The 60,939-nt window shown below is 39.6% G+C and overlaps 3 protein-coding genes across 7 annotated transcripts; 1 reads left to right on the top strand and 2 right to left on the bottom strand.

Moving 5' to 3' along the window:
- Positions 1-2,171: 2,171 nt before the first annotated feature.
- On the bottom strand, positions 2,172-13,493 carry LOC114563538 (ankyrin repeat and SOCS box protein 9). Of its 5 annotated transcripts, none has more exons than XM_028590328.1 (15): positions 13,187-13,493; positions 12,951-13,030; positions 12,606-12,713; positions 11,339-11,489; positions 10,944-11,078; positions 9,700-9,903; positions 5,322-5,515; positions 4,953-5,092; positions 4,068-4,834; positions 3,278-3,338; positions 3,135-3,185; positions 2,927-2,971; positions 2,778-2,842; positions 2,357-2,434; positions 2,172-2,260 (listed from the first exon to the last, which is right to left on the bottom strand). In XM_028590328.1, exons 1-8 carry the CDS (start codon positions 13,269-13,271, stop codon positions 5,069-5,071), a joined length of 981 nt encoding a protein of 326 aa, XP_028446129.1. In that variant the 5' UTR covers positions 13,272-13,493; the 3' UTR covers positions 2,172-2,260; positions 2,357-2,434; positions 2,778-2,842; positions 2,927-2,971; positions 3,135-3,185; positions 3,278-3,338; positions 4,068-4,834; positions 4,953-5,068. The 5 variants fall into 5 exon arrangements, with proteins under 5 accessions (XP_028446129.1, XP_028446128.1, XP_028446130.1 ...); XM_028590327.1 differs by having other exon boundaries at positions 2,372-2,434; XM_028590329.1 differs by having other exon boundaries at positions 2,372-2,434; positions 9,700-9,891.
- A 2,785-nt stretch (positions 13,494-16,278) lies between these two features.
- gpr143 (G protein-coupled receptor 143) lies at positions 16,279-24,425 on the top strand. The gene is made up of 9 exons (XM_028590937.1): positions 16,279-16,669; positions 18,366-18,475; positions 19,045-19,139; positions 19,470-19,562; positions 19,763-19,872; positions 19,967-20,075; positions 21,575-21,692; positions 21,782-22,037; positions 23,793-24,425. The coding sequence occupies exons 1-9, from the start codon at positions 16,414-16,416 to the stop codon at positions 23,894-23,896; spliced, it is 1,251 nt and encodes a 416-aa protein (XP_028446738.1). The 5' UTR covers positions 16,279-16,413; the 3' UTR covers positions 23,897-24,425.
- On the bottom strand, positions 24,071-51,249 carry tbl1x (transducin beta like 1 X-linked). The gene is made up of 15 exons (XM_028590936.1): positions 50,730-51,249; positions 33,742-33,847; positions 33,010-33,155; positions 32,500-32,719; positions 30,829-30,961; positions 30,510-30,651; positions 30,343-30,406; positions 30,104-30,201; positions 29,324-29,384; positions 29,043-29,164; positions 28,880-28,954; positions 28,657-28,784; positions 26,953-27,118; positions 26,747-26,848; positions 24,071-26,588 (listed from the first exon to the last, which is right to left on the bottom strand). The coding sequence occupies exons 2-15, from the start codon at positions 33,797-33,799 to the stop codon at positions 26,562-26,564; spliced, it is 1,542 nt and encodes a 513-aa protein (XP_028446737.1). The 5' UTR covers positions 33,800-33,847; positions 50,730-51,249; the 3' UTR covers positions 24,071-26,561.
- Positions 51,250-60,939: the final 9,690 nt, after the last annotated feature.

Genomic DNA, 60,939 nt, shown 5'->3' with positions numbered 1-60,939 from the left:
AATGGCGTGTTTGCCTCCAGAGAATAAAAGTAAAAGCTTTGGTATCACACATAGGTGGGCTGATTTTAAGTGCATCTGAGTGCCAAGCAGTACCTGACTGAACTCAGGAAGTCGATCAGATACACTGCACTGCACAGAGCCAAACGCAACACCAACATCAGTGAGGGCAACAATGACTGAAGTGGAAAATTATTTGAGCAGTCATGTGACACAGTTTCAGACAGACTTTCTCACCTGATTGCCTATTTGTCAGTAATTGCTTACAGTGGATACTGTCTTTTCCAGTAGCTTCAGAAGTCAGAAGCTCCCCCATGCTATTGATTTAACATTAAACACCAGTTAAATCGAAACCGGTTCAATGTGCGGCTGGCCCCGGGCACTCATGCGATGTTTGAGTGGGGCGAGGATTAAGTTAAAGTAGCAAATTGGGACAGGGGGTAGATGGAAAGTCAATGAGTGCTGCATTTAACAAGAAGAGTGTGGGTGTTGAGCATCTGTTGCTTTTAGCACCATGGAGAGGATGTTCATGTTGCTGAACTACAATACCACACAATGCCCTGTTCATCATCTCTATAAATGACCATAAATCAATTACCGATCAGTGGTGCTGAGCATTACTCAGCCTCCATAACTGTAGTAACACAAAAATGATATGGTCCATACCCAGTAAGAACATACTATATTTAAAAAGTTTTATTCTCCCATCTTCACTATTTTTCTTGCCATTGCCATATGTCCTAAACCAGTTTTCTGCTCTTCCTCCTCATGGGGTCTTTCAGCCCCACTGATTGGCTGCATGCACAGACAAACACACAGGTCAGAGGTCAGTGAGCCCAAGGATTGTGACAGCTGCTAGGTGCTTTGGAAACATCACCAACGAAGCCTTGCTCACACTCAACGTTTATGCGCCTTGTGTGGACAAAACTATTCAGAGAATAAAGAAAAGCGAGATCTGCTTTGAATTACATGTTCCTGCTTCAGGCAGCCGATAAATGATTACCATGAAGAAATCAGCCAGCACATCTTAGATACTAGATTTGGTCAATGGAGAGAAGCAGTGACCTAAACAAAACATTGTATTCTTTGGATCATCTGAATTAATCTGAATAATACATTGTATTGATCACGGTTTTATCTTTGTTGCAGTGCCCTCTCTCCTCCTCAGGTTATTATAATACGTAATATCGCACCAGAAGGAAATTAGAAGCTAATAAATGCCTCGCCTCAATGTTCATCCTTGTGTCCGTGAGAAATGGAGCTTTGCAGATGTTTATTATGTTTGATGTAGGAATGTATACCTGTGGATTCTCTCAGCTTTAGGCCGGTTACACACTGCAGGCGTGGCGTGAGCGTGGCGTTTCTGTTGCGTGTCAGCTGCGTGGATTTTGTCTGTCTTTACACACCAGAAACGTGTCTGACGCGGCGCTGCTGCTGCTAGCCTTGTGGAAACACATGGATGTTTCCCATTGATAAAATGAAATACCATGTTAAACATAAATATATACTGATTTGATTTCAGCAAAGACAACGTCGGCAGTATTGACGGCAAAATAGGCTACAGAATATTTCGTTTTGTATTGACCGGTGCAATATTAGAAAATCAATTAAAACAAAAATTACATTTATATAGGCCTATCTGCATTTATATCAAAACCTAGAGGCTTTCAAACATGTCATTTGTTAATATGTATTTGTGTCTAAATGACATATAAAATTTTTTTCCTATTCTATTTTACCTGGAAACGCTTCCAACACGCTCGTGTCTCGCGTGAAAAATAGGCATCGGTTCTATTCAAGACTGTATGGCTGCAGCCTGGAGCGTCCCATGTCATGCCGTCCCGTCTCATGCTGTCCCACCTGGGGCCATCCCCGACCTTCTACTTTTCAAAATAAAAGCTTGCGTCTCACGCCATCCGTCCGGAATAAAATACGTATTAAAAATAAGTTTTTGCGTCGACTATACATCATGCTAATGAATAAAATGCTTAATGTATTTGGTGTTTAAGTAAACAGTAAGATAAATGCAGACTTACTTCATACTTCATACTTTATAAGAAATAATTTATATCTTTGGTCTTTTTTTTTTTAAACTAAACAGTAAGATGCAGACTATCATGCTAATGAATAATATATTAATAATAATGTATAGAATATAAAAATAAAAAGCAGTCTTGGAAAGAGTATAACATGTTTATTTTATTATAAGTTCAGAAACATTGATGACCTCCAGAATCCCCTCCTTGGTCAGGTCAACAGGTTCCTGAATGAACACATTTAACACTTATTTTGAGAATTCATTATGTAGACAGTTTGTAGTATTTTGACAGTAGGTATGTATACAAGGCATCAAGTTTACTTCATTCACACTAACCGACTGTTGAGGAGGGATTGTCCTGGGCCTCTTTGCCTCCTCCTTATCCTTATCTGCTATTATCTGTACACAGACAACAATTATTAATTGTCACAGGGTGCAAATACATATTTAAAAATATTTAAGTCAGTAAAAAGTATGCATATGAAGTGGGAGGTTTGGATCCAAAATACATCAAATCATATAAGTAATCCTTAGCATGCAGGTCACAACATCATCAACAACTATCAAAATGTGATTCTTACGAATTGATCTTCATATTTCCTTTTCTGTGCGAACCGACAGATTTTCTTAAATTACATGTTGGAGATTAAGAAGAATAGTAATTACATCTATATATATAATTTTGGCTTTGTTATACATTTTTATGTTACAATTGTACATGTGATAATGAAATCAGACACACCTGACAACTGAATGACCAGACAGGAGCAACAGGCACCACCATGTCCTGATTGTGTCCATGTCACCCTAGAAATACAACATTTTAAACAATGAAGTCATGTTCTACAAAAACAGTATTGTAATATGTCTGTAGATTTTATGGGCACTTACAGTTGTGAAGTCAAAATCTGCCCCCAGCACAATGTAAAGAGCATACTGTAATAAAAAAGAAAACGTATTGGTTTGTACTAGTCTTGGAAAAACATACTAAGCTATATTCCCCTGGTATTTAAATAAAATAACAGATCCACAGCTAATATGTTGTCAGGTAAATTATATTTAACACCATTAAGTGACATTTGAGGACAACACACAATACCATTAACATGAAGATCCCACAAGCATTGCCATCTTCCTGTCTTGGGAGACCCTGAACATCAGAAATACAGTAAGACAGTGTACAACGTTCAGCACAGCTCATTCATGGAAAATAAACAATAAAATATGTAGAAACCCATTTACTTTGATGTTCTTGCTGTAGATCACAGTCCATTCTCCTGGTTTAATCCTCTGTGAAAGATTGCTGCAATTAAAGTATTAATCAGCATTTTATTTTCCAAAATTCCTAAAACGGATCTAACTAAATATGTTATTGAACAACTTAATGTGGTCAGGAACAGACCAAAAGCCCCTAGAATAACTAACAACTTTAACCCTTGTGTTGACTTCGGGTCAAATTGACCTGTTTTCAATTTTTGTTTTATATCAGAAAATATGGGCTGTAGAAACAACCGCTGAAAATGAAAAGACAACACAAGGGTTAAATTCAAAACGGATGGATTGAACGTCTGAACTTAATGAGTTGAAACCTGCAAATCTGAATGTAACGTTGATCGCCAAAGCCAACTGAGGCTTCCAGATGTTTATGGAATAAGGAGTCTGGGAAAATAATGTGTCTCTCTGTCAGCCTCAAAACCTGTACACATATATTTTTAGGAATATTAACATAAACAAATGTAATATAATTTTTCAAATTAAAGATAAAAAGGTTTCTACAAAGAAGAAAGTAGATTATAATAGTAAATCAGTGCAAAAGTAATGGTAATAATAAAACTGCAGACGCACACAGAGCATGTAGCGTCCTGGTTTCCAAATAGGTATGAGGACAAAATCCTTGTTTGCCAAATCATTCTGAAAGACATATCACGAAGAAATAGAAAAGCAGAACAGATCTGAACCTTTATTTTTTAAAACATAACTATTTAAAAAAAATTATATATATATATATATATAAATAATAATAATAAATTACGGGGAAAGACGAGGTATCCAGACAATGTGGTGGTAGCCATGTTGGTACCATGTAGCAATCCACTGCATACACATCCTTTTGCTGATGGCACATATATCATTGAAATTCAACTAAGTTGAGCCACTGCCTTCCCAAGTATGTCCAGTGACTGATACTGACATTCCTCACATTTCTTTTCATCTTCTCAATGGTTTGTCTCTCTTTTTTTTCATTGTGGTGATGAACAACGTTTCGCACCAGAAAAATGTGAGCTGAAGGCGACATATTGTTAATGAAATAATTGTTCTTCCGGATATTTGCGAAGAACTGTTCAGCCACTTGGCTGTTGAGCTGACCTGCAAGGTCCGGTACAAGTTCAATTCTCCTGAGCATGTCCTCCTCATTCTCGGTGTTACCTTCATGTAGCTTGTCACACAAGACATAATGTTGAGAGGATTTGGTAACCGGATGACTATCATCTTCAAAGTTTTCAGTGTTTGGCTCCAAAAGCCATGGAAGGTGGATCTTCAGTGTTCGGTCCTTGGCAGCCTGTATGTTCTCAGGGGTTGGAGGAGCAAGACGGCCTTCATTTGGCTGGAATGGAGGATTTTCTGGCACTCTCACATTGGTGTGGTTTACAAGACCTTGTGCAAAGTCATAGGCTGATATAATGGGCATATGTTTCCACGACAGAAGCATATCTGCAAAGTCTCTAGGGCCTTCTGCTCTGATGTTAAACTTCAAGCTGTACAAAACACCGCAGGGATAAATGATGGCAGCCAAAACACCTGGATGAATAGTAAAAGGATTAAACCATTAGGAATAAGAAGTATATAAATGTCAAGTTAATATGTATTTACAGGAATACATAAAACCGACAAAGCCAGAAAAATGTAAAGCTGTCACCTGATTCTCCCCAGATCTTCTGAAACACTTTGTCGTAGGCCTGTCTATTTTGCATTTCAGTTCTGAGGCGCAGAATTAGATCTATCTTAGAACCACAAGAGTCGACACCACATTCCTTAGAGTGTATGTAATGCGTCCACCTGTGTAGGTCAAGGGAAAGAATAAATACAGTAAACGTGGGTTGACAATGTGTGTTGACTAACATTTAGGCCTATTGTTGTGACTTCAATCTATTCAACTGCATCAAAAAGACACGTTGCTTCCATACAACTGTCCTGCAGTTTGTAGGCCTATAACAGACAAAGATTCCATGAGAGTCCTTTGTGAAAAGAACCAAATAAAGGGTGATACAAACTATGTGGAGGATACCTTCAAATTCATCAATTCATTTGAGAGTCTGTCTTCAGTAATATTGATGTCATCTGCCTCTGCTGAGTTTCTTGAACCTTGAGCTTTTAAAAACTCTGTGTTTAGCACAGTGTTGGACCTTCGTGTGCCTTGCCCAATCCAAGGTGCCCAAAAATGATAGCTGGGATGGACAGTAAAAGGATTCTTCCGGTTACCTGTTAATCAGAATGAAATGTTGGAAAAAGACACATTACTTATATCTGATTTTAATACTTACTTTTTTTTACTGAATCCTAAATAGAAACCTAAAAATTACACTTACTTGATGTAAGCCCTCTGGCAATCATCTCTAGTGACACAGAATCCCAGAAATCTTCAACGTTCACTTCCCCTGTGAAATCCTAAGGGACCGACTCAATATCACTGACTTAAAAGGATATCACAGTCACAAAAGACAATGTGACATGAGACGGGACGGCATGACATGGGACGCTCCAGGCTGCGGCCATACCCGCCTCGTTCTAGTTCTAGCAGGCACGCGTCTCAGGCACGTCTCGAGCCGCGCCTGGGACGCGCGTCTCACGCCGGCAGTGTGTAAGCTCTAAAATGTTAGGTTTTTTGGATTGCTTACACACTAAAATTAAAAGTAGTACACTATTAGCAAAACCTTACACTCAAGAAGCAAAACATCAGCCCATATTTTCACAACTATAAGCACATTGTCAACCTCACACTTATTGCAAAACTCTACACACAGTGATTTGCAAAACACTAAACACACTTAACATACATTACACACAAAAATCTATCATGAAGTCACTTCCTTGCAATACCAAAGCACTGACTGTCAAATTACCGCACCGTCCAACCAATTTGTTCAACACAGTCATCAGGTGTGCAAACACTTGTTTGCCTAATTGTAGACACACCAATCAGGTGTGTAAGCACTATAAAAAGCAGCAGGTGAGTTCATCGGTCTTCAAGCACAATGGAAAGAGTCAGAGAAAGAGTAAGACGGGGAGGAGAACGAGGAGGAGGACAAGGAGGAGGAGGAAGGTGAGGAAGAGGAATCAACAGAGGAGGATTCAACAGAGGAAGAGGAAGAGATGGAGGCCATGCTGGAGGTAGAGATAGAGGTAGCGGTAGCGGTAGCGGTAGAGGAAGACAAGAAGGTGCTCAAAGAGGACCGAATCTGACAAATGAGATCCGCGCAACACTGGTTGACCACGTTGTCAACCACGGCCTGATGCTGAGGGAGGCTGGACTGCGACAAATCTAAGCCGATACACAGTGGCAAGTGTGATAAGAACATTTCGACTGGAAAATAGGTATTGTAAAAATATCATCATATCAAACACATCTGCACGGTTTCAGTAACTGCTTACAGTACTGTATTCTATGCACTATCAGCACTTCTGTTACCTTTTCCAGTGAAATTACTGTACTATTGTATACTGTTTTTTAATTTCTACATAGGATTGAGGGTCAGGAACGACAAGGGGGAAGGCCTCCTATGTTCACAGAACAGCAAGAGAGGGAGATAGTAAACATGGTTTTGGCCAACAATGCTATAACACTCAATCAGCTCCAAACTAACATTGTCAATAACCACGCCAGTTTCAACGATATCCATCAGGTCTCAACATCAACACTGGCACGCATCCTAAAAATAAAACCTATTCAAATGAAGCAAATTTATCGAGTGCCTTTCCAGCGCAATTCCGAAAGGGTGAAACGACTGCAGCATGATTATGCAGATTCACTTTAGCAGTGTGATCTTGCATACTGTCTCATAATCTTTTACTGTACTGTAATATGTATACTACATCTACACTGAACTACACAATTTTGCCTGACACTGTTCTTCAGAGAGTTTTACGAATGGATGGAGAGGAGATCCAGCATGAGTTCATTTACGTAGATGAGGCTGGGTTCAACCTGACGAGAGCACGAAGGAGGGGAAGAAACATCATTGGCCACAGGGCTATAGTCGATGTCCGAGCAACGTGGGGGTTATATAACACAGAATAGGGTCCTCCACCGCCATGCCCATATGGGCCCTTACAACACAGCATTCATACTTACATTCTTGGACCAATTGCACAACATAACAGCAGCAAATCAAATCGATCACATGCAATACATTGTTGTCTGGGACAATGTCTTTCCACCGCTCTGCTCTGGTTCAGAACTGGTTTCAGCAACATCCACATTTCACTGTCCTATATCTTCCACCATACTCTCCATTCCTCAACCCTATAGAAGAGTTTTTCTCGCATGGCGGTGGAAGGTATATGATCTCCGTCTCCAGGCTGAGGTACCCCTCATCCAAGCCATGGAGGAGGCCTGTGACCAGATGGAGGTAGCAGCAATGCAAGGATGGATTCGTCATTCAAGACGTTTCTTTCCAAGGTGTCTTGCTAATCATAACATTGCCTGCGATGTTGATGAAATTCTCTGGCCAGATCCAGCTAGGCGAAGAGACAATGTCTAGTTTTGTTGTTTGTTTTTTTTTACAGTAAACTTACAGTACAATACGTAAAGTGACATTTTGTTACAGTATTATGAATCTCCATGTCAACATTTTGGGCGTGTTGAGAAATAAATGAGTTTCTTCAGTTTACAATATTGGTCTTGTGTAGTGTTGAAAATCGTGCTTAAGCAATGCAAAAAACTCTAACATGGGAGCCGAAATATAAACGGACACGCCATGCGGCTGACACGCTCGCGTGACGCGTCCAGTGTGTAACTGGGTCATAACATTCATTTATACAATGAATACTAAAGTGTCACTTTTTTATATATGGTGTGTTTTGTCTCTTCTTTCAGTGTTCACGTAATGTATGGGTGTTTATTGTTTGTTTGGTCCTTGTGCTGTACTGTCTTTCTTTTAAAAATACACTTTGGGGAAACGGCTTATTTCACAGAATCATTTGCATAATATCAACACATCCTTTCACAACCGCAAACCCATAACATCAGATACTTTGTGAGTGAAAAACCTGTTTCTTCACTGCACATGCTAGTACATTAACTGGTACATTTATATATCTCCTTTTAAACAATCTGTAGGCAAATTATACAGTGCATCCTTTAAATAGCCATAAGCTACACACTATGTACAACTGGATAATTGTATATGTGTTTAATGTTTCATTATTGCTTAACAATCAAAAGCAACACATTCAAAACCAAAAACTCAACTCAAAGACAACAGAAATTCTTAAGGATAAGAAAGAGAGAAATGAAAGAGAGGGTTTTTTTACTGACTCCAACCTCCTGTGGTTTGTGTGCATTAGATGCTGACTCAGTAATTAGTTAGCATGACCATGCTTGAAATTATTGGTAAACATAGCAGCCATCCAGCTACATATGACAGACAAATCACAAAAATCTTTCCATCCCTCCAGAGGGAGACACCTACGATATCTGATATCTTTGATTTGAAATAATCAAGAAATTGTGCTGTTTTTATTATTTATTGCAGTACAAAAAACATTTGTGTAATCCAATCTCTATTGATGTGTTCAGCTTCGTTTTTTAAATGTTTGCTGTTGGAAAAATGTTGCTATGTACCCTGCAAGGACTAAAACCACTAAACTGTTTCCAGGAACTCTATAGGGACGGCATGTACCAGACATGAACAAGATTTCATGTGAAAGTAAGTTCAATCTACTATAAGTCTAAAGGAAAAATCAATACAGCAGCATCAAAAACAGAAACTTTAGTTTCAAATAACAAAAACTACAGTATTAGCTGAATGTGGAGGCTTGTGTAATCTAAAGAATATTGTTTCAGCTTGTTAACCTTATTTGACATTAGTTATGCAACAATTATTAGACCTTATGAGCCCATATTCTCATTTTGAATGTGTATTTATTTTATGTTTATGAATACTTAATGATAAAAAGTCACAAAAGTCCAGATTGATCGTGAGAATTTTGAAAGTTTGTTTAGAGAAGTCTGTCACAGAAAGCAGAAATATAGTTAATAACTTAATTTAATATAGTTAATAACTACCATGACCATGAGCTATGATGTAGTCTTCTGACTGCAAGATTATGCAACGGCACCCCCTAATGACCTAGAAGTTTAGGGCTCAGAATCTAACATTAGTTTGTCCATCAGATCTCCCCCTGGGTCAGATTGATAGAGAAGATACTGTTTTACTTCTGTGGGAAGGTGAAGGTTGGGGATCCCACCCAGTCTCTGCTTGCTCAGAGTTTTCCTGACATACAGCCGGCACAGCTGCATTAGAGGAGACACTCCTGGGCAGGCGTAGGGGAGAGAAGCAGGAGCCATGACAGAGAGAGGTTTTGATTATTAGCTACTGCTTCGCTTAGGGCACTAGCCTAATATAAAGGCCGTCAGGCTACTTGGTTAGTGTTGGATTGAATACCTCCTGCTTGTCTCAACAGCCTCTCCACCGGGCTGTTGGGAGGTGCGAGCTCCAGCGGCTGTTTGCCCTCTGAATTCCTGAGTGAGTGATCGGCCCCGTGCTCAAGCAGGACTGACACCATCTCAGGACTGGACAGACGGGCAGCGATGTGCAGCGGCGAGTCACCAGACACACTGCTGTTCACACTGGCACCTAAAGGAGAGCCTAATGAGGTATGATGTCATCATATTACATGACTCTCTGACAGTTCAGTTGAAGCTTTTCTTCTCCTACAGCAGAGCACCCTTTATCTTCTTTAATGCTTACATAAAAAAAAAACTTTGGGCCATTTCCTAGCTAGACTGCATTTACTGCATTTACTTAGTTATGAATATTCAAATCAGTAAGCCCATTTATATGTATATATATTTGGGCATATTATATATTTACACATGTACCCTGTGTACATTTACATATGGTGCTTTACATTTTAATGATGATTTTTTTTTTTTTTTTTTTATTTAGCTTCTAATACAGTACAGGCCAAAAGTTTGGACACACCTTCTCACTCAATGCGTTTATTTTATTTATTTTCATGACTATTTACATTGTAGATTCTCACTAAAGGCATCAAAACTATGAATGAACACATAAGGAATTATGTACTTAACAAAAAAGTGTGAAATAACTGAAAACATGTCTTATATTTTAGATTCTTTAAAGTAGCCACCCTTTGCTTTTTTTTATTAATAAGGGAAACAATTCCACTAATTAACCCTGACAAAGCACACCTGTGAAGTGAAAACCATTTCAGGTGACTACCTCATGAAGCTCCTTGAGAGAACACCAAGGGTTTGCAGTGCTATCAAAAAAAAGCAATGGGTGGCTTCTTTGAGGAATCTAAAATATAAGACATGTTTTCAGTTATTTCACACTTTTTTGTTAAGTACATAATTCCATATGTGTTCATTCATAGTTTTGAGGCCTTCAGTGAGGATCTACAATGTAAATAGTCATGAAAATAAAGGAAATGCATTGAATGAGAAGGTGTGTCCAAACTTTTGGCCTGTACTGTACGTAGAACAAATTAAGAATTACAAAGACAAAACAAGCTTCAGACCCCAAAGATGTGTACCGGTGTTCACGTTAGACTTCTTATGAACAAACTGTTATAAAACTCTAATATTAATACAATTGATAGTCCCCTCTTTAACCTAAACACATTAATTGGACAGGTGAAAAGATAAAGTTAAAGGCATTCTTACCAAGTTGAAGCAGTTTACACACAGAACTCAGATGCTGATTGGAGCAGGCGACGTGGAGAGGGGAACCTGATTGGTCAATATACTGATCCACATCTGCACCGTGCTGGACAAGAGACTCGATGCACTCTGTGTGACCTAGACAGAGTTACCAGAATCATCACAATGTAAAGTACTTGAAAAGATGTGCTTTGAAAATCTGCGTGTGCTAGGCATCCTGGGGGAAAATATGCAATCATTTTACTTTGCCGCTTAACACAACACCGTTTTCTTTGATACATTATGCATTTCTCAGATCTTTTCTGATGTTTTGGCACTCTTTGTGCATTTTGTAGTGACGGACAAAGCTGGTTCAGCATAGATTGTCTGTGCATATGCAGTGGAATGTGACCTCTAACCTTTGGCTGCTGCCCTGTGGATTGGAGAGCTGGTGTGGCTGGTTCCCAGGGGAGTTGCTCCTTGTTGAAGGAGCAGCGATACACAGGTCACATGGCCCCGGGCGCAAGCTTCTGACAGGGGCGTTTGTCCATCCACCGTCGAACTGTTTACCTGACATGGGTAAATATATTTTTTACACAATTCACAAGAAATTCAATACAAAAATCATTAAAAGTCTGAATACCAAACAAATCAGGCAAAATAAAACAGATTTTTTAGCAAGTATCCGTAAAGTGATAATAATTTAACATAACAGAAGCAGTAATGAGTTGAAGCTTGGTAACACTTTACTTGAAGGTATCGACATAATCATGACATGACACGGTCATGAACGTGTTATAAACAAGTCAAACAATGACTTCTGTCGTTGTGTCATTCGGTTTTTGTCATGACAAGTTGACATTGTTTGGGTTGTCTTGATTATGACAACTTGACATTAGCCAGGATGACATTACCAGAGGATGTCTTTGTCATGACAACTTGACATTAGCCAGGATGACATTACCAGAGGATGTCTTTGTCATGACAACTTGACATAATATCATCCTGTTTAATGTCAAGTTGTCTTAATAAGGACACTCCAAAGAAATTTAATGTCAAGTTGTCATGACAAATACATCTTCTGGTAATGTCATCCTCGTTAATGTCAAGTTGTCATTACAAAGATATCCCAAACAATGTCAACTTGTCATGACAAAAACGGAATGACACTTAATGACAGAAGTCAAACCTTTATGACTTGTTTATAACATTTATGACACGTTCATGACAGTGTCATAGTTATGACAGTGTCATGTCATGATTATGTCGATACCTTCAAGTAAAGTGTTACCTGAAGCTTTAATGTCGCAAACAAACCCTCCATTGATTATATATTTACAATATGTACTGTGGATCTGCTATCAAACATGTAGTGCACTGTCAGTGGTGGTGTGACAAGTCAGACTTTGTATCTGCAGATTTATGTTTGTTAATGTGTTAATGTGCATGCATGGATGTGTCTGCATGTTCTTTGTCTGTGTGTTGGGTTAATATCTTACTAATATGCACCAAAACAAAGTTAAACCCAGCAATAATTGATTGGTTGCCTCCTAACTAGAGATTTAGGAATGTCTTTAAAAGAAAGACACAAAACATAGACTTCCTTTGGGATCATCTTGAATTTAGTTATGTTCCCAAAAAAAAAAAAAAAAGAAAATCATAACCACACAATGATGCCTTACTGACTTTTGCCCCATTTTCCACCAGAAGCTTGGCGCAAGCCACGTGGCCTTGTAAACATGCTCCATGGAGAGGAGAAACCTGGTTCAGAGTGTTCAGATTTACACATGTACCCTGTGAGTAATACACAACACATAATAGAGTCAGTGACATAGTGTAGATGCACATTAGGAGCTTTGCTCCAAAATAAACTATTCATAACACAATGACAGTTCAAAGTATCTCTCTTAAGACATCATTAAGAATCAATATGATGATTTTCAGACAGCAAAACTTCTCTTAATGGATGCATGTTATAGTTATCTCTTCATGCAGCATAATGTAAACCTACTAAGTCCCATTACACTTTACCTGAGCAATGAGTCTCTGCAGAGCAAGGACCCGTCCATTAAAGGCAGCATCGTGAATCAGGGACCAGTCAGATTCCAAATCTAGGTGTAGACATTAAAAAGGAAACCACAATTCATTCAGTGTCGTACTTTCCAATAACATAAATATGCATTAAAATGACATGGTGAAATGTGTTGTGCAAGGCAGTAAATACGCCCTAGCTGCAGTGTCAGCATATGCTGCCTGTAGCTACTCACCACTCATCAGAGGGTTCGAGAAAAAAACAGCAGACCCACTTTGACCTGTGGTGTCTCGCGGAGTCTCTTTGTCTCCAGCAGACATATTTCACCGCTCTGTTCCAAAAGCTGTTTTATGGCCAGATTGTTTTGCCTCATGGGTTTTCTGTAACAGAGGCTGAGCTGTGTGTTGCTCGAAGTCAAAAAGAGGTTTGGTCCTCATCTGTTTTCAGTGTTTTGGTGCTGCGATGTCATTTCCTCTTTGACAAAGAAGTTGCCTACAGGAAACAGGCTGGTTAAATAAAGCGGTTGGTTCAGAGGGAGTGAGAGTGGGCCCTGTTAGGCAGGTCTGTAATTTGAGTGTAATTTGACACTGTACAGCCACACCCATCCTCTCCAGCAGGAGATGGGCGGTGTGGAGTTGGTTGAGGATGAGTAAAGTGAAGGGAAATTAATCAATCTGCATGGATAAAGTTCTGCTCCAATCTAAAGGCATTATGTACCATTGGTCATAATGAATTCCTACATTTAAAGATACTGTATATCATCTGTTTATATTTTTCTTATTGTGTCTGATTTAGGATTACACAGCAGCACTTTTTAAACCCCTTTTAGGTGATTCTTCAACTTTATGTCCTTGGCTTGATTTTCATGAAATAATGTTAAATTGAAATTGTTAGATAAAAGCAGTTTTAAACTTGTTTTTTGAATGTGCCTCAGCAATGATGTCGCTGCCACTGCAGAGATGTCACGGTTTTATTTCCAGACGTTTAAAGTCAAAAATGTGTTTTGCGTATTGTTACATTACTTAGATGTTTGACCTTCCCTGTGGATGATGTTTGTGCAGAGCTTGACACCAGACGGCTGTTTTCACGTTCATCTGTAGAAGGGGGAAGGTTTCTCTTTGCTCACCTTCAAATCTGAGTTTGATGATTTTGTGACTTCAGTGTGATGTGGAAACTTGAAACCTCAACAAATTATTATTCCAAGCAAAGTGTTTTGACCTGTCTTAGAACCTGTCTCGAGGGGATCTTTAATTGCTTTGAACAGGTACATTCTTACTTTGTTTCTTTCTTTGTCATTTTTCTTCTAAATGAACATAATTTATTTTCATTTTGTGACGGCAATGACATTAAAATATCCCAAAAGTAAAAGTTGTTTTAATTCCATGTAGTCAAAAGTGATCTTAATGAAGAGAATCGTATTGCGCGCTTTGTAAAAACACAAACAAACAAAAAAAACAGGTTTTTCAGACTTGACAGAATGTGGATGGGTGGCCTGATAATCAGACAGACCCTCCTTAAAGTCAAAAGAAGATTCAGCACCCACGTTAACAAAACTCTGCTCTGCTTAAGTGTCCTTGAGTAAAACACTGAACCCCTAGCAGCTCTGGCGATAAGCTAACCTGACCTACAGAATGACTTCCCTTACAGAGTAGCACACAACTTCTTTACCTTGATAATTAAATAAATCCACTTCCACCAGCTTTGTTATGGGACACACCCCTGTGGTTATTGATCTAGTCTAGTGGTAGTGCTTCATGTGTGCTATGAATATACAGTTCTACAACAATGTGGTTGTAGCTACTGTATATCTTTCCACACACAGCTATTACACAGCACCAGCAATATCTGTTGTGTTTTGAAGCGCTACAAATCACATTGTATGCCGACCAGCAGAGGGCAGCAACAGAGAGCAGACGTTTAAACAGCAAGTCGATACTAACTGTATTCCTCAGGGAGTTGTTAATCCCTGGCAGCAGGCTACAAGCTTGCCATACAATTGACTTTATGCCTTGTCAGAGAAGGTGCATATGGATTAGAATGCCATTGTACAAACTCAATGAATGCCCTCTCTGTAGTACTGAATAATGAAAGCCCTTGATGCTTTGTTACCCAAATAAATCTGCTTCAAATGTTCATCCGTTTTCTCAGATCTCTGTCCAAGCAAGCAGCTCCAGCAGCTGCCATGACCTCGCCTGTATCTGGATGTGGTGAACGCCTGCTGCATACATATTGGAAGGGAAATTATATCAAATATAGGCTCTTGATCCTGGTGCAAGTCTCAGCTAACCTATGCAAGGGCCTTGTTATCAAGAATCTGATGATGGGACTCTTTCTCTTTACGCACAAAGCATTTACTTTTGTTGCAAAGATCTGACTTTTTCATAACTGCCTAAACAAAGAGAAAGCAGGACATTGTTTACTCTTTGGACAGCCATGAACAATCTTTCTTTGTCAAAACTAGATTTTGTGTTCATGCGCAAATCAATCATTTTATAAGACTGATACAACATACTTTGCATGCTTTCTGGATTAAAACTTAAAGTCAGTCTAACAGTCACTCTGCTTATCAAAGCCTAACACTGGATCTTTTATGCTGTAATCCATGTGGAAAACTATACAGAAGTCCGTTTCTGTTATCACAAAAACATGAGCCACAAATAGCACAAGTGGTAGATATAGAGGACATCAGCCAGGGTTATCAAGTTGGTCTCCCCCTGCTGATGTTTCACAGTTTGGCCCACATCACCTCCAAAAGGCTCAACATACATTTATGTTATGGTATCCCAGATTGCAACCACACACATTGAGGCAAATGGGATGGATGGATGGCCTTTAACCAACCACAAATACCCAATCAGAATCTAAATTCCAAATATTGTATGATATATTTGCTCATTCCTATATTGTATTTATATTATGTGTTTATGTGTTTATGTGCTTTTTGTTTCTGTTTTCTGATGCACAACCATTTCCCTTTAGCAACAAATTAAGTGTAATTACGTATTATATTCTGTATATTAAATATTAAAGTTATTCTATTGACCAGTATGTATAGCTTAATGATTTTCCCTCAGGGGTAGAATAAAGTAGGCTATATGAAATTAAAATGTCCTATTATAATTTTATGTGAGTGTGTTTTTTCATCAGGGATACTGAAGAGGCCAAGTACCTACTGCAACATACTGTACATGAATGCACTAATTAAAATATACAGTAGCTTGCTGAACCTAAGTTCAGACCTAAATCACACAACAGTCCTTTGTCGGTTACTTGTATTGTGGCACAGTTAAACTACAACTGCAGGGATTAAATGGAAGCACATGATGATTCAACCCCGTGATTTCTCAGAGTCGGCTCATGTACCCAATCATTTCTTCTCGTTTTTTGTCTTTTTCTTCTTTCTCCTGATACCGTAGCACCACTTCTTTATTTCTCTCTCCAACACTCTTCCCCCAGTGCGTCATGGCTTCCCCCCGGCTGGAGACTTTCTGCTGCCCGAACCGAGACGCAGCGACAGAGTTTGTGGTCACCTTCCAGCCCGTCTTGTTCGGGGCTTTAGGTCTTGGAAGCGCGACTCTGAGTCTCGTATTTGCTGTTTTACAAATTCTGCCAAAACGCAAGGGATACAGAAGACTCGGACAGTACCCGCTGCCAAGGCCCGCGTCCTCCTCACGGATATTGTTCATCATCAGTATATGTGACATACTGGGATGCACAGGTAAAAAAAAAAAAAAAACGAACTGCTGGTACAGGCCAAGTCTTTTTTTTTTAATCACAGCTGAGAGAAACTAGTTTTACAACGCGATGTTGCTTGCTGGATCTAGTTATGCACGCAAATATGTTGTTTTTAACCCTTTTGTTGCACTACATTTGCCTATCTGACCTGCTTATGCAAACAGAGAACACATTAAACATAACTTTAGTACAGCTATGTAAAAATTCAACTGATCTGTTTGAATCTCTCCACATATGAGCTTTTGCAACACGTTGAGTCATTAAAACAAGTTCATACTTGTAAGTCAATAATACAAATGTTCACTCTTTTTTTTAGCTGGAAACTTCCAAACTGATCCAATACAAATCTGAGCTTTGTACAAAGTTTGTACAAAATACATTTTTAAAGGGACAGTTCACCCCCAAATCAAAAATACATAGTTTGCATCTTACCTGTAGTGCAGTTTAGCAATCTAGATTGTTTTGGTGTGAGTTGCCCAGTGTTGGAGATATCGACGAAGAGACATCTGTCTTCTCTCCAGTAGCCTATAATGGAACTGAGTGGCACTCACCTTGTGGTGCTCAAAGTGCCAAAAAAATACATAACAAAAAACTTGCTGCAGTGTCTCTTTCCAGAAATCAGTAAATCAATGTATTTACTTGTCACATGAAATCATTAAAAAAAAGTTAATCCACAGACCTGGTTGTGAGCAATTTCTGTCCTCCTTGGCTGAGCTGTAGCGCTAGCTAGCTCAGGCGAGCTAGCAGTATCGGTTAGCTACAGTTACAGCTCAGCCGAGGATCAATGTTTACATCACGCCCTGTCAGAAGCATGAGCCTCTCATTGAGATGATGCTTCCTTGGAGAGAAGGCATCTCTACGGCCGATATCACAAACACTGTGCAACTCACACCAAAACCATCTAGATTGATAAATAGCACTACATGTAAGTGGGAATATATGTATTTTTGATTTTGGGGTGAACTGTCCCTTTACAATTCTGAAGCAGCTTATTGAAACAAAATAATGAATCATGTTCCTCTCATGTGAGTAATGAATGACTCCTAACCACTGCAAACCTTTTTTTCTGTTGATCTGAATGCAGCATTGTTCTTAAAGACACATTTAATAACACACAAAAGGCAGTGGATTATTTTCAGATTGTTGCACTGCATCAGAACCAATGTGAACCTTGATCATTCATCATTTTGCCTCTGCACTTGGTGAAAGAGAAGGCAGATGAAGTCATGTATTTCTGTGTACTTAGTGCCCAGCGAGATTCATCCACAACTGCAAGCTAACAGCTTGAAGCACACCCCTGACACAATTTAAAAAAGAAATGCACAACAGGGTGTAGTCTGCATCACATTAAGATTCTGGGAGAGCTCCCGTTGTCCCGAGTCTCATGTAGGAAATGGAAACTCCCTTATAAAACACACCTGGAGGTGGTTCATATTTCCATGACATAAAGCTGCTATTAAAAGGGCTCCCATGACTGAATCTAATTATTTAACACGGTTAATAATACAGAATGAAATGATGTTTTTCAATGTTAATTAAAACCAGACAAATTCCACATCCCCTGTTCATTTGTTTTGCCCTGTTTGTTTGTTTGTTCCATTTTCTTCGTCAAAGCAGGATATGTCTGATGAGCTTAACAGTGAACAATTAGAGATCATGTGTTTTTTTTCCTCCTCCAGGTATCATTGTAAGGTCATCTGTCTGGCTGAGCCTGCCGAACATCATTGACCGCGTCTCAGTGGCCAACAGCACTGAAGCCTGGCCAGAGGTCTTCTGTGTTGGCAGTGCAGTACGTATGATACTCTTTGACAAAGCATTACCTTATTACATTTCATTTTTTATTTAATTTATACCCAGTGGGGAAATTCTGTTGTTAGACCACACTACACACAGGCCTGAATTACACACACATGCTCAGGGGTTTCGGCAGTACCCAGGAAGTAAACTGGCACCTCTCCAGCTACCAGTCCACACCCCGTACTTCGGTCCATACGTGGACTTGAACCAGCTACTGCCACCCCTTGATTCAACAATCAAACGGTTTAACTTAGACTTTATGCAAGTAAATGCACCATATATGTTGTTTAAGTACGGCTTTATGCTTGACAGATGACAGGAAGGGGACTATAGTGGAAAAACTAATTTTAGTTATTTAGTTTAGTTTATTATAATATCATGCGTGATCCTGGAAAATCAGGGTTTCACGCATGCTCAAAAAGCATGTACAAAGCTGACCATAAAATAACGTCACAGATAACAGATTAAGCTCAAAAGCAAGGCACAATTACTCACGCTTCTTATTGTCTGAATGATCAGAATTATGACCTGTATTATAAGTATTCAATTTATGTGTTACAGGTGTGGATCCAGTTGTTTTTCAGCGCTTCTTTTTGGTGGACCTTTTGTTATGCTGTTGACGTCTTCCTGGTGGTAAAAACATCTGCAGGAATCAGGTACTCACCTCCCGTTCCATTTAAAATTCATTATCACCTCAACCTCTCCTTCTATAGACACACAATGAAGCAGAAAGCTTTAAACTGAGCTGAGAGTGTGTCATTTACAACAAGCGCAACGTGTGAAACATCTTCCTCACTTATTTTCACTTTGTATTATAGATGTAATGCTTCTTTTTTTGGTCTCATGACTCCATTTGCAAACACCCTGAAAGTGGTTTGAATTTTGTTCAAAATCAGATTCTTGTGTTTCAATGGGCTAACACTATCCTCAAGATACAGAGCTGCAGCATGTGTTGTGATCTCATGACTTGTTTCTTTCCCCATCAGCACCATTATCCTCTACCACATGATTACGTGGGGTCTGGCTGTGCTGTTGTGTGTTGAAGGAGTGGCCATGCTCTACTACCCATCCATCTCTGAGTAAGACGCTTTGTTGTTTCTTTCAATGCACTGTCAAGCACCTTCCGTCAGCGATCGTCACTGTCTTTTTCTCTTGCAAGAGCTTGAGACTATCAGAAAAGACCGTGGATAACTTGTCAATGATGACAGCTCCTCTGTTTAGCACTATATAGCTGTGATTCCCAATGCTAATTTCATTATTTTGTTGCATTTGTGTGCAGTTGTGAGCAAGGACTCCAGCACGCCATCCCCCACTATGTCACCACATACGCACCGATGCTGCTCGTCCTCGTAGCCAATCCCGTCTTCTTTAATCGGACCGTATCTGCAGGTCAGTTCTTTGCTCTCAAATCTCTGTATGTCAAATTAGTTCTTACACATGCACAGGGGCTTACATATCCACCTCTCTCATCCTTCCGATTTAGTGACATCTTTACTAAAAGGACGACAAGGAATCTACACCGAAAATGAGAGACGGCTGGCCAATGAGATAAAAATACGCTTCTTTAAAATAATGCTGGTGTTCTTTATTTGGTATGTTACCATTCTTTATCAACGTGATAAACTTATCCTTAAGGAATAGTTTTTGGTTACTACCCTTATTTACTTTCTTGCGAAGAGTTAGATGAGATTGTAGCTTCATATTTATCGTACAGATTTAAGAGTGGTATCAGTCAGCAGCCGGTTTAACCTGACTCCGCCAGATGGATTGCTTCACATTTGTTCGGCATATCCGTCTGGGAAAGTTCAGTTGGAGAACTTTTGGGAAGGGGCGAAAATACTGGTTAGCTGATTGGATGAACCATCCGATAGACGGGCCAAATCAACCAATCAGATCAACGAAGCGTATGAAAATACAACAACAAGCCAGGCTACCCCTGCTGCTGCAGGCAAAGCATAGCTCGTTAGCTCAGCAAGCAAGCAACATGTCGGTAAAGGATATTTGCCGTTTGTGTAAAGAGAATTTAGGAATAAAAGTCACCATTTCAGGTTCCCGGACGGCTGTCTGAAAATACTGGTTAGCTGATTGGATAAACCATCTGTCTATCACCACCTAACCCACCTCAAAACCAACGCTGATTGGCCCGGTTGTTTGGCGAGCGGCTCCAAATTTTCTCTATCTCAAGATGCCAGACTGATCTGCGAGTGGAAAACTGGAGCTCGCGAGATCAGGACGGTCTCACGAGGCTACAGCCGGTTAGCTTAGCTTAGCATAAAGACTGGAAACGGGGCAAACCATTAGCCTGGCTCTCCACCTACCAGCACCTCTAAAGCTCACTAATTAACAACAGGAATGGGTGATACATCCTGGATGTCCTGCATTAATTCATGCATTTAAGGACCAGTGTGTAGGATTTAGTGGCATCTAGCGGTAAGGTTGCAGATTGCAATCAACTGAATACCTCTCCCCTCATTCCTTTCCGAGCATGTAGTAGAACCTACGGTGGCCTTCAACTAACGTAAAAACACGAAAGGCCCACTCTGGAGCCGGTGAAAACCCAAACCCAAAACCCAGCAAAACCCAAACACAAAATACTACGGCGCGTAACAGTACGGTAGAAACCTGGCAGTGCAACATGGCGGGCTGCAAGGAAGAGAACTCGCTCCCTATGTAGCTATGAAGGGCTCATTCTAAGCTAATGAACACACAGCGAGTCTTAGTTTCAGGTGATTATAAATTAATAAGAACTTAATTATGAATATTATATTCCATTTTTGCCATTGCATTGCTCCTTTAAACCATGAGTCATGCATTGGTTAAGCATTGCTTATGATTTGTACCCTTATTATAAAGTGTTACCGACTTCATTTATAATGAAGCCATCTTGTTGTTGTGTTATTCTCGCATTAATGTGACTCTCCCAAGGCAAATCCATGAATACTTAAATAGAGAAAATCAACCATTGTTAGGATATCAGCTGCATATTCATTTGATGAAAATTATGTGGTTTTTTTTGGTTAAAATTAGTCCAATTTTAAAGTCTTATTGAGAGGGACTTGTTAAAAGCTAATGAGACATTTTGATGTTTTAGCTGGGTTCCCAACATCATCAATGAGAGCCTCCTCTTCTACCTGGAGATGCAGACAGACATCAATGACAACGGTTTCAGGAATATCAGAAATGCTTCCCTCATCACATGGTTTATCATGGTGGGTCAAAAACATTAAGACAGAATAAAGAACACTAGTTTTATCAATGTTTTAACACCTTCGATTCTTCTGCATTTTAACTCTTTCAGGGTATCCTGAACCCCATGCAAGCTTTCCTCAACACCCTGGCCTTTCACGGCTGGACAGGCTTTGACGTTGACTTCAGACTGCAGCGGAGCAGAGAGCTGGCCTGGGACTCAGCTTCTACTTCAGCGCCTAATGCAGCAGGCCATAATACCACAGTGGGTGCGACTCTGCTCTACCAGAGTCATGTCCAGGAAGCCAAGAAGAACATGATGAGCAACGGACAGCACCACTCCGACGCCATCAGCGTCTTATCAGAAGGTAATTGGGCAGGAACAGACAGTAACAACTCACCTGTATATCAGGGCTGGTGAAGCTCTAAAGCATCAGCATCCTGTATGGTGCATGGTGTCTCCTGATCGCTGGACTTAATATGCAATATATATTTTCTTTGGATGACATCATTATGGCATGATATCCTCCACTGAGGAATCTGCTCCAACTGTGTGAGAACCAGTCTGTTTCTAGTTATTTTATCATGGTAATTAAATTAAATTCAGTGGCAAAGCTCTGGAGACATTGACTAGGACAAAAGCTCTCTTCGATACATTTTTAACCCTTGTGTGGTCTCCATTCGACCATACACTTGTCTCCCGGGTCACAATTGAAAATGAACACTGTTTTGACCCATTTGTAGGTGTTTTTGTTGCTTTTGTTTGAAATTTTTTTGTATTCCTACTGGATGCAATAATGAAGCATGTAGTGTTAGAAACACCCTGTCTATTTTGATCTACGGTGTACTGATTATCACAGTAGTGTGAAATTGCAAGTTATGCATTTTTTGTTAATAATGAACTGATAAAAACAGGTTTTTCTTTGTTAATCCACCGTGGCAGGGCATGCTTTTTTACTGTGTCACTTCATAATAAGTGCAAATTCTGACCTTCTGTTAAGGGTGCTGCAATTGTGCCAAGTTATCACACGGAGCTTTAAGTGTCATTATGCAAAAAATCATATCCAGAGAGCAATGGCAAAGCGGTTGAATTTTTAGATGAAGCAGGTAAAATAGACTCAGTTTGCAATGTTTTGGGTACACCTAGCCAAAACTAATGCAGTTAGGAGCCCTGTAATACATCTCCATGAAGGTTATAATCGGTGTTTGTCAAAGCTATTAGAAATCAACTGCATAGTCATTTTGGAGGCTGAAGTTTGTTGTGCTGTTGTATAATACTGAGAGGTGAGTTTACCCTCATTGATACAAATGTGGGGAACACCCAACACTATGACCTAAAAGGTAGGAGTTATAGGAAGGTAGGACTGTTGTATAAGACTACTTTAGATTTAGCCAGGTGTACCTAATAAACTGGCAACTGAGTTTAATTGAACACTGATGTGTTCACTGGATAGAAATGTCAATATTTATACTCTCATTCTAGTAACACTGAGTGATGACGTCACAGCAGGGAAAGCACCGGTGTAAATAGTTAAATGATGGCTGAATTCCATTTAGCTGCTTCAGTTTCAGGGTCCTGGTATTGTGCATGCTGGCTCACCGTCACGGCTTACTGCGACACATGAATACAACAGAGACGTATCAGTAACACCCACACTTTTCCTACTATGACATGTCAAACATGTCTGCTGTGACAAAAGGCCTATAAGATACTATTAAATGTATTTTGGGATGATTTTGTAAAGCATTTTATACCATTTTTTTGTGCACAATGTAGATCATGTACAAAGGCTATTCAATGTTTTCGTGTCACCATTCAGTGTCTCTGAAATGACAAGTCTTAATAAAGTTAATCTTTTAAAGGATTTATGTTTTTCATTCATTTAAATAGCCTCCCCCAATTCTAAGATGCAATACATTAAACATTTCCACATTAAAGACTGCATTTGCAAGATGTGTATTGAAATTCCCAAAATACATTTTTGAATCAATGCATTTGCACATTTGTGATGGAGGTATGTATCAATACAAGATCAATAGCTCAATGGATGAGCCGTTTTATAAGCTGTGAAGGTGTCATGTGCAGTCCCACCCAGTAATCTACCCCTATTTTTTCTTGCTAGGTTCAGACTCTAGTACAGTTGAAATCCACATTTCCAGCGAGCTACAAGACTATGAGGAAGTAGACGCTGATGGAGAATCCTTGGAGAACTCTGTGAGGCACTAGCTGGGGTGTGATCAACAACCCGCCTCCCTCTACTTTTCCTGTGTTACATTGTTCTGTTAGGTTTTTTTTTTTTAAATCGTCTCCTCTTAGCCTCTATTATCCCGCTGAGATTTCCCCCAGATATTAACTAGTCATGAGATTTCATTAGTTGGTATAACAAAATAAGTCAGATTCTTGATTCTAAGCCTTTTATTCCTTCCTAAGCTTTTTAAATCTGTCTGCAGTACAGTACAGTGTAACATTCAAACCCATTGACAGTACAGCAGCTGAAGAGTTCAAATCTACTTCACTGTCTCTTACAGCAGTCAGTCAACAAAACAAACATGAACATTTTTTGGTTAATAACTTGCTGACCTTTAAAAGTGCCTTAAGTGCTTGAGGAAATATTTCTCCTGGAAAATTCACTGAATTAGATGTGCTCTATTGACATTAAGTTCTCAAATGCACAACAAAATGTAATAAGCCAATTAGTGGTTTTTTTTTGTTGGTTTTTATAAGTTACTGCATTTCCAGTTGTCCATCTTGTATTTTTGCACACATCTATTTTATATTATATTAAATTTCCAAAATATTTCGTAAGGTTTTGTTGGTGGCAGTTTGTTATTGTCTTTTGAGTGACTAACAAAATACTCCTGAGCTAAGAAAAACACAATTCAAGAGACGCAGGCTCCATGGTTTCTGATATCAAAATAGAGTGATTTATTTGAGACACTGAATGACTTTAAAGTTTTGTCTTGGAAACAGGTGACTGCACCCTGGACTGGGGTGCGAGAGAGATATTAGCTGTCACAGCACATATTCCTTACCGGGCTCCTAAGCATGCCAAGAACGGCCACCAACCCACAGCCCAATTCTCAGTCTGACACAGACAATAATGGCTCTCCGCAAATGAAAAAGTAAGAAAACAATGAACCACCTATTAACATCCAATTGTGACATTAAAAAAAAGAGGAAAAAACATTGGCCCATCAACTTTCAGCAAAATCTGAACATTTGCTGTACCCACCATTACAAAAAGTGCACTTCACATTGCTCAAGCAGACGTTGACTAAAAGGGACCAGAAAACAAGGCTAATCAAAGCGGTGGCAAGTTAGTTTGAAGAGTCTTTTCTATGAGATCCCAGTAAGCAGATGGAGCCACTCTTACAGCACGCTGATGAAGCTCAGCCCACAACGCGGGACTAAACAAGACCAACATAGCTCTTTTTTTTTAAAGCAACAGCAGGACTTTTCCTTGACCTCCACCTTCTGGTCAAAAGACTGTTCAGAGAAAAGTGCCAAAGAGAAACCATGCTAATGCTAAATAAGCTGTAGTTGCTTTCCCTGCTCAGGTCTGCATGATACTCTTAACATTATTGATTCTGTGATGTCCTGTTCCACCTACAACGCAACGTTTTGGCAGAAGCCAGGCAGGAGACTGTGATGACTGTTCTCTCCCATATTGTTGACCAGATAATTCCCTGAATGCCGGTAATGAGGTTCTCATTTCTTCCATGGCTTTCAGGGGTTAATAGTGGAAAAGCAAAGCTGCTTAACATATCTGTGTCAACGCCATTTGTGATTCACTGAAAAAAGAATCGACTCGATGAATTGGATATGATTTGCCCAGTTGAAAAAGACTGTATAAAAAGAAGCTGATGACACATGCACTTCATTTAAAAAGAGGTCTGGTCACGTATTATCAGCAAAGATGTGACAGCGCTAGCCATTAATTAAAGTGTACTGTATATAAACATATATACACAGTATATAAGTCTGTGTATTAATCTAATTTACATATCTTTACATTCTGAAATTTACATCCAAAAAAAAGGGAAAACTCTTTGTAAACCACACTTTTCACATCTTGACCGTAAAATGACATTATCTAACCTCGAGTGAATTGGGTAGGTCATTTTAGGAGGTTAGGACTGTTGCTTGGCAGGTTTTCCTTTTGTTGACCTGATGTTAAACGTGAGCTAAGAACTGCCTTGTAGCGGCACATTCAATTTTGACTTTCAAAAGTCCATCTGTGGAAGAAAAAAAAAAAAAGAAGAAAAGAAGCAAGAAGTACTCTTGAAACAAACTATTCTCCACTGGGAAGAAGCTAAGCACCCTGTCAACAGACAATACCAGTGCTTCAGTATTGATGTTACTTTTATCACGTCCCCAGTTAGTTCATTTGGACATGACGTAACATTTGCTCAGAGGAATTCTTAAAAAAAAAAAAAAAAAAACCTACAACCTCTCTTTCATAATTTGTTGCCCTTCACAGCCAAACACGTGTCTCGTTAACACGTTTCTCTTTATATAAAACTCATCTTTGTGTTTCCACCCTTACAACCCAATAACAGCTGGACCAGTGGCCCGGGGGTGGGGGTGGGGGGGGGGGCCCGGCACTTTCTCATTAGAAACCTTTTACAACACGGATGCACCCAGGGAGTTGGATTCAGTCCATTCTTGGGGATCTCTTAAATGGCTTCCATTATGTTTCCAATAGGCGTATTATAAAAAACCCGTCAACAAACAGTAAGGTGCACTGAAGTCAGTTGGCGTTGGCTCCTGTGAGGGGTTTTGTTTCGCTCCACCTTACAGCTCTTCTCGCGCAATGAGTGTGTGTTTGCTGCTGTCAGAAGAAGGCAATTTGCTGCACATTCCAGGACTCCTCGTCAAAGTCTCAAGTCAGCTATTTTCGGAGATCAAGAACACATACCTACAAGGTAAAGAATAAGGTAGCATTACTAATACATTTCAAGCAACGTTCAAATTATTGTTCTCAAAGTACTAGTAATGAGTTCTTTCAGCCAATTTTATTTGTAGGCACCAAAGCTGCAAATTGTTTAATACTTCATCACAATGGCCATGGCTTACCGATCCGTCTGAAGCGCTCGCACCAACTTTGTCCCCAGTGCTGTTCCAGCACACCTCGAAAATACCACCAGTACCCCTGTAGCTGTGCACCAATGCTCCGGTCTAAACAAGAGTGCAAACAAATTAATGACCAACTGCATCGAGATTTAGCAATCATAATGAGTCTTCTCCTCTGCTGTTTGGAACCGTATGAATCTGATGCTTACCATGGTGTTCCATATGTGGACACACTTATCGAAGGAGCCGCTGGCCAGGTGCTTGCCGTCGGGGCTGAACGCCACGCTGTAGACGGGTTCCTGGTGCTTGGTCAGCGTGTGAATACAAACCCCTCGCTCAACATCCCACAGGCGTACTGTGGAGTCGAAAGAGGCGCTGTGGGTGTGGAAAAGACACAGATCAGATATGAGAGGAAAAACTATTTGCTTGTCATTAAAATTACCAAAACAGCTTTCACTTAAGTTTCTTTAGTCCCGCATGACGCCTTTAAATAGCATTCATTATTTCGACGGATTTATGATGCAGTGAATGCACCCCGAAAGCTCATAAACAGAAACAAAAGGGACCAACAACACATTGTTAGAAGCTACAGATTTTCGGCATTTGTGTTAGCATCAGAACATCTTGTCCTAAGCAATTTCACAATGCTAATGTCTAACACACATCTTGGAAACTTGAAAATCATAAACCACTCAAAAAATACACTAAAGAGTCACACTTTGCAATAAAAAAAAAGAAAAAAAAAAGTGTTGACATCTCAAAAAAAGGTAACTAACTGTGAGCATCTGTGACCCTAAAACTGAGACATTGTTGAAAACAAAAGTCTGCTTTCAATTAACACATCTTCACCAAGGTATAAATAGGCACGGCTAATCACCTATGGGTGCCCTTGGCAACAAATGAAAGTGAACTTGGAAGAATGTTACGGAGGGAGCAAAAACTGAAGTCAATTAAAAATGTATTGCACACGTACTGTTCAACGGTGGCATTTACATAAGAGCAGTGGCAATAATGGCAGTTTTAATTCTAATATGAAGTACAGGCAGGTGTGCTGGGCTGTCAGTAAGGGCTGTAAATTCCTGTGTTATTTTGGTATTTGAAGTAGAACATTTACACATGCATGCACATCTGGGTCAGGGTGTAGGGCTTTGGGCCACTGACAATAACTAGCACTGGGATTTAACCAGGAACAAGATTTATTCTGAATGCAAGGCTATGACAAGTGTCCCCTTCCCCCACACACGTATATATAAAGCCTGTTCTGAGCACACAAACTTCTAGCCTGATGTGGTCATACTCAGATTCTAGTCAGAATAGGAGTCTGATACTGCTCCGTTGGGCGTGTTTCAACCGAACCAGGAAAGAAAATGCCTCTGCACTCAACTGGATAGACCTGCAACCAATCGGAGCGACGGAGACAGACGTCACAGAAGCTGCGAGTCAAAGGGAGGCTTCGACAGAGCAACGGCAGAGGCGGCAGTTTCCGTGTCGTGCGGACGCGTGTGGCAATGTGCATACATACGTGATCGCGGTTCTGTGTTCCTCTTTTAAAATGAACGCGCTGTCGATATCTTCTACAACAGACGCGATGGCGGAATCTACACATCTCAAACGAATTCAACCCAAGCGCTCTTTGGTGACGTGGTTGATTACGTTATGGTTGATCATCTGGCAATCATCGTATAAAGCCCGCCCTGACAATTTGATTGGTCCGAACAGCTCCGGTTCGAGCATAGTTGCTCCACAACTGATCGAGTCCAGACCGAACTTCCCCGACCTCAAATGTTGTGGGCGGGGCTAAGTTCGGCTGGCATCCAGGCTAACAAACTTTGACTTTTCTTTCAAAATTGAGCAACTTGGGTGGTTGCCTTGTATGGTACTAAAATGTGAGCTAAGTGTAAGAGACTCCCCACCTGGCGAGCATGATGTTGGAGTTGGGGTTGCCGGTTCCGGGACCCGTGGGGCTCCATTTGATAGTGTAGATCTCTTTACTGTGAGCCTGGAGGTCGTGGACACAGGACTCCTGCTTCATACTCCATATCTGGGTGTGAGGGGAAAGAGCAACAGCAATATGTGACTGGATGCTAATCACCACTTAGGCTTGTTGTCTTTAAGCTCTAAAGACTGAGGACTTACTTTTAAGGTCATGTCATCTGAGCAGGAGGCAAGCAGCATACCTGATGGATCCCACTTAATGGCGTTAACTTCATTCTGCAAACACACAAATGTCGTTAGCGGGACTGTGGAGGGAGTAGGCATGGCGTAAGGTCAGCAGAGCGACACAGAAAAAGATGTTCACCGTGTGGCCCTGGAAGGTCTTGAGGGGCCGGTCGCTGCCAAGGCGACATACGTGGATGCACATGTCTGTGCTGCAGGAGGCAAAGGTGGTGTTGTTCTGCCAGTCGACATCCAGTGCTGGGGCTGGGGAATATTTGAACGCACAGGACCGCATTCATAATGGGTTAGGGCATTTATGAGCCCACAATACAACCACAACTGGGCAGGAAACATTTTGCATCCTCTATATTATCTACAATGATAAGCCTTTATTGTTCTGGAAACCCAGTGAACTCGCTTTACCTGAGTGAAAGGGGAACTGCTGCTTGGCTTCTCCTGTGTGTGCGTCCCAAATGATTGTCGTCTGGGAAATGAAATTGAACATTTTATTACAAAGCATGAACGCAACATTTCTGAATGCATCATTTAAAAGAATATGGCATATTAAAAAGGGTCTTTCAAATGTACTCTAAAAGGACTACTTGGGCTTGAAATATATCCCACCAAATATTAGGTAGGGGAAGAAAAATAAATCACTGATACAGCTAGTGTCATATTCCTTGTCCTTGGTGTCCTTTCTTTTATCTGCCTGTTCAACTTCTCCGTGCCTGTTGATACACAGTTTTATTTTCAAAGAATCATCCACAAAATAGGCATATCTGCAATTAATGTCACTGTAGCACAAACAAAACCTACAATTATTGTAAATAACAGATTTCAGCAGATTTTAATTCACTTAAGGTATTTATAAAGTTGTATTTAATTAGATTTGGTTACATGCTACAATGATGCTAGGATATAATTACTGTAGGTGTATTTAATAACATATGTAAGATATCTCAAATAATCTAAGGGTTCTCTCTCCCTGTGTCTCTTGTGCTTATACTGTACAGAAGATTTACCCATAACAGTGCAGTTTGCATTGTAGTTTATGAATAGCAGAAAACTTATATGATACAGAGTTACACTTTGGCTGATGATCAAAACAGTTAATGTCAAGCCCTAGGACTGGTAAAGAAAAAACACATGAGGCTATTATTATTGAAAGACACAAATCAATGCTTGTGGGCCATTATGAAATACCTTATCTACACCAGCACTGAGAATAGAGTTCCCCTTCTTGTTCCACTTGAGTGCAAATATGGGCCCTTTGTGCTGTCCCAAGGTGCTTGCCAGATTTCCTAATGGATAAGAGCCATATCCATTTCTTTTAGAAATGATCCTTCAAAAAATTGTCACAGAGGTTGCATTATTCACAATAACAATGGCATAAACCTAATGACCGAGGAAACAGCACCGTACTGGAATGAAGGAGGACATACCATCCTTTGTCCATATCCTGGCAAACCCATCATACGAGCCCGTTGCCAGAAGAGTCCCATCGCTCTGTTGGATGGAGAGATAACAGAACGGTTACTTAACTGCCCCTCAGCTGTCAGTTCACCACGTGGTGAAAGTAAAAGACGAGGATGGATGATCAGGAACCTACATTCCAGTCTAGTGAGGTGACGTCTTTGTTGCTGGGGACATCCTGGCCGCCTTCTCGGATACAGTGGCGCAGCACCAGCTGGGTGGAGTTGGAGTTATTATTCTCGTTCAGGTTCCAGATCCTGGCGGTGGAATCCCCCGAGCTGAACAGAATACCAACGCAGCAGGAGGGGGGTCAAAGGATTGCTGGAATCCAAGCTATCAGCGATTGATCTCATGAGGCCATATGTCTTACAAAATAAAAGCCAAAGAGTGCATACAATGTAGTATGACTCATCCGGCACGCATCAAGATTACTTTTAGCACAGACAGGGACTCACCCCGAGGCCAGCAGATCGCTGACAGGGTTCCAGGCACAGATGAACACTTCAGACTCATGGCCTCGGAGCACTGTGGCTTTACTGGCTGGTATCTCCACATCTACATCCATCTCCATGGGCTCACTGTGGTTATCTGTGAAGAGTGGGCGCACACACAGATGGACAGATACATGCACACACATTTATATATGCACCAACACACGCATGTCAACAACAGACATTTGTCAGCAAGCTATGAGTACTAAAAATAAAATGCTGATAAATGTACCGCTAATGAATGTTACAGGAGGTAAAGGTATACCTTTAAATAACAGGAAGATATGAATTTAAAAAAGAAAAATGTGTTTCTGCTAGTAAATGCCAGGGCTATTTTTATTTATCGCAGTCTGAAAATACTGACCCACTTGGAGTGCACACACATATCACAGTATAATGAGAACCCAGTCACAGTAAATGTTTGAAGAATATGTGAAAGCTTTCAGATCATTTCTACCCTGTGAAAGCCAGAAAGACAGTGAAACCTTACTCACACCCAACTCTTCCTGTTACCATCCACACCTTTGAATTAAATTCTTAGGGGATGTGCTGACACACACATTCCCTTCCCTTCCCTTCCCTTCCCTTCCCTTCCCCTTGTCTAGAGCTCCACCTGATCGTGGCTATCTTTGATTCTCCATGTAAAACTGTGCGGTAATTTGGACAAATCCTTTGAAGTAAAAAAACTGATGATTTTGGTAGGTGTAATAATGAAAATACTAGGCTGTTTTCTTATGACATCACAGAGCCAAAACACAGCACTGGAAGAGCAACTCTTGTCTGCCATGTCTCTGAAAATGTTCCACTTACAGATTCATATCATGGAGCAGATGTTAACGACATTTTGAAACATTAATGTAGTCAGTGCATGCTCACTTACTAGGAAAAAACTGAGAAAACTTAGCATTGCCAGGAGTCAATATTATATTTCTGCAATGGCCGTGATGTTTTCCGTTAAAAGTAAAGAAGAGACAGAAATATAGAGATATATAGATTTTGACTACTAATTAGGGCTGGGCGATATGGAAAAAAATCAAATATCATGATAATTTTGACCAAATACCTCGATATCGATACTGCAACGATATTGTAGTGTTGACCACTTGTGCTTTCACAAAATATTTACACAATGAGATTTTTGAGAAATAATCCATCAGTAATGTGGATATAATGACTAAGTGGGTAAAGGCAAATAATAGAACAGTTACAACAGTCTGGTAAGTTCAGAAAATGACATCACTCTACTCTAATGCAGCCTTTAAAACCAGGAAAAGACAACACTTATACCATATTACAATATTCAAAATTTAAGACGATATCTAGTCTCATATCACAATATCGATATATTGCCCAGCTCTACTACTAATAAGAATGCTGCAATATAACCACCCATTTTATTTTAAACTTGAAGGTTCATTCATGACCCATTATCTGAAGATTTCCATAGAAAAAGCATTTCTTAGATTCCTAACTAAATGCAAGTCTAGAAACTTACATGGAAGACAAACATTTTTGTGCACTTGTCTGTCCCTTTCTTTTAACCCTTCTTGATAACCATATGATCACATCATTGTTTTTTTGTAAGTTCCTATTTTGAGATAATTGGGACATGCGTATTTAGAAGATTGAACCTACTCATGTTGTGAGTGCCATTTTCCTCCCCATTGACAGTGGCTTCTCCATTCTTTGGTGCGTTGGACTGGTTTCCAGAGGTTGAAGCTGCCATGGCACCGGCTGCCTGCTGCTGGGCCAACTTGTCGCGAAAGGCCTGCTGCCGCGTCTGCACCACATCTGGCATCACTGCGTCAATGAGCGACAGTGACTCGATTGGCCGACCATCGAAGACTGTACCATCCTGTCAGGACAATAACAGTAGTTAATAAGACATCATGAGGCGATGTGATTTTCGATTAGTGACTGGTCTAGGCTCCCTGATATTAATGAATTACAGAGGTGAAGAGTTTCTTAATTGGTAATCTCGAACAGACATTCATCAGGGTTTCTTAAAAGTATAAGGATGACTGAAAATGTTAAAAGCATTGCAGTTAACCGGGTGTGTGGTCATAGAGATCAAAGTCGGTCTTTGCATCATTAAGCATTAGAAAACATCTGTGGGAGTTAGTAACAGCAGGTCCCTGCCCTCACCTCATTGATGCTGATTTCTGCCTCCACATACTGAAGCCCTTTCTGCAGGATGGAGATGAGAGCTGCAGGGGGCACTAGTGTTCCATTGATGTTAGACTGGCTGATGTGGCTCTCGATGCCAAAGGTGAATGCTGAGTGGGAGAAACCTGAAAACAAAACACCATTCACATTCATTAACGGGAGAGTGCCAAGCACAAGATGTGCACAAACACAACACAAATGTTCAAGGAAAGGTCTTGTCCGATCCAAACAAAGCTAACAGTAAATTAATACAAAAAAACAATGGCATAACAAGTATGACGTTTTGAGAGCGTAATAAGGCATGCCAATAATGGCATGACCTCTCAGGGCTATTAGTAGCCTGTATTCTGCCAGGTGGCTTCAGAAGCAGTATCAATACACAGTAGCTAGGATTTTAATCATTGATACAAATCCTATAAGAGTGAATAGCATGTTGACATCTAAGGAGCAAAGCAATATTCTGTGCACCCACAAGATATTCATATTACAGGGGCTAAATGCCCTCTTTATTTCCGTCCACTATAAGCTGAGGAAAAATATCTCCATGTAAGTGACCATGTTTGATCAACTAAGATGTGCATAGTTAGCACAACCCTGCAATACTGAAGACAAATAACTCACCAGCAATTCATGTATCAAGCCCAAGTAAATCCATTTATGATCAGCATTAAAACAGTATGACTGTGTTTAGCAGGTATTACTGAGACCAACCTGATTCTTGGAGGTATCTGTAGACCAAGAAGTTCACTTCGTCACTGGTAATACTCATCTTAGCCCAATGAAAAGGAGGAGGTATGTTGGAAGGCTGGGCTCACTCCTGAAAATATAATCAAAAATGGGAGTGGAGATTAATATTTAGGTCTGTGGTCTTGCATATGACATATTCTTAAGCCATTCCAAAACAAATAAAAAAAGATTTCTCTATCACACTTAAAAATAGATTTGAAAACAAATCTGTTCCCAACCTTGTTTAGTGATGTAGACATGAGCAAATATATTTTAATATCCCACCCAACACACACACACACACACACACACACACACACACACACACACACCTGTTAGCCTGCATTCACGGTCCTCAGACATGTTACTGTTCAACGCTTACATGCTACGTTCACTAACTGATATAGCAATTCTGATGTTCACACTGGTAAACACTGTGAAAAGAGGGATTGTAGAATATCAGCCGTTAAAGTTATATCTGCGCAAGTTGCAAAAGAAGCTGTGTGCAGTCATTGAGGAAGTGGTTCAAGGAAATGTAACTGACGCATAGAAGGTTAACCTTAAGCCAGAGAAAACAGATGGAGCAGCAAAAACTAGGGATGGGAATCACCAGAGGCCTCATGATACGATATCATCACGATACTTATGTCACAATACGATATTATTGCGATTTAAAAAATTAAATTGCAATATTCTGCGATACATTGCAATTTATTAACTTTTTTTCCAACTTCAAATTTTTCCCAATTTCAAATGATGTCCCCAAAAGGAAACTTTGTCAACATCTGTTTCATCTAAAAAGATACATTTCTCTGTTTGTTCATCTCACTTCACTTGTATTGCTGCAAAATGGGATTGTCAAGCAGACAAACTGACCAACACATATATTATAATAGATCGATACCTGGCGTCTGTGTATCGATACGCTATTGCCATGGAAAATATTGCGATACTATGCGGTAGCAATCCTCCCCCTCAAGATCTCAAGATGCCAGACTGATCTGCGAGTGGAAAACTGGAGCTTGCGAGATCAGGACAGTCTCATGAGGCTATTTTCCCCCAACCTAGCAAAAATGCAGGTCTTCCCATTCATTTTGAATGGGGGTGGTGTGTTCAGGCTGCGGCGGTGGGAGCCGATAAAAAACAGCAGCCTGCAGCAAAACGTTGAGAGAGATTCAACTTTTGGAAAAACGCAACCCAACGTCACGCTGCGGTGGCCAATCATGTAACCAATGATCAGACTTGGCAGTTTGTTTTGAGGTAGTGTGAGAGTCCCCTACCGTAAACAGGAAACATCACTGCCTCTATTGCTGCCGCAAGAACGTTTTAAAACACTATGGATGGTAAAAAAACGCAACACAAGCACTTAACTGCCCAGTTTGTGTAATAGCTCAATGTTTCCTGCAACAAAAAAAGCACAGTCCCTATGTCTCTTTCCTTTCTCCCTGACACGATGCTGCCTTTAAGTGCAGTCAGAAAAGACGGAAACCACTAATTGTGAAATATAAAGTCTACTTGTGCAAATGGGCCATTTAAGTGACACTCCCACACTCCGAATCGTCAGATCGTTTTTTTCTGGTCTGAACGTGCCCTGAGTACATGCGAAATCTTGTCTTGCCAATTGTACGATTCCTTCCTTTTAAAATGTCAATGCCTGGGTCATTTAAACTGTGACTCCATGTCTATTACTGAATGTAAGTATTCCCACCCTCTCTTCTCTGGCCTAATAGGAGTGTCTATATCCATTTTGCTATCACTGATAACTGAATAGTGCTTCCCATTAGTGACCTGGCCAGCCATCTAGATGGAAAGAGCCCTGATTAAGCAGTAAGGATATTAAATGCCTGTCTACTGCCCATCTAGTGAATTACAGAAGAGAGCAAGAGGAGAATTATTCAGAGCAGCCAGCCTGACCTTCACTTCTGAGTTATTTTCAATAGTGATGTTTAACAGAGCTTATGTTAACACTTCAACTGAGATTGTCTCAAAACCAAATGGAGCCAAACAAACAGAGAGGCAATTATGTTTCCATATGTTTTTTTTTTTGTCCTCAGACTGATGAAAACAAGAATACTGTAGAGTTCATAATTTCCCTGTGGCTTACGCATACACTTTACGTGGGCAGAGTAAATGGAGCTTGAACAACATTGCACACAATGTAAACACAGACAGATGTACATATGGAAAGAAAGAGAATGCTCTATAAGCAAGTTAAGATTAGCTAAATGGTTAACAAAAGAAACAAACAGCAAGCTGAGAATGAGTCATGACAAACTATATAATCATGTATAACTGTATAACTATTTCCTGCTCTTTCACTAGCAGATTAAAAAGGACAGACATTTTGCTGAGAATACAAAGACAAATGAAGGGGGGAGGAGGGTTGTGTCAGGTATGAAGACATGGCTGTCCAACTTTCATTCCAAACACTGTCCAGGCCCACTCAAGTTCCCCTTTGGTAGCATAGCAACAAGAGAGATCGAGCAAAATAGATAGAGAATGGTGTTGTCCCAATTACCAGTGGGCATACAGCCAGAGGGGTTGAACATGTTACTCAACATGAATTATTCACTTTCACCTTGGTATATTCTTTCAGATGGAGTCTGCCTTTATTGCACCACAGCAGCCATGCTAAGGGCTGGAATTATAACAACCTCTGTAACTGGTGCAGCCACAGAACAAAGTGTCTTTTATACAGTATGTAAGTGGTGCCATTAAAAGGTGGCTTGTGGGTTTTTCTTCAGGTAAAACAAATGTCTATTTCCTTCATCTTAAAACATTTGCAAAGCTGATTCTACTTTTTTTAATCATGTATTGTTTACATCCATGTTTTTTAAGCAAGCAGTCTTCTTCTTCCCTACATTTGTTGGCACACTACAGCCACCTGGAAGTCAGTGAAATAGTGTGAAACCATGTGGTGTGCATGTGGGTTCTCGTGCATAACACATAACAGGGACCTGCTCTTAAATACAGCTCCATAGTGCTCTAGAGGTCAAAACCTAACCTTTAAGTTACACTTGGAGTAAAAAAAAATAATCCTGCAACATTAATTTAAAAAAACAGAACAGAATCTCAGAAATGTTACTATAAAAACAAATACTGGTTTCATCTCACTGTTTCACACATCCTCATTTACATCAATAAAGAAAACTAACTCAAAGGCAAATGCTTGATGCTTTATTCTGCCAGAAAGCACAACACTAAGCCTGTCTATGTAAGGCACTGTGCCCCGATTTGACCACTGCCACTGTGTTTATCTTCAGCTTACATATACGACTAGGAGAAGCCACATCAAAGCAAGGCAGTCGCTGCTACCAAGGCCGCCACAGCTACATGCCAAACAACTGGAAACGTAATTAACAGGCAGCCTGGAGGGACTCAGGTCCCATTGGTGCAGGGCAACAGCAATAATCTCTATATCAGATGGGCCCATGATGCCACCATCCATTACACAACTCCCTGGGCATCCACGCCTCCTTTGACCAAACAATGCGCCTTCCGGGAAACCAGACAAAATGCTAACCTCTGCAACGGCTCTGAGGTTTAGCCACTGAAGTGATAAGTGGAGTCAAAGCCTGAAGATATGATCCCATTGAAAAAAGAAAGTCATCACAAAAGGAAAAGAAAACACTTGCTTTGCTTATAAGGCTGCTACTACAAAATTGCTATTTAACCAGCACAGATGTAGAAGTATGCGATATTTACAGCAGACACATTAAAAAGCAAATATATAACCACATATCCTTGATTATGATTATTGTAATATTGTGATATTACAGCTAAAAAAAAAAAAAAAAAAAAAAAAAAAAAAAAAAAGGTACAGCAGGAAACTTGATTTTGAATTATGAGGTTTCTCACAGAGGTCCAGATGCCCAGATATATAGTATGGTGGGCATTTCAGTAAGATGCAAATAAAAACAAGGCGGCCCTGGAAATAATGCAGGAGACCTCCAAGCCCCACAAAACAACTATTCCACATGGCTGAGTTTGCTATAGCTGTAAAGGTAACGGATATATGCCACTGCCATTAACACCTTCAACCCAACAAAAAAACTAAACTAACTAAAGTGTCTTAATGCTGAAAGAGTATCAATAGCCTACATTTGAGGAATGAGCCCAGATTATGTGTTGCGTGCACCAAATCGATTCAATCCCCTCAACGGCAAAACAAGGTGTCATTCTCACTCTGTATTTATCTGAGGCAAAGAGGGATTGCATTAATTTATCACGACAAACAAACGGTTTAATGTTACATGTCTGCCCAGCACTGCGGCTGAAACCGTTAAATATTTGTAAATTCATACTTAATTTGGGAAAAACTCACAGACAAAAATTCCAACAATGGAGCCTCCGTGCTACTCTCTGCACTACATCTTGTTTACCAGCCTAGTTTGTTTACTACCCAGTTCTGGTGGAAATTGGCACAGCATACAAATAAATCTCTTTTACTCCTTTTCCCCTATTTTATTCCTCTGAAGTTTTAAATTGAAATATCCTGCCAATTTAAGTTTCTTCTCTGACATGTTGTAAAAGGTCATTCCCTCAACTAGCAGATTAGACAATTGACAATCACAAATTACTGACAACACAAGGAAATGAGCAATTGTCCTTGGTTTGACAAAACAGTCGCAACAGAAACTAAATCCAGAAACAAGGATGACAACATTTAATTACAGAAATGGGAGCGATTGACAGTTTTTTAAGCATTTCTATTAACATGCATTAACTGCATTTAGCTATAAATTCTCGACTTACAGTTTCCTGTAGCTTTAAATTTGACAGTTACATTTCACTTTTAATTAAATGAAATCTGTCTACTTATCTTACAATTGCAATCCAAAGCATAGTTATAGGCTTCAAGTCATATTTTCTTTCAATTTACTAGTGTAACTGCATGGATTGTGTATTTGGCTGGACACACTGTCACACACTGATCACACTGAATGTAGAAATAGTGTAAAAACTGACAGGACTGTAGCTTTTTCAAACGTGCTGCGTTCACTAGACAGGTGACGTAGACTAGATGTACTATTAACATAGGTTCAAACAATTTCCTAATGATGTGGAGCATTATCTTGTGAAAAATATCAATATATTATAATGTTGACATAAAGTAGTGAATCTGAAAATTTTAAAGGATCCAATTAAATGGCCCCTGAACCCAAACAGCTCTTCAACCAGTCTGTGGTTTACCACGTGGAGAAACAAATAAGATAGGGTTTGCTCATTAATAGGTTTGACCAATATATGCCCATATGGTGAAGAACAGAACTTGCTTACAGGAACTAGTTTGAGGGAAGACGTAATGGAGGACAGTTGTTGATTTTTTTTATAACTCAAAGTGTAAAGCAAATGTCATGATGTAAGTTCTCTGAAAAATTTGTCAATTCTTTCAAATACAATAGAATTTAATAAAATAGTATTTCTTTATAATCCAAAACAGATTCAATGCTACTACAGTGTTTTATTTGCTCTGGTGTTTGTATTTTAAATGTCATCCCAGAAGCACAAGCACATTAATTAAAAATGTTCTGTATTAGATAAGAACCAAGATTATTATTCATTTGTAAAACATTTTAGTTGAAGCCAAGTAATACATTTCACAGGTGTGTGCACAAATGGTCCAATTCCTAGTATCTAGAACTCTGCTCATGTGATTTTTTTTTGTATAACAGAGGCGACAATAGTGATCTACTATGGATCAATGTCTAAACTTCCCTGAAAGAAATCCAGGAATCACTGGTGAATGACCAACCGCCAGCAGTATGGTTCCCAAAAGATGTGCAGCACCATCTCTGCGGTCACATTTGTAGTAAATTATATAGTTTATGGACAAGAGGAATCATTGTGCTGCTATTTTTGTTGACTTGTCAAAAGCTTGACACTGTTGATTATCTTCTGCTCATTCAAACATTAAGTAATATTGGATTTGGATCACTCAAAGCAGAAAACATTCAATCAAAATCTTTACCAGCGTGGCCGTGTTGGCTCAGTTGGTTGAGCAGGCCCACAAATACATAGAGGGTTAGGCCTTGACGCAGAGGTCCAGGGTTCGAGTCCAACCTGTGCCGATTTCCTGCATGTCTTCTCCCTCTCTGCCCTTTCTCACCTAGCTGTGCTGTCCATTAAAAGGCAGAAATGCCCCCCCCCAAAAAAAAAAAAGTTTACCAGTAACAAAAGGTGTTTCACAAGGATCACTTCTAGGCCCTGCCCCATTTACAATTTATATTGAGTCTCATTTAACTGATTGGAATGTTCCTCTGTATGCTGACGATTTTATTTTGTATTGCATTTCTACCTCTCCACAGCTGGCTGTTGAGAAATTACAAACTTCTTTCAATGCCCTTCAACATGTTTTAATTTATCTTAAACTTGTTTTAAATGCAAACAAAACATGCTCTTCTCTAGAGCAAGAGGCATTGATTTTAGCAGGTTACACCTATCCACTTTGAATGGTGATAACATTGCAAAAGTAACAGAGTACAAATATCTTGGAATATGGCTTGATGAATTTACATTCAAAAATATTCAAAATAATTACCAAACTGAGACAAAAAAATGGCTTCTTTTATAAAAACAGATCCAGCTTCTCCTTGCACTGCAGGAAACAGTCGAGGCAGTCTCTTTGTCAGTCCTGGATTATGCTACCACTCTCAAATCCCTGGACTCAGTCTATCACTCTGCCCTCAGATTCATTACAGGTGACCCCTATGACACCAACCACTGTAATCTGAATAACAAAGTTGGTTAGACCTCTCTGGCACAATTCTCTCGGACTCACCACCATATAAAGCACCTATGATGAACTGGATCCTTACCAAACTCATTCTACAAATTGCCTTATCCTTCAAGTCCCACAGGTTAACTGAGTTTGGTAAATCTGCTATAGTTTCTATGCACCAAAAGCATGGAACCACCTTAAATGTTCACTTAAGCTGAACACTCTTAGTACCCCTGGACAGTTATTTCAAATCATGTTACTTCTGTGTGCAATTGTTTTCACTGGTTGTTATTCATTTGTTTTGTGTTTTATGTTGTATACGTCTTCTATCTCGGCATCATTGAAAATGAGGGAGACCTCAATGATTTCCGAGATTTTAAATAAAAGGTCATAATAAAAAGGATTACATCACAGCACTTTGAGACTATGTGCAAATTCAGCTTAAAAGTAAACTTCCCATTCAGAATCTTATTGGCATCCATTTCGACGTCTCGTGCTCGCCATCCACTCAAAACGTAACGTTACCCTATACTCTTTGGCCGGCTCGCAAGCCCAAACAAGTGTGTGCGGCGTGCCTGCTGTTTTGTTTCCGGTCTAGCTAGATCCGGTGTGGTGTTGTAGTTTTTCTAACGTTACTAGTTGTTGCAACAGCATGTGAAAAAAACTACAAAGTTTGCTAGGCCACAAAGAACGTTAATCTTGCAATAAAAATGTATACCATTAATAACGCATTTAACTAACAGCACTAGTTAGAACATAAGATCCATTCATATTTTGTTGACAGCCATATCTGAGAATGAATGTGGATTTTCAGAGAGAAGAATGACCATGAATTATCATTCACTGTAAACCAGCTTGGAGACCTGCTCAATTCTAAGGCTTTTTCTTTGTAGCTAATATACAATAAAGGAGCCAATTGCAGATTTACCTGATCTGTTAAAATAGATCCAACAAAGACACAACACTGATATTCTTTATACAGATTTAAAATCAGAAATTAATTTATGGCTGATAGCCAATTTAAACACAACTTGTTATATTTCAGCTACCCTGGTTAAAACAAACATGCCAGTGCAAATCATTCCTTGAGCAGCACTCTGAATAGAGCTTATCATGTAAAATCATCCATTCATAGCTGAAACCAAAAATAAAATCACTTTCTGAACATAAACATTTGAATTCAAAAACTGGTGCAATGAGAGCTACACAACCAGCTGTCTCCTACACATGAAGGTTTTCGAATAGAATAATGTTGAAAACCAGCATACCGGGGACCCCATTTTCTCCTGAACAGTCACCTCCTAACAGATGTGCAAACAAGACCTGGAAACAGCAGCCATTTTCTCTTGAACTGCTCTGCTGAGTAAAACCCGCCTTTGAAGCTTCTGGTTGGGCTGCAGTCTTGAGGGGGGAGGGGAGTGAGAGAGATAGAGTGGGGGAGGGGAATCAGAGAGGGGGGATGGTGGAATGGGAGTTGGGTGATAAATAATGATCCCCACACAGGTAATCACAACAACCATTTGTGCATTATTCTTTGCCTCTCTCAATGAGTCACTTAGCGACAGCTAATGTAGGTCGGCAAACGGTGGGGGATGGGATCCTTCAGTCTCCAGGGGAAACACTTCTCCCACGCCATGAGAGACAGTCTGCAGGTTTTCATTCAATCCAAAGACTCGGCCCACTGATTAGCACTCCTTTAAGCAAAGGGAAAGTAGTAATTTGTGAATTTACCTACTGATGTGATCAGCTGGAATGAAAACCTGCAGACTGTTGGCTCTCCATGCACACACGCACTAGCGCAACTTTATTATAAAAAAAAAAAAAATCATAATCACAATTATTTTGGTCAATATTAAAAATCACGATTATTTAACACAATGAGTCATTGACTTTTGCAAAGAGGATTCATTTCTGAAACTTAAAAACAGTTAAATTAACAGTGAAAACACCTTGAACTCTGAAATTTCCCTTAATACGTATCCCGTTTGAATTTTTTTTTTTTTTTTTTTTTTTTTTTTTTAGCATTCAGAACACAATACAAAATGAGAGTTTACTTGCAAAACGTAATGTGCAAAATAATTGTTTTTCTCAATTACATTGTTTTTGTGATCGTTAGGAGCCAAAATCGAAATTGCGATCAAAATTCGATTCATTGCAAAGCCTTAACACACGCACAGGGTTGGCCACCTTGGAAGCAGTAGGTCTTTATTTACTGTATCTCTCAGCAGTTTACAGTGAAAAAGGTCATCAGGGTGAGTAGTGCCCTATACATGGGTTTCTCGGCAACGTCATCACTGCTTGCACACGCAACCGGGGGGCAGAAAGAAGACGTGTTTTGTGTAGCTAGCTAGCTAGTCAAAATGCCAAGGAGTTGTTGCGTAGTTAATTGTACAAACAGAGCCAGTGATGGGTGCCTGATGTTTAACATACATAGGGGGAAGCATGCTTTTGCCAAAAACCGGCAGAGGTTATGGCTTCAAGCCATAAGAGGGGCAGATTGGGGTCATATGCAAGAGTCAGGCTCCCATTGTATCAATCAGAAAAGTTGCAGCTTGTGGTTGTTCAGCTAAGTGATATCTACCTGTCAGGGCTGTGGTACTCGAGTCCGGACCATAGACAATTAAAGGTCCGGACTCGAGATAAGTTTAGACAGCTAGCTAAAGCTACGCCGATGTTTTGCTAACATTAGCGCAACAGTGTTAGCCTAGCCTACTAGGTAAATATTACGCCTTTGGAGTTTACTATATCTGCGTCCACGTTGCCAACATAGGACCTGTGGCGTTAGTGCTCCTTTTGTACATAACTTTATTGAATGAAATATTAAGCTTCGCTCCTCTGAGATGGGTGGGTTTTTGTTACGTTACATACAAAGCTAACTGGCTATAGTTAGCCTACATTAGCTAGCGGACATTAGCTAGCGGACATTAGCTAACGTTGCCGAGACAGTGGCAGTAGAGCTTCGGCGAGCTAACCAAGACAGTGTTGTCGCCCTCTCGCCCACAATCAACCTCTGCTGCGAAAAACAATCAACCTGCAGTGATGTTTTGAAACTAACATATCGTACCTTTTCCCAGAAATCCTGGCCATTTTAAGACATAAACCGACCATAAGGGTACACTCAGGAGTAACCCTGCTGCTAACATGGGCTATTACATTAGCCTAAAATTATAATTACAGCCATACATATATATCACAGTAACACAGCAAAATTAAAGACCGACAAACAGATCCAACTAAAATCATGTTTTATTGAGTTAGCAGTTATATACAAACAATAAAGAAAGCTTAAAGGAATACGCCACCGGAATGCACGTCGAAATTCTAGCAGCGATGTTTCCCTATTGGAATGAATGGCAAACAGAGCTATAGCTAGCTTCTCATAATGAGAGCTCTCCAGCTCACAAAAAAAATGATTAAATTGTAATCGGTCAAAAACGTTAGCTTTGTAAGACCATAGAGTATGTGTTAAATAAATGCCATGACAAAATGAAGGGACTAAGACAATGTGCACTGAGACAAAAATGCGTTTGCATTATCGGACCAGCTCACCAATCTGGCTTTCTGCCCCTCGTATGAGCACGCACCCTGTAATGTTTGTAAACAGGAAACCCGTCTATTACAGCCACTGATACTGCAAACATGCACCAATGCTATGATCCTCAGACTTAAAAATCTTTGATATACGCCTTGATAGATTTGCAGCAATATGAGTGTTAGGTGTGTATTTTTCTCTTTCAGTAAAGAAAGTGTATTTCTTTCCCAGGGGAATGAATGGGGGATTGGTGACAGACAACAAGGATCACTGAAAGGATTCATCATGATGGCTTCTATTCGGGAGCGTCAGGACCTAAGATCGACCTTCATGCTGAAGCCATTAACATCAAATAAAAATAAAAAAACTCCCACTTGCCTATTGGTGTCATTTAGTATTCTCTGTAGAAACAAGGATATCAGCAGTCTAACTCCTGTTGTTTTTCCTATTGATGTGGACAATACATTGATAGTATTTCATCCTGTATCTGTAGCAACATGCCCATACCAACACAGATCCTTGCAATTATTTAACTCTGTGTGAGTTTTGGTCTGGACACCAGGTCTTATGCATGAAGTCTTATGTTATTAATACAATTTACATATACATCACCTCAGATTATTAAGTCTTTAATATTCCAGCTTTGGTTAAAAGATATAGCACGGGTAAAAAAAAAAAAAAGAAATCTGATTATTGACTACAAAGACAGCTTTTACAGGAACTGTGTTATTAAAGAGCATAAAAACACTTTGATTTTGTGGTTTCTCAATATAACCTGGTTTCATACGTGCACGTAAGCACACGAGGAACCAGTCGCTGTAGGGCATGCATGTGTATATGGCTGTGTGGGGGCGGGTGGCAAGTAAATACGTTGTTTGGAGATTGTGGGATGCTGAAAAATCTGTTGATGCTCAGTGCAGGACACATACCAACATAATAAAATATTAAATCTTTCCTAATGCTCTTTAGAATAATATATCAGAAAAACTGGCTTCATAGACATTCTTCGTGTCATTTGTCACTACACAATAAAAAAAACCTTCATTCAACACAATGCTCTTGCATTTTGCACACAATAGTTTTTTGCTCAATTTTAACCCATCAAGGACACTGAATGAACAAGTTAACACGATCACTTTTATATAAATAAAATTCATTGTACAACACTGACAAGTTTGTAGAATGAGTTGGCTTCAAATCTAGGCCAGTGCATGTTTTGTACTTCTATGTTGCATGAGCCACAAGATCCTGTGTATTGCATCTGAAATCTAGAGTAAATGATCTGTATCAAAAACAACAAACAGTAAAATGGAGAGAAGCTTTGGCAGTCTTCTGGCTGTGTTGATATATCGTAGATGCAACTGTTGTATCCACCACTGACAGGAACTGAAACTATTACATCTTATAGGAACGGACCGTAAGTCTTAACAAGCTTTTATCTAAGCCCAGTTTCACTAAGAAAAAAAGAAACCTAAAGACTGTATTCGGTAGAGTAAATGCATAAACTACATTCATTCAATATAAGAAAGAAGTGCCCTTGAGATTGTAATAGTCAACATAGAGGACTCAGCCAGGCAATTTTTTTTTTCAGCAAGATGAGGATTGCACAAATGAGCTGTAAACACAGAGGCACTACAGTGTGGGCAATACAAGTGTTGCTATGGTGACCAGAAGATCTTGCTTCTCTGTCAACAGCTGCTCATGCCACCCTAAATACCCCCCACTCTCTGAGCTTTCCTTCCATCAGGGTCAAACAAACAAGGCAGACAACTGAAAAACTGATCTTCATTCTAAGCTGTCCCTTAACTGTTTCTTTTCCTAGCATTTACACTGTTCGACACGGCACTGATACACAGATTTCCCTTGGTAGTGTGTGTGTGTCTTCCACACACTGTTTAACCCGCTAAGCAACTGACTGCACGTACGGAATAACTGTTTAGAAATGTTTTCAATTTCAGCGATAAAACAAAGCCACAAAAAGATCAGACGGAGTGCTTTTACGGGGTGTTGTCATTGGCACACATGTTCACAAAATAGCCTGTTTCTACACATCTTTAATATTTATAGCCGATTTTTTTTCTACGTGCAACAACAACTTTGGTCCGTGTTGCAAATGCAAGTTGCAAGTGCAAATGCACCTCCCTGGTTTCCCATCAGTCCGTGTCTTGTGCTCTCATTGGCTGCAGCTTCCCGACAGCTCCAGATATTTAGCCTGCTGTCGGCGAGCAGAAAATCAGGGCTAAATTCCTGTAATTGGCACTTGCCATGAGGCTGTTACTTTAGAAACTGAGAAACTAGACATTTATCGGTTAGATCATGATAGATTCAGTCAGTCTATTTTCTTTATGTTTGTGTTATTTAAACTATGTTAATGAGTAGTGTGAATGTAAATTTCTGTATTGTCACTATGTAAACTGCGTGGACCCCAGAAAGAATAGCTGTTGCGATGCAAAAGCTAATGAGGATCTTAATAAACAAACAAATGTTTAATCGGTATGGGTATTTGGATCATAAAAATACACAAAGTTATAGACAATTAAATAAAAATCGCTGATTTAAAAAAAAATTAAGTACATATGTAGTATTTCATAAAGACACCGGGCCAAAAACATAGTCTTGTTGGGAGGCAATAAATGCACCATTAAGCTCTGTAATAAAAACTGATTGTGACTGACTATGTAATAGTTCCCAGGGCAAAAGGTAAAAAAAGATAACGTAAATACGATTTAATGAAAATTATTAATCAACTAGCCTATTTGTGTAATTATACACAACTATAAGTGTAGAGCAATAGCCCTGTCTTCATAGTACCTTGATTAGATGCATGTATAAATTAGCCCAAAGATTAGGCTTTAGGTCTTTTCTTACACGTAAACTACTGGTAGTAGGGCCAGACTGTGGTATGACATGGAGTTTCAAACTACAAGGAGTAGGAAATGACAAACAATGCAGCAGCAAACATGAAACTTTCACCGACATCCTACAGATGGTCGTTTCATTTTCCATAGCAGTGTGCTCGAAGCCACTATATACACAGATAACCTACGAGTACATTTAGAACAGAATACACGCATGTGTCTCATTGGTTTACAACATGCTCAAAACGGTCTCATTCAAACAAAGATATTTAAGGTTTGGGGTATGCTAGAAAAGAACTGGTTCATACGACCATGTTAGAAGGCAAAACTGTTTATAGCCGTTCCAAGCGACCACACGCGAAAGCAACGCGAAAGGTCAGCCATAACAGAGAGGGGTGAGCAGTTTAAATATGGGGATAATGCACAATAGCGCACAGTTTCAGACAGCCCCTTGAATTTGGTCATAAGAGAGTTGTGACCATGATATATAACGAAATATTGTACTGAGCCATATTTTACAGTTGAAAAATAAACCTGTCAGTGCTCTCTAGTGGACAACCAATGTCACAGCTCAGACATATCTCTGGTCTTTCTCTACTAAAATGTTCCAACAATTACTATAGCATTGTCTCAATATAAATCTTACAATATTTACAGAAGTAGTAAAGTATCATGGCAAGTAATTAAATATCTGTCATACAGAGGTGCTATGTGGAAAATTATGTCCCATTTATTTTTTCAATAGATAATGTTAGGTGGCCAACAGCACTTTGATGGCTTGTAAGGGCATGAATCTCTCCTGATTCAATCATCAGTACAAAATTATACAAATTCATGTTACGGTAATATTTTTCAGATGCGGTTCTGTTTTTATAGTACAGTACATACTCCTCACATTTACTCCACTGCTACACAATACACAATGTATCCGGCAAGATAAGTACGTGGCTGAATCAGGAGGCGGTGAAGACCAAAAAAACTATGTTCTCTTTAGTAAAGACGTTTCTCACTCTGGCATGCATGTGCTTGCACAACTTCCTTAACAGTCATCCGCCAGCAGTAATAGTGCTCCAAACACCTTCCTTCTGAAAAATGACGTGCCTACTTTAGGCATAGGCACACTGGAATGATGGAAACATAGTAACAGACTGACCTTGTGAAAAAAAAGTTTTGGGACTATTGACTAAGCATGTGTGCTAAAAAGTGAACATGTTCCATTAACAATAAATGCCAAGTCTTTAAAGAAGGAAACTGAATCATTCTTCAGACAAAATGGGAAAATAAACTGATTAGCTGCTAGACACAAACAGTTGGACATTTAACACACCCTTAAAAGGCATGTTGCTTCCTCCTACTTATTTTAATTTGAATACACACAAGGACAGAGTCGAGGAACAACAGACACAAGCACACACGACTATAAACAGAGCTGCCCTAGATCCAAAATAAATCCAAATAAATAATTATAGCCTTGAACTAGCCATAACTTGTATGGTCGTTATTTCAGAGTATCCACTAGTCTGGCAGTTGGCTGGTAGCCCATGCACACTGTATAACTCTTTTGGAAGGAGAGAATGGCTCACCTCGCCCCATGGCCTATCATAAATAAGTACTGCTAAGGAACTATTTGGACAGCCTGATACAGAGCTTTGCAGCACCACAAGGTTGACATGGGCTTTCTCTGGGACTTCCTTGCCCTACTTATGACTAGGAGATCATTTCTGTTTCTAACAGTTATACAATGTACTTTCGATTCACAGTAAAGTGGTCTGAAACATGCCATTAAGACATAATAAAACTCCTATTGTTCTTTAAATAGGTGCCACTAAATCTGTTTTTGTAACCACTGCAATTAGGGTTGACTGCAAGTTCAGACTCTGGTACCAAAACTGGTAGGGCAAGGCAATATGGTTGAAATCAATATCAAAATGTTAACAAAAAAAGAAATAGTGACTGAAAAAAAAATGAGAATATAGGCCAAGCTAATAATCAGATGAAATCATCAAATTTGTTTTCAATGCACTGTGTGCCACTTTTACGCACCGCATCAGACAAAACTGTTCAAACGTGCAGAACAAAAGCTTGAGCAACTAATTTTTTTTCTTCTCAGATCTGCAGTTAGCTTATGCATTTGTACAGATTTTATAAAATGATAACATTACATGATAGGACAGTCACCTATATACTGTATACTGTATAATGTTGAGTCAAAAGTCCACTTACCCTAACCCTTTTCGAAAGATTTAACCAGAAATGCTAATTATACAGTGTGAAAGTGCAACAGGACAATCCTTGTACTCCATGGGGGTCTCTTATCTATAGCATGCCCTCTGGCCTCAGTAAATTATGCTATCTCTTTGTTGATGCAAAATGGAGTAAACTCCTGAACTGTGAACTGTGCTGAACTAACAATGACAGCAAACCGTCTGGGAATAAGTGAATTTGGATTTCACCAAAAGATGGAAAAATATTGGATAAAGGTAAGGCTGTTTGTGAACTGCCTTACAGTAACATTACCAAGAGAACAAATCTGAAGTCATCTGTTAGGTTAAGACGTCGACAACATAACAAAACATAAATTTGACAATGAAATTGCGGATAAGATTACATGGGTTGAGCTCAAATTTATTGGAACGATTTACGTGTTTTAGCTTAACCTTTTATATATATATATATATATATATATATATATATATATATATATATAAATCCAATGATCACAACAGTTGTGGTATCGCTGAGGTGATGGCATTAGTGAAGAATGGTGTCATCCAGATTTATGAATGGCTTTTTTTTTTTTTAAACCAAAAGGTGGCAACCAAAATGTCAAACCAAGTCCTTCTCATCAAAGAGGTTCTTTTGCAACTTCTTTGTTAAAATGTCTCCTTCTGATTTCAGTAGCCAAACAACATTAACTGATATTGTGAACATACAACAGCCACAAGGTCAAGAAGAAAATGGGGGCATAACTTTGGCATTAATTATTTGGGCCATTGAAGTAGAATTAGGTTAAGGCCACATTCAAACAACAGTGTGCTTTAGCAGTCATTTTCATTTGAATCCTCATGTCTTGCTTTGATGGAGATAAACTCTTTGATGCTCAGAGGATAGATGAGACATCTTAACTGTGTCTGTACATGCTGCATCCCATTATTCCAAGAACTACAGAACAGCCAGGGCTACTAACTGGAAAACAAGAAGAATGTTTAGGCCACTAGACTGTTTTATTAAGTGTTCTGTTAACTTGTGAAATCCCCATGTCCTCAAGCTTCACAATCTTTTGATAAATTGGAGCCTCTGTTGTGCTTTAAAGCAGCTACAGCTGACACAGAGTCAGGGAACAGCTTAACATTGTAGTTAAACAGTAACATGAACTGTCCTTTGAAAACTGGCAGTGCCTAGTATAGTTAAATGTATTCACCCCACTCATGCGCTTCCAAAGTCTGCATGGCAATATACATATGTAGTATTCATATTTGAGCTTGAACAATCTGCACTGATGCAACTTAATGTGGCCACTTAGAGGTAGATATCCTAATAATTCACCAAAATCAGTCAACCTCTAAAACTTATTCCGCTTCCAAGGTTTTACGCGAGTGAAAAAAAAAAAAACAGTCTCAGAAAAGTAGGTTGTTTGGATAACCGAAAGAGAAAAAAATGAAAAGACACAACCAAGAATTTCAACACACGTGTGGAGTCAAAAGGGTGACTAAGCTATGTGCCGGGCAGGCTCCTAATCAACGCCATAATCACCAATTTCCGAATGGCATTAACGTTTTCGCGTATAACCAACACACAAACACATAACGTTAATCAGCCCGAATGCACTGCAGCCCAAACCATGCCGCTTCAACTGGCTTACCTTTTATTGTGAGAGTGAACTCGTGGTGTCCGCCGCCACCTCTTCCACAAGGAGAACCTCCAACTTCAGCAAGCTAGCAACGACTTTCCTCCCATTTTGCTTATCGTCATATTTCAAGTTCCGACCGCTGCCGTTTGACTCACTGTGGACTAATTTGGTGTGCTAAGAAAGCAGTAATCGCTCAGACACACTCACAACTGGCGCTTAAGTTGGAATATACCCGAGTTTGTCTGGCTGAGGCTGCAGGCTAGTTACTCTGTGGAGTTTCACCGTTTACTGAGATCAGGAGGAACGTAAAGAGACAGCAGCAGCAGGCGCTGATCGGCAGCGGGAGAGAGACGTAGACAGAATAGAGAGAGAGAGGGGTGGTGGGGGGTAACTGACCTTAAACCTGAATATTGAAAACACGACCAAACATATCGGTTAATTTATTTATTTAATAATAGTTTATATCATGTATATCTCACTGCACATAACAGATCAAATTCAGATAAAAAAAAACGTGAACAAGCTAGTTTACGTTACTGTATGAGATACAAAACTGTCGACTCTCAACGGCTGTGTGCTATTAAAGTCACATAGCTAGCTACTGTATGTTTCCTAATAGCTTAAATGTGAACCTAAAATGGCGCTTTTTTAGACCAAAAATACACATTTGGTTGCCCAATGTATACCGTTAAAATAGCACACTCTTGAAAAACCGCGCTAAAGTGTACTATTACTTTGATGTTTTGCTCTAGTGTGGGCAGGCAGTGAGTCTACAGACTACAGTCTAGTATGTTGTTGCCTATCTGGCCTAGTCTGAGCCACTTCCCCATCCCCCACACTCCACTATTTTTCGCCTGCCCGGTCACACACAGCGGTTGATTAATTCTCCTTTCGCCTTGCTCAGTCATTCAGATTTGGAAAGTAAATAACAAGTTGACATCATTACAGCTCTACACTGGTGTGACACATTCCTTTGGTTACCGTACACACGGCAATATGTGCGCATTACATATTCCATTCTAAAGCGCAACTGCTCCAGCTTTACAGTAATTGCAATGTCTTTTACTGTATGCTAAAGGTGTTGTTTTAGACTCATTTAAAACAGTTTGTTAGAAAAATGACAGCACAGTAGCTAGTAAATAGGACCATAGTCACCAATTAGGACACTGAGGTCAACTCAGCTGTACTTGTTTTCTTTAATCAATCAAGGAGTGAGTTAATATTTTTTAATAATAAAATAAAATGTATATGTGATGTGTATTTTGCATGCTGATTCTGATATCTGTAGACTCAATACTTGATTTGGGTTGGTTTCAAGCTAGCAGAAACAAAAATCTAGAATACGGTATCCTTTTTTTCTGACAGGTTCGAGAAGGCTTTGAAGCAGCATTTAGACCATGTTAAGAAATTAAATTGATAGAAAATGTAGGCTAAGAGTTAAACAACTTATTAAGATATGAAAAATCGATTTTGAATCGATTTCTTTTGCAGTCTGTTATACAATGTCCAATGGTGTGTGTTGTGTCTGTGGGACTTGGACTAATGACTTCAGTATTTCTAAAAGCCCTCATTATAAACTTAAGTTCACCATAGGCCTATATCATTTAAGGATAAAGTCACTTTCAAAAACCAATATATTTGTCTGACTCTACTTCTTGTCGTTGGCACTCATCCCCAGGCCTTTTCCTTCCTACTGAAGATCTACAACTTTTTTTAAAGGCTAATTATTTTTCCTTAAAACAGCACTGCAGTTTTTAACAAACACATCTCACATACATTTGGTGCTTCACTAAGTATTTACGGCAGCAAGATAGCGTATGGGGGATTGACTTAAAATAAACTACAGTGCCTATGATCGTAACAAAGGAACATGTCACCCTGTTCAACCATGTGGCTCACTGATGTATTTCTCTCAGTTTTTGGATAACAATGTGGGTCTGTGGCCCAGAGGAATAAACTACTTTAGGATTTAGCTCCACATGTATTATTAGTATAGGACAAAATAATTGTTGTTTTTGGTCTGTTACTGGGATTGGATGACAATGAGGCAAATATTGAATATAACCAGCCATCTTTCCTGCATTTGATATTAAACCTTTTTATATATATTATCGGACCTCATGGCTTTTTCCTTGCAGGGCATTGTTTCTTTTATGTCCAGATTTTTATTTGGGCCATAATCATCACAGAAGTCAGTTCAGGAATGTTACTATACTGTAGCTACATGCTGAATGAGAGACAATAAAAATAAACACACAGTTCACAGAGGACATGCAGATGTCAGTCAGTCTCTGATGTGCAGATGTTTTAGGACCATATGTTACAGAGAGAATCCTGTCAGAGCTGTTCTCTAGTGCAAATCCATATTTGATGAGAGCAGATAAATGGATATGTGAGCTCAGCCCTCCTGCCTGCCAAATAACAGTTTTAATGCTCTTTCTTCACATTAAGCTGTTAGATTTCAGGAAGTGAGGTATTTCATTTTCAGAAAATTTCAAATTCAAAATTTTCTTTATTCATTCATCCATTATCAAATATGACACATCTGCATTTTACAATGCAACATTTCTTACGGTAAGGTTGATGGTGATCATTTCAAATTTTGTAGTTATCAACACATTTTGTGTATCGCGAAATCTAAGTTTCATGCAATGATGTATTTTTACACACTTTTTAAATAGTGCCATTTTTCCATCCTGAAAAGCCCTGCAAAGCATTCTCAAGATTATGTCACAATTTTGCTTTAATGCAGTACAATGTAGGAGTTGCAGTTGAACTGGTTGAACTGCAAGATGCTGATCCACATAAGGCTCATAAAGGATGTTGAATAACAATTTAGTTCAGAAGTCTTAATCTTTAGATTGTCTTTAAATGTAACATTCCTATTTTGATGTGCTAGTGCATTTATAAAAGGAAATTTGCTTAACAATACAAACTACCGTTTACGAAATTACCATCAAGTTGAATCACCTCTGACTATTTGAACAACAATAAAAAACCTTTGAGCTTCTCTAAAAAGCCTTCCAGATAGTGCTTTGTAAAATATACAATTTTCTCAATCGCTTATTGTTTTAGTCAAAGCTTGTAACAATATTTGAGAAATAAAGATTGAACAGATAAGCTTTGTATTATAGCTCAGCTTACCTTTACCAACACAGAGTGCCCCTTCCCTACCGCCCCTACTACCGGCGCCATTGCTTGGCTTGGACCACACCCATCTTTGAACTCAGCCTACATTTTGATCTCAAATACACACCTGTAATGTTTCGTGACTGCATTTTGCACGGTGGCGACGCTATTGCGCTGACAATATCTGACTGCAGATAGACAGAACCATCTGGCAAAGCAAATCCGCTTCTGTGGTCGTTCCTGCTACAGTAGGTGTTCCCAGGAAGACATTTTGCCATGATGACACACACTAAACACACACACACACACAGTCTCACAAGGTAAGAAACCATCATCGCTGTCACGGCTGGTAAAGATGCCTGAATTCCTTCACTTAATAGCCTATTGCTGCTTCCCCCTCATCCCGATTGAGCATTCCACTTCTCTCCAGAAAACAACCAACCCTTGGGATTTTAGAAGTGCTGATCCACATGCCAACCCCCTCACACTCTGCTGCAAACTGCAAGAGGATATAGTCTGAAGGACATCATCTGCCAATAGTAGAGATGAAATTCTGAAAGTTTTCTGTGCAGCTTTGTAGCTGTTTTCCCTTCAAGGAATACCACCCCTCCTATTTATTTTAATTGATTTAAATAACCAAGTATTCCTGCTTGAATTTTTGTTGGCCTTCTCCAGCTGTAACACTTTGGATCTGTCAATACCTCTCCCCACACAAACAGTTCTAATGCCATGCTTATATTAACTGTATGCAGACATTTGAGCCAGCACTAATAAAAACCGAGATCTAAAATTGGTTCACTTATTTTTCTTTCTGTTACATCAGCCCTTTGCCATTTAAAAAACGCTGGATCTGCATTATTTTGTCAAGCACTGACTGCGCTATGTGAGTCTTGCTTGCTTGATCTCTAATGCATGAATGCTCAAAAATTCAAGTCAGTCGTCTGATCCCCCAACACTGCCCTTTCTGCACTTCTATTACATGCTGTATGGTAGGCGCGCTTCCTGCCATAGAGCTGGGGCTGACCTCCTAACAAAGAACAGGTTCAATCTGCCTCCCCTCCCCCAACCCGGGAAGCTGATGAGGGTCACATGACCTTTCTAGACAGCACTGAGGAGCAATGGTAATATGTACGGGTGGGGGAAGGGTGCTGCGAGTCACACGCATGGATGTATTAAGAGAACGGTCACACGACTTTTGTTGTGTAGTTATTAGGCTGGGGAAGCGCGTATAAAGCTCAGTTTGTACCAGGGGAATATCCAGTTGGGTATCTATTCGTCATTGTACTCTGGTATCCATTGACATATTGGATTTAGTTCCCTAAGCCCTGCTGCTTTATTTACACTGTACAGAGAATAGGACTGTCAGAGCCAGTCTGGAGTAAATGCTTCACTGTGTGTGTGTGTGTGTGTGTGCGTGTGTGTGTGTGTGTGTGTGGCATGAGAGAGAGAAAGCGAGCCTTAGTACTCACTGTAACACCCCCTCCCACTGCCTTCCTACCCTCCCCCTCTGCAACCATCCACACAGGCCAGAGATGCAGGAGGCTTCTGTTATGTCATAGCCTACAGGAGTATTTTCCAGACAAAGCAAAGCCGAAGGAAAGATAAAAAAAAATCTGTATATTCAGGTGCAAATGCTTTGGTTTAATAAGCAAAGCAAAGTAGATGTAGCAGTTGACAAAGTGGAGAGCCAATGAACCATACAGTATGCAAGCTGCTACAAAAATGCTTTTTATGTAGCCTATCACACTTGTTAACTGAGTCAAGATTATACAGTCTATGTGATTAAAAAACATGTGTCACTTTAGGACAACACGCAACACATTCTCACTCCCATCGTGTTAAAAGCGATGCTTGGGCAGGGGCCTTTGGCGTTTCTTATTGACGCAAAAAGTCTCCTTTGGCGTCAAAATTACAAAATGTACGTTTCTGTGACACGTGGGTAGGGCTGGGCAATATATCGATATTATATTGATATCGTGAAATGAGACTAGATATATCGTATTAGATTTTGGAAATCGTAATATCGTAAATGGCTTAAGTGTTGTCTTTTCCTGGTTTTAAAGGCTGCGTTACAGTAAAGTGATGTCATTTTCTGTGTTACCAGACTGTTCTAGCTCTTCTATTAGTTTTACCTTTACCCACTTAGTCATTATATCTACATTACTGAAGATTATTTATCTTAAACCTCATTGTGAAGATATTTTGTTAAAGCACCAATTGTCAACCCTATAATATCGCCACAATATCGACATTGAGGTATTAGGACAAGAATATCGCGATATCTGATTTTCTCCATATCGCCCAGCCCTATACATGGGACACAAACCCCGGTCTCTTGGGTGAAAGTCCTGTGTTGTGTTTCAGTGTCACGCGGGACATGAACCCCAGTCTCTTGGGTATAGAGGATCCTCGATACCTCTTGCTATTGTTGTCACTCTCAATACTACGTCATCTTACAGTGCCGTGGTCGAGCTGCTGTTATGCCTGGTACGCTAGCGGATGATTTTTGTGGCGGTATCCGACGCTGAGAGCCACTGGCCAAAGGTCAGTATTTTACGAGTTGGGAGTGAGAACGGGCTGTTTAGGAAGCTGCATTGCTCCCCCCCATCATAATCAAATTCCTTTAACAGAGCAGGGGGAGGGAGAGAAGGCGGGAAAAGAAGACAGATGTCATAGATTCAAGGGTTGGGGACAGAGGTCAAGGGTTGGTGACCTGGGCATCCAATAGACTCGCCTTCCCTTTCCTCCCCCTCCGGCACAATGACAGTCATTGACTTTGCAATGCTTTTTTCCTACAGTGACATTTAAATCCTTTTATGATACAGTTTTAAAACTTCCCGCTCAAGCTGCAGACTGCTCAGAAGCTACATGATAAGTTAAGTTTATCAGTATTTTGTCCTGTTTAATTTTTGATGATGAAATCCAACCAAATGTTTGAAATGAATAGGCCATGGGCAGACATTTTCAGACATATTCACATCAAAAGAATAGTGCGTCGCACGCAGTTCAGATTCAGATGAGATCCCCTGTGAAATGGTGAACTGTTGTTTACAATTTTTGTAAAGCTCAAATAAACAAGATGTTACATGTTAATTATATAACATATGAAGTGCTGATTGGCTAATTTTGTATGTCCTTTACATTATGTAATTTGGACATATCCAGACAGTGTGTTAAAATGGTTAATGCTGATGAAGATGAATGGAGGTCTACAGCACAAGTCACAGATGGGTTTCCATGGAGACCATTGTATAAGTTTCAATCTTAAAATGGTCCTGCTACAGCAGGTATCACATTGTATTAATTTTGTGATTCAATTAGATAGCACGATGGTGGAGAGTTGCGCATCTAATCCTTTATACCCAAATACCCCAATATTTACTTTATTTATTTATTTAATCCCACCGTTGTGCTGATAATAACACCATTCACTTTTGTGCTGTTTATAGTGGATCCTAATGGACTGTGGAAAGGTCAACTCAAATATTTCCATGCCTAAAACAATTTATTATTATATTTGTTTACCTGACATTCCAGCCCAATTTATTCCTTTGATTTATTTGTATAAGTTAGTGTAAGTTATGTGTTGAGCTACCTCAAAATAGATTTATAGAAACCAGGCTGTTGAGCTTTACTGAAAATATAGGTGGGGTTAGTTTTCAGTTTACAACCCGAGGGCGTTATAAAACATTCCTGCTGTATGATTTCTAGCCAGGAGAATCTCACAGGAGCTGTGATGTCCCAGCGACACTGTATTGTTAGCTTAGAGGCTGGGGGATGGGCATGTCTGCTGTGCAGTGTGATCACTGATTTTAGCCTCCTGCTTTGTCATAGCAACATAATGCTGTGTAATGGGCCTCCACTCAGCTAGACACCCACTGCTGCATTGTGACATGTCGCTCTACATAAGCACTCTCCTGACCTCCAGGTTCAGGGGATGACATTTGAACAAGGTTCTCGTTCATGGTTCTCGTTGTTCCCTCTGGAAATAAGTAATGATGACGAGAAGAAACACGGAGATTTACATGTGGCTGAGAATGATCAGGTGGTTGTATAACAGACAGGAAAGAACAAACTGTGTTATCACACATCCTGATAAAAGTCATTCATATGGAGATGTCAAGCACCTTGTGGTCAGATATGTGAAATGATTCAGAGAGCATTACCACCTGTTAACATTTCCCTTGCAAATTAGGCTATAAAACATGAAAAAATCCCGCTTCAACTATGTAAGAATTGTGTGCATGTGTCTGTATGCAAATTCATTCAAATGTGTCAGTGTATTTGAACGCATACATGTGTGTGTGTGTGACAGACATAGAGAAAAAGAGATTTCATTGAGTTTCAAAATGTGTTCTATTTTCCATCATCTCTGATAATTGTTTGTCTCAGACGAGAGCACAAAATCCCCCTGATAAATTCCCCATTGTTGGGTATTAATGCTGGATCATCTCCTGGAAAATATTGTGAGAAAAGAGAAAGTGAAAGAGAGGGAGGGAGGGAGAGGTGTCAAAGCACTTGTCTGGACCTTAGAATTTGTCTGTGGACACATTGCCATCTAGTGGTGCTAAATGATACAGTACCTATTGAAACTCATTGAGATTATCCTCATTTGGATAACTTTATACTGTATATAGAGTTGAAATTTGTGCTGTTTCATAACTCCCTCATCCTCGTCTCCTCTGTGTCTATTCATTATATTTAATCTGAAAATAAACACCAGCACACAGCACAAAAAGGTGCAGTTATGATCATCCGGCCCGCAAACAACCACCAAGGGATACTCAGCTGTCAGTCAACCATCACTGTCTAAACTGAAGCCAAAATGTAACTTCAGCTCTGAGTGGGTGGTTTATATGTGAATAACAGCTTGTACTGGACTATCATTCTCCAACCATTTGCACAACGCTGCATTGTTTTGCGTTGTGGTGAAAGAAGGAACATATTTCATGCAGGCATCTATTTAGAAGTCCTCCAAGCCAAGTAGGTTTTTCCAACCTCATATACAAGATAAATATTTTCACAAGGAATGTTAGAAATTCTTGTGAACACACCAGGAGTGAATAGACTTGAAATTATGAATAGACAAAAGAGTGACTGTTTTTCACAAGTTTTTTTTTTTTTTTTTTTTTTTTTATCTATCAGTGAGCCAGCCTAAAGATATTTTCCACATACTATATTTTATTAGTTTCAAGACATAACCACCCACTCATGGTTCACCTAAAAGGATAGCAGTGTACAGCATCACAGGAATAAAGGCATAAATCAAGCTATAAAAGAGCAACGTCAAGTCATTGACCAAATCAGACACAATGTATAGAAGGCATATCTAAATCCAAATTATGAAGCATACAGTAAATCAATAATCATCTGCAAGAGATCCTGCAAAACACAGCATTTTGTTTTTAAAATATTCTCTCTGTGGCTTACATATCAATAATGAGAGAAAATAATCTACTGATGGAACAGAATAATTAACATGCTTGCAATGCAAATCAACTTACTCTGGTTATCTCAAATAAAATGACAGGATTGTGACAGACGCTGACTGATCTTTTTAATAAACTGCTAGTGAAACTGTCTTGCCATAACGTTAACATGTTATTTGAATTGGTAAAAGGAACAAAAGAAGGTTTCTAAACTAAATGCCTTTTTAAAATTGATTTGTCTCTGTGTGTGTGTGTGTGTGTGTGTGTGTGTGTGTGTGTGTGTGTGTGTGTGTGTGTGTGCGTGTGTGTCGCACTTCAAGGACAGGGATTTCTTAACTTGGCATGTGCTGGTTTCAGTGTTTTCTGCCTCTACTTGGTGGGTGAAACTGTCTGTTGCCATGATGTCATTTTTGAAGCTCTTAAAGATAAACCTTATGTTTTATTTAGCATTGGCTGCTGATTTGCTTGAAGCCATTTTCCTAGTATTACTATCACTTTGGAAATTAAATCATAGCATGTGCAGATTAAGCAATGATAATGTCAGGTGTGGTGGAATTATAGTCTCACAGCTTTTGGCTGAATGGTAGATCTTTGAACTTTCTGCTTCATCTATGAAGGGCTGATCTGCCTATTTATTGTGTGTGCCCTTTCTTAACATACTGATTGTGTCCATGATTAGAACAAAGGAACAATATCTCTAGATGTTTATATTCAAAAATACACAAAATGTATATAAAAACATTCACATTATAACTGCACTTTCAGTGCATAATACTTCAGTTATCCATGTTGAAATACTACCTCCATCCAAGCTAATCTCCTACTCTTTTGTTTGCTAGTGTTCACAACAAAAGGTGGTCGTCTCCTGTGATCCGGGTGGCCTCTCATCAAAGGTGTGAACTATGAGTCCACCTGCACCTTTAAGGATCAAAGATACTCAAGTGTTTGATCACCGTACACCTTCTTTCTCAGGAGTATGCAGGCTGAAAACCGATACTGGTATGTTGTCTTTTGAGATGCCTTTTGTCAGATCGTGTGATAGAAACCCACATTTTTGCAGCTCTAGGATTGCAGCCAGTCCCTCGCCACACCAGCATATCCAGGCATCTTTCAGAATACCAACTAAAGAGGGAGTGAAGAGGCTGCAGTGTAACCAAGGGTGCTCTTGAACAAAACTAAAAGGAATATATACTATCAGTTCCTGGTTAGCACTGAACCTCATGATATTGAATGGCTAGTCTATATCCACGACGTTCTACTTCCGGGATCATGCCGTTTCCGACTGAAATTCCGCTGGATTTCACTCATTTAGGCCGGATATCCATTGCCTTGGGCTTCCTTTGTGTTGGCATTTTAAACTCTGGTTGATTTATGAGGACTATGGTTAACTGCTCCTCAGATCTCTGCAGGGTAAATCCAGACAGCTAGCTAGACTATCTGTCCAATCTGAGTTTTCTGTTGCACAATTAAAACAACCTCTGAACATACATGTTCCACCAAAACAAGTTCTTTCCCGAGGCTATTTTGCAGCGGCGCTGTTGCTCAGGACAGCGCTTAGCGCCGCCCAGGACGATTGTGATTGGTGTAAAGAAATGCCAATAAACCAGAGCATGTTTTTCTCCCATCTCGGAACTCGCCAGACCCTCCTCCGCGGCGCTCTGGAG

This window comes from Perca flavescens, chromosome 11, assembly GCF_004354835.1.
Source record: "Perca flavescens isolate YP-PL-M2 chromosome 11, PFLA_1.0, whole genome shotgun sequence".
Classification (NCBI taxonomy): domain Eukaryota; kingdom Metazoa; phylum Chordata; class Actinopteri; order Perciformes; family Percidae; genus Perca; species Perca flavescens.
Note: the sequence above shows the minus strand (reverse complement) of the source record. Positions and strands in the feature narration are given on the sequence as shown.

Coding starts and splice junctions, on each gene's coding strand:
- tbl1x (XM_028590936.1), bottom strand. CDS start 33,799: ATGAGTATTACCAGTGACGAAGTGAACTTCTTGGTCTACAGATACCTC. Junction 30,962..32,499: donor AAATGGCACTCACAACATGA/GTAGGTTCAATC, acceptor CACTCTTCACAG/ATAACCACAGTGAGCCCATG. Junction 30,652..30,828: donor AGCGATCTGCTGGCCTCGGG/GTGAGTCCCTGT, acceptor TATTCTGTTCAG/CTCGGGGGATTCCACCGCCA.
- LOC114563538 (XM_028590328.1), bottom strand. CDS start 13,271: ATGTCTGCTGGAGACAAAGAGACTCCGCGAGACACCACAGGTCAAAGT. Junction 12,714..12,950: donor TGCAGAGACTCATTGCTCAG/GTAAAGTGTAAT, acceptor TATTACTCACAG/GGTACATGTGTAAATCTGAA. Junction 5,093..5,321: donor ATGAATTGATGAATTTGAAG/GTATCCTCCACA, acceptor TGACCTACACAG/GTGGACGCATTACATACACT.
- gpr143 (XM_028590937.1), top strand. CDS start 16,414: ATGGCTTCCCCCCGGCTGGAGACTTTCTGCTGCCCGAACCGAGACGCA. Junction 19,140..19,469: donor AAAACATCTGCAGGAATCAG/GTACTCACCTCC, acceptor TTTCCCCATCAG/CACCATTATCCTCTACCACA. Junction 19,873..19,966: donor TAATCGGACCGTATCTGCAG/GTCAGTTCTTTG, acceptor CTTCCGATTTAG/TGACATCTTTACTAAAAGGA.